Source organism: Pseudophryne corroboree, chromosome 9 (genome assembly GCF_028390025.1).
Source record: "Pseudophryne corroboree isolate aPseCor3 chromosome 9, aPseCor3.hap2, whole genome shotgun sequence".
NCBI lineage: Eukaryota > Metazoa > Chordata > Amphibia > Anura > Myobatrachidae > Pseudophryne > Pseudophryne corroboree.
In genome coordinates, this window is record NC_086452.1 from 120,396,865 (window position 1) to 120,468,953 (window position 72,089).

Below are 72,089 nucleotides of genomic sequence, written 5' to 3' on the forward strand. Positions count from 1 at the left end.
TTAGCAGTCTCCACAGTTACTGCAGCTGCATGCAAGGTAACATCGCTGCAATTTCTCACAGACAGAACTCCAACACCAAGCCCTCTGACTACACGGAATAAGCTGCCTTTCTTCTTGTGTGATTTCTCCGCTATTACTTTTAGCATACCCAGATTCAGTGATTAATCTCAGGAGATTGACTATCTAGAGAAAGTGCACTATAACTACGAAATATCTATATATACTTATATGAACATTACAGAGGTTACAAAGGGGCCCCAATTAAAAGGTAATTGTTATTGTGAATGCTATTGTAAATTTATGTTTTCTCTTAGTAGGATTGTTATTCTCTAAATATTGTGCATTGTAATACGTTTTTTTTTGTAAGCAACATATGTTGAGTATAATACGAATACTGTTTCGCTCTTGACTACTCAAAGTTTCACAGTAAAAGAAGTTACACTGAAGTGTTACAGTTGAATAAAATTCCAGTCTCTAGATATTGTCATTAATGTCTTTACAGAAGGTATTTTAAAATAAAAGTGTATCCTAAATTGCACATGATACTTACCTTGGTGGGTATTACATTTTGGCGTCCGCAAACAGGATCGATAGCAACAAGATGCTGGAACCCCAGACTCCTGCATCAACTTCGGGCCGGAGATTGCTACCCACTTCACCCAGTCAGAGATTTCCATCAGTGACACATGCTTCATCCATTACTATGCCATATTATTTTGGGGCCCCATGGCTTCCATCATACTCTGGGGATAAACACACACAGGCTACGTGTACCTTCAAAGAATTCAAAGATAGAATGCTTTCAATGTTCCGACTATACCCGCTTAGTGACGAACAAAAAGTGCAAATCGTGATTGGACAGATGAAAGGTACTGCGCTAAGGGAGGTCAAAGTATGGTCAGATAGAGAGCGGAAGACAGTGGAAGATATCTTCAAAAAATTAGCAGGTATTTTTGATTCACGAACTATCTCTGAACTAAAGAATCAACTATACACCAGGAAGCAACAACCCCAAGAGTCACTGAGGGAGTTTGCCCTGGGCTTGCAGGAAGCTATGCAGGCAATCCAAGCACGAGAACCATGGGAGGTGGAGCAGCTGGATGAAACCCTTATTAATTTATTTATTGAAGGGGCACATGGAGAAGCGACACGGGCCCAACTCAGGATGTGGAGACGCAAGAATCCCGTATGCCCCTTTTCAGAGTTCAAAGAAGCTGTGCTGGATATCCTCGGAGTCAACCAAAACACTGACACTGAATATGGCACATCTTCAGAACAGCTGGAGGGCAGAAACTTTAGAGAGGCCAGTCATTACATGAAGCCTGATCCCCTGACACCTAGGGGACCAGTCACTCAGCAGGTACAGTCTGGTCATGATCTGATCAGGGCCCTTACAAGTGCAGTCACAGAAATGATGAAGGAGATAAAAGAGATCCAACAGGAACAAGCTGAAGCCAAATGGAGAGAATGGTGCCAGGATCACAATGGAAGAAATTGTCCACATTGGGATGTCCCACGGGAATCAGGGCAATACTCCACTGACCAGGTTGATGACCACGAAAGAGGCATATGTAGGCAGTCCTTGGGAACAGCAGAGGAAATAGGACCACCCTGGGAAGAACGACCCAGAGCTGCAGGTCCAAATGTGGTGTCCCAGAATCACATGAGAGTGTCTGGCAAACCATCTAATGTTTATGTTCAACGATCCAAAGCAAGGAGAATTGCAGGCCAAGTCGTGTGGTTCAGTGTATCACACGGCTATGGATTTATAACGCGAACAGACACAAAAAAAAGAGTATATGCACATTATACTGGCATTCAGAAAACCCACCGGCAAGAGAGCTTCCGGAGCCTGGGAAGTGGCGAAATGGTTGAATTTGAGTTGATGGATGGAAAGAAGGGCATCAAAGCTGTTAACATAACTGGTCCTGGTGGTGCTCCTGTGCAAGGCAACAAACATACTGCAGGTCGCAATCAGTCCTGGCGCAATTCGCGTCATAGAGGCCCTCCACGCAACTGTCGATGGAATAACTACCAATGCAATAGAGGTGTAGAAAAAACGGGAGAAGTTCAAGATGTGGAAGAAAGTGCTAATCTTCAACAGCCTCACTGGAGGTGTCGATACCTACCATCTGACCATATGAGACCAGAAGAAGAACCCAGATGGCAAGAACCTGGTGACCCAGTGCAGAATGAATCATTGAGGCATATGGACAAACTGGATGTGAAGGGACAGAGTGAACTGGTACAATCGAGCTTATGGGATGCGGTCAGACCCAAACTCCCTCCAGAGCCTGCACGCCATAGCAAACTGAAAGTCGAAGACACAGATACCAGTATAGTCGATTCCAGTCAGGCAGACTTGAGTACCACTGACAAGGAAGGAGACACTGAAGAAGTGATCCAAATGGACACGGCAGAGAGATTTGGGCCCCTTAATTCCCAGAGTGCAGATTCAGTTATGTCACAGTCTGAATCTATTGTTGTCCCTGTAGAGTGCCCCAGAGTAGATAGGGAGACCAAGAGATATTCTTATGTAGAGAAGTATGGCCCAGATAATGGGTACACTACAATAAGTGGAGAAGAGTTTGCCTTCATGGTGCAGCAGGCTATATGGAGGTCTAAGAAAAATAACAAAAGAGCAACCTGTGTTGTGTAGACAGTAAGCCTGTGATGTAGATGGAAATCCTTTTCTACTGTGAACCTACCTGTCATGAAAGTTGTATATATGTAATTTTATCGTAAAATCACTATGATTCACATGTAATGTATGCACTTACCAATTTTTCAATTGTTTAACTGTTATGCAAAACTGTTAAAGAGACTGTTCCCTATTGAACTTTTAATAATGTGTATTGCGTGAGGACACGCAAATTTCTAGTGGGGTGGTATGTAATACCCTGCTATGCAAGATACTACTTTATATCTGACACTGTGCAGTGCACTACAGCGCATTTCTGTCATTTCACAGGCAGATAATTCCCAACAGTCTCTGCAGCTGCTCAAGAGGTCAGGAGGTGGTCACATGACCAATGTCAGGAGTGACAGTTGGTGAAGGTTAGGCGGACATCTTAGGGAGAGCACGGTGGCTGGACTGGCGTGAGGAGGTGCTGCGCAGGTTACCTGTAAAAACCACTGTCCCCGTGACCGGAGTTAGAGAAATGGCAACCAGAGAGCAGTGAGAGCCTCCCGCAGCATATCTACAGCTTCCAGTGATCGCAGCTGACATGGGAGTGTGGTGATGTAGCTCCCATCCTCTATAGGGGCAGACTGGAGGCAGTTCCCAGCCTGAGAAAGGGGACGGTGCGTCAGTGAGCACAGTGAACAGGAGCTGGTGAGCAAACACTGAGTACATTGCACCTTTCAGATCCAAGAACCATTACTAAGAATATTCTGTCAGCAGTTTACCCTCTCCTTGCTGCAGCTGTTGTTAAATCATTTAGCATTACAGACTTACAGTTTAGAGACTGTGAAAAGAGGACAGCATACGTGCCTATACTTATTTATACATGCCACGATCATACACTCAGTATCAGCTGCCATGCTTCTAGAGAGTCCAAGAAAAGTCATTTCATCTGTAACAGTTATATTTTAGCGGCCAACACAGTGATATGGACCGGTAGCTGCAGGCCAAAGTAACCGAGACACATTCAGCGGCTTAGATACTTAGTGATACAGGCGCATTCAGCAGCTCACCCTTAAAAGCAGAGAGGTGAGCCAGGGCCAAGTCTGGACCAAGTGATACAGCTAACCTAGCTAGGTTCATCACAGTGTTAGAGATTATGGACAATCTCTGCTAAGGAACAGTTCTTTAGATCCACCGTAATAAAGTACAGCTGGCTGGTAACACATTGGGCTCTGAGACTAACCAGGGTGTAATTAGAAAGATTTAGCAGTCTCCACAGTTACTGCAGCTGCATGCAAGGTAACATCGCTGCAATTTCTCACAGACAGAACTCCAACACCAAGCCCTCTGACTACACGGAATAAGCTGCCTTTCTTCTTGTGTGATTTCTCCGCTATTACTTTTAGCATACCCAGATTCAGTGATTAATCTCAGGAGATTGACTATCTAGAGAAAGTGCACTATAACTACGAAATATCTATATATACTTATATGAACATTACAGAGGTTACAAAGGGGCCCCAATTAAAAGGTAATTGTTATTGTGAATGCTATTGTAAATTTATGTTTTCTCTTAGTAGGATTGTTATTCTCTAAATATTGTGCATTGTAATACGTTTTTTTTTGTAAGCAACATATGTTGAGTATAATACGAATACTGTTTCGCTCTTGACTACTCAAAGTTTCACAGTAAAAGAAGTTACACTGAAGTGTTACAGTTGAATAAAATTCCAGTCTCTAGATATTGTCATTAATGTCTTTACAGAAGGTATTTTAAAATAAAAGTGTATCCTAAATTGCACATGATACTTACCTTGGTGGGTATTACACATGACTTATATCTATCTCACTGTCGGTCTCAGCAGACTAGTTACAGCTCACATCGTAATACTTAGATCATTTCTGATGCAGAGCTAACCTTTTAATAGCTGGTTATAAAGTCTACTTGTGCTTATCAAGCAGATATCAAGTCTGAATCCTGCATGTAGAGATGATGTTATATGTATTTCGCTGAAAGTTTCCCTGGAAGTTCCTCCTGATTTCCCTAGCACGCTGATGGGCCAGTCTGACCCTGATATAGGGCCGGGAGGCTGTGCATTTTTGTGTGTCTGCTAGGACAATGTGGGCACATGGACAATACATTCTATAGACACTGACTGCTGGTAGAATTAGGCGTATATGAGGGACCAATTGGTTATATTCCAGGGACCCGTTGGTTATATCATGGTTAATATTATCCAGGAACATTTTATACATTTCTGGACAAATTCTTTTTTTTGTTAAGGCTGGGACCACTTTGTTATGGCTTGTTTTATAAATATCTTTGTTTTATAAATATCTTTGTCTTTGTAAATATTACAAGAACAGAGTATACAAAGTACACATTTTATGGGTTAAATTAATAATGAAAATGATATTATTATTTTTTTTAATATTACCCATACAGATGTGTCCTCATACATCTAGCATTTTTGCATCATATTATTAGAGAAACTTGACATGACCTAGATGCTCCGCTATGGGTAGCAGTCTGTACTGTTACCCAAAAATTTGCATCTAACTTTCCTATTAGATGCACATAAGATGCTCACCATGCTTAGATTACTACTTTTGTTGCTTAGGAATCGTTATAAGGGGGGTAATTCCAAGTTGATCGCAGCAGGATTTTTGTTAGCAATTGGGCAAAACCATGTGCACTGCAGGGGAGGCAGATATAACATGTGCAGAGAGAGTTAGATTTGGGTGGGGTGTGTTCAATCTGCAATCTAATTTGCAGTGTAAAAATAAAGCAGCCAGTATTTACTCTGCACAGAAATAAAATAACCCACCCAAATCTAACTCTTTCTGCACATGTTATATCTGCCTCCCCTGCAGTGCACATGGTTTTGACCAATTGCTATAAAAAAATCCTGCTGCGATCAACTTGGAATTACCCTCAAAGTACATTTAATGCTAGTCCCAGTAGTCTGTGTACCCTAGCATTATACATTTGTCATATTACTAATGCGGCTTAGACACTCTGGGTGGGATGTACTAACCTCCCCGCTGCGGTATCTTGCTTTTCTCTGTGCTGCCTGTGTTATCTCCACGGTTACTGGTCTCCTCTCCACTACCCGGCGCTGCCGTTGCTCCCCCACACTGCCCGTTTATTTCTCCTCTCACTGCGGCCCGCCTCATTACCGCCGCGGCCACTGATTCCTGTGATCTCCGTAGCGCTTGGTCAGCGCTGCGCCCCCAGACGCACACTGGCTTGTGTGTGCGTATGGCTTGTGGGACGCCGTATCCTGGACCCTGCCCACGGTGATGAGGCCGACCACGGTGAGAGGAGGAAAAAAAATGGGCAGCGTGGGGGAGCAAGGGGTAGCGCCGGGCAGTGGAGAGGAGACCGGTAACTGCAGACATAACACAGGGAGCGCACAGAAAAGCAAGATACCGCAGCGGGGGAGGTTAGTACATCCCGCCCTCTGGAATTTATGCACTAAGCCTTGGCGAAAGATAAACTGGACAGAGATAAAATACCAACCAGCTCCCAGAGATGTGTCCAGTAGCGGATCTTGCCACGGGCAAGCAGGACTTTTGCCCGGGGCGCCGCCTTCCGGAGGGCGCTGGCGCCATCCGGAGGGCGCCGCACCGTGGCAAGATCCGCCACTGCTGCCCGCTGTGTCCCCCGTCCGCCTCCGCTGCCCGCTGCCGTCCCCGTCCGCCTTCTGTGAAGGGTGCGCGATGACGCGTCTAGTTTCCCTTCGTGGAGAGTAACTTTGCTGAGCGGTGCGCGATGACGTCATCGCGCACCGCACAGCAAAGGTCCTCTCCACGAAGGGAACTAGACGCGTCATCGCGCACCGCTCAGCATTCAAGCGGCGCTAGCAATGTACAGGGGGCGTAACTGACCATGCCCCCTGTATTAGGCCACACCCCTTTTCCTGCCCGGGGCGCAGAGCGCCCTTGAACCGGCCCTGGATGTGTCCTCCCTCGTCCTTGCCGCTGCTACGGCACGGCAAAACATGCATGCTGTGAAAAAGTGCCCGCCAGCAGGTGAATATACTGCACTTGCACCAGCGATCCCATAGGATTGCATGGTGAGAACAGTGCTGCAGTACGGTGTACTGTCACCCATGTGACATGCACTTGCCACGCTGCCATCAAAGATAGAAGAGGTCAAATCTGTACCTGTCATTTTTCAAACACAGCCTGCAACTTGACAGTTAAGAGCTGATTGGCTGGTACTTTATCTTCGTCCACTTTAACTCTCTCCAAGGCTTAATACATAGGGGGTCATTCAGAGTTGAACACTCGCTAGCAATTTTTAGCAGCCGTGCAAACGCTATGCCGCCGCCCACTGGGAGTGTTTTTTAGCTTAGCAGAAGTGTGAATGGTTGTATCGCAGAGCGGCTACAAAAATTTTTTGTGTAGTTTCAGAGTAGCTCAAAACCTACTCAGCGCTTGCGATCACTTCAGACTATTCAGTTCCGGATTTGACGTCACAAACCCGCCCAGCGTTCACCCAGCCACGCCTGCGTTTTTCCTGGCACGCCTGCATTTTTCCGCACACTCCCAGAAAACGGTCAGTTGCCACCCAGAAACGCCCACTTCATGTCAATCACTCTGTGGTAAGCAGTGCGACTGAAATGCATCGCTAGACCCTGTGCAAAACTACATCGTTTGTTGTGCCCGTACGTTGCGCCGCATACGCATGCGCAGAACTGCCATTTTTTTAGCCTGATCGCTGCACTGCGAACAAATGCAGCAAGCGATCAACTAGGAATGACCCCCATAGACCCATAAATTGCAAAGTCCTTTGCATATCAAAGCCCCCGTTTGGCTTTTTGTTTAATTTATTTAAAAAAAATTAGAGATTACCTATATTGATTTTTCATTGCTTGGTTACCAATCTGTTGCTGTACCCTCTTTTTTTAAAGTGTTTAAAATATTGTCTCATCTATATAACTATTTTATTTTTAGTATCTCTCATTTTGGGCCCTAATTGCACCCATTGCTGTTCCTCTTATTTGTAAATAAAATTTTTCATTAAAAGAAAATAAATAATAATTTCATGTCACTGTAAATTCCAGTAATTTTGAAAGGAATGCATCGGATTCATTATGGGCTTGCATGTTGAGAAACTATGTTACTGCGTCCATTATGAGTTCAAGATTGAATTTATTTATGTATATAATGCTTCTACATCACAAGTAATAAATACAATGTTTATAAGGTCACAGAACCAATAATAAGGTCAAAGTAAAATCAGTATCCCAAAATATCACAGGGTCCTGTAACAACAATCAACAACAAGATCAGCAAAAAAGTACCATCCACACCACTTTTAACTTCTAGGCACCACAGTTGTCAGAAGTAACAGACATTTATATACTGAACCCAGGGCTAGAGCATCCCCATTTGTCATCAGTAAGAGTAGTTGCTCATTACAAAGCTTTGCCCTTTAGCTGTGTGTACATGACACATTTACTAGGGAAGTTCATTCATTGCATTCATGGCCTAACGGTTTCAAACTAATAGTCTATTGCCTAAGACTCTGAATAAATTCAAATCATACTCACCAGCTCTCCCTGAATGCCAGGAGCTGTTCTCAAATAGTCGTGACATCCCTGACTCCCTGAAGAGTCTAGTAGTATCCTTGATCAAGGTCTGCCAAGAGAAATCCTGGGCCCCGGTACAACAACTTCCCAGGCCCCCCTGGAGTGGGTGTGGCCACAATATGTATATTTATCTATTTCTGTATGTAGGTAAATATATATATCTGTGTATAAAGAAAATGACACAGCGCCACTTGCGAGGTGGGTTCTCAGTAAAATATGAAAAAAGTAAAATTGCTAAAAAACACACGCACCCTTGTTAAAAGGGTGTCTGCCAACCCTTAAGAGCGCGATACTGGTACAGTATTGCTGGGAACAGTATAAGAGTGGGAGAATAAGGGTACCGGCGAATGGTGTTGTTTAAAATGCAAACGTTAAAAACTAGAAATAGATTTAGAGGCCAAAAAAATATATAATAATATAAACAAGCTTTAATATCACATAAAAGCGGAACATAAAATGTACTTCAAAAATAAAATCATATAAACATAAAAGGTCTTGGTAAAAGGTAAGGTTTTCTAACTTAGCTTTTAAAATAGGCAAGGGAGTCACCACAGGGATCCCAACGCGTTTCGTCACAGCTGACTTCTTCAAAGTATTATATATTTTTTTGGCCTCTAAATCTATTTCTAGTTTTTAACGTTTGCATTTTAAACAACACCAGTCGCCGGTACCCTTATTCTCCCACTCCTATAAATATATAAATCTATAAAGAAAAATATATGTAGATCAATATATATATATATATCTCCTATATAATAGCCCTGTGACTCTGTGCCTGGCCCTCTAATGCTGGGTGGAGTCACAGGGCTGGCCGGAGTCACAGAGTCCGCCCACCACACGTGCAGAAAGTATCTGCTTCGAGTGCTGCTGCCTGTCCATCTCCCCCCTCCGCAATCAGCAAATCCGACTCCCTCCAGCCGCGGCTCCAGCCGAACAACAGCTGCCAGCATACACACTTATGAGGGACGGGTGGCGCAGGAGAAGACTTTCATAGCCCTCCCTGCGCCGCGCACACAGACCCGCCGCCTCCTCCACGCACGGCGACGGGGTCAGAGGGTCCCCGGTGATGAAGTACACACAAAATGGGGCTGTAGCACCTACACTCTTATGACATTTTTACACTTATAGTCTGACCGGACGCCGTCCCGCCTTAGCCTGTCACTGGGTTCAGCCTGGTCGTGCCGCTGCGCCTGCCCTTCCCACCGGAACTGCCGCAGATGCCGTGGGAAGGGCAGGACACCAAACCTCTGCCCCAGCCTTCCTGCCGGCGCCGAACCCAGGGATAGTGTCAGTGTCGTCAGAAGTGTGTGGGGGGTGGGACCCGCACCAAGGTGTCAGCTCTCCTGCTGTGACAGGAGCCGAGTGCTGCAGTGATATAAACTCCTGCAGCACTCGCCTCCTGTCACAGAGGACACACACACTCCAGTCCCCGGGGGCAGCCAGCATCTACAGGCAAGCTGGAAACACCCCCGGAGCGAGAGAAAACATACCAGCGAGGCCACCCCCCTTTCACAGCAGGCCACCCCCCCTTTTCGCCGCTGGGGTGTGTGTGAGAGATGTGTGTACCCGGTGATGCCTCTGGACACTGTACTGTTTACCAGCCTGCAGCAGCCGCCCACAGCCCCAACGGTGAGTCCCTCCGGCCATCCTACCCACTGATTCTATGTGTGGTTGCCACTTTACAAATGTCTCCCCTTCTGGTGTCCACACCCTCCACTACTTTCCCCCCTCTCTTCATCAGCTTCCTCACTGGGGACCCTCCTTACCGCCCTGTGTCTCTGTATCCCCTCCCTGCCGGCCCGCATCTCTCTATCCCCTCCCTACCGCCCGCGTCTCTCTATCCCCTCCCTACCGCCCGCGTCTCTCTATCCCCTCCCTACCGCCCGCGTCTCTCTATCCCCTCCCTGCCACCCTGCGTCTCTCTATCACCTCCCTGCCGCCCGCGTTTCTGTACCCCCTCCCTGCCGCCCCGTATCTCTCTATCCCCTCCCTACCGTGTCTCTTTATTCCCTCCCTACCGCCCGCGTCTCTGTATCCCCCCCCTACTGCCCCGCGTCTCTGTATCCTCTCCCTACCGCCCGCGTCTCTGTATCCTCTCCCTACCGCCCACGTCTCCGTATACCCTCCCTACCACCCCGCGTCTCTGTATCCTCTCCCTACCGCCCCGCGTCTCTGTATCCCCTCCCTACCGCCCCACGTCTCTGTATCCCCTCCCTACCGCCCCGCGTCTCTGTATCCTCTCCCTACCGCCCCGCGTCTCTGTATCCCCTCCCTACTGCACCGTGTCTCTGTATCCCCTCCCTACCGCCCCACATTGATGTATCCCCTCCCTACTGCCCCGCATCTCTGTATACCCTCCTTACCTCCTTGTGTCTCTGTATCACCTCCCTAACGCCCCGTGTCTCTGTATCACCTCCTTACCTGTGTCCCCTCCCTACCGCCCTGCGTCTCTGTATCCCCTCCCAACCTGTGTCCCCTCACTACCGCCCCGCGTCTCTGTATACCCTCCTTACCGCCCAGCGTCTCTGTATCACCTCCCTACCGCCCCGCGTCTCTGTATCCCCTCCTTACCGCCCTGCATCTCTGTATCCCCTCCCTACCGCCCTGTGTCTCTGTATCACCTCCCTACCGCCCCGCGTCTCTGTATCCCCTCCCTACCGCCCTGTGTCTCTGTATCCCCTCCTTACCTGTATCCCCTCCCTACTGCCCCACGTCTCTGTATCCCCTCCCTACCTGTATCCCCTCCCTACCGCCCAGCGTCTCTGCGTCCCCTCCCTACCTGTGTCCCCTCCCTACCGCCCCGCGTCTCTGTATCCCCTCCCTACCTGTGTCTCCTCCCTACCGCCCCACGTCTCTGTATCCCCTCCCTACCTGTATCCCCTCCCTACCGCCTAGCGTCTCTGTGTCCCCTCCCTACCTGTGTCCCCTCCCTACCGCCCCTTGTCTCTGTATCCCCTCCCTACCTGTGTCCCCTCCCTACCACCCCGCGTCTCTGTATCCCCTCCCTACCTGTGTCCCCTCCCTACCGCCCCGCGTCTCTGTATCCCCTCCCTACCTGTGTCCCCTCACTACCGCCCAGCGTCTCTGTATCCCCTCCCTACCGCCCCGCGTCTCTGTATCCCCTCCCTACCTGTGTCCCCTCACTACCGCCCTGTGTCTCTGTATCCCCTCCCTACCGCCCCGCGTCTCTGTATCCCCTCCCTACCTGTGTCCCCTCACTACCGCCCCGCGTCTCTGTATCCCCTCCCTCCGCCCGCGTCTCTGTATCCCCTCCCTACCGCCCTGCATCTCTGTGTCCCCTCCCTACCGCCCCGCATATCTGTGTTCCCTCCCTACCGCCCTGCGTCTCTGTGTACCCTCCCTACCGCCCCACATCTCTGTGTCCCCTCCCTACCGCCCCGCATATCTGTGTTCCCTCCCTACCGCCCGCGTCTCTGTATCCTCTCCCTACCGCCCACGTCTCCGTATACCCTCCCTACCACCCCGCGTCTCTGTATCCTCTCCCTACCGCCCCGCGTCTCTGTATCCCCTCCCTACCGCCCCACGTCTCTGTATCCCCTCCCTACCGCCCCGCGTCTCTGTATCCTCTCCCTACCGCCCCGCGTCTCTGTATCCCCTCCCTACTGCACCGTGTCTCTGTATCCCCTCCCTACCGCCCCACATTGATGTATCCCCTCCCTACTGCCCCGCATCTCTGTATACCCTCCTTACCTCCTTGTGTCTCTGTATCACCTCCCTAACGCCCCGTGTCTCTGTATCACCTCCTTACCTGTGTCCCCTCCCTACCGCCCTGCGTCTCTGTATCCCCTCCCAACCTGTGTCCCCTCACTACCGCCCCGCGTCTCTGTATACCCTCCTTACCGCCCAGCGTCTCTGTATCACCTCCCTACCGCCCCGCGTCTCTGTATCCCCTCCTTACCGCCCTGCATCTCTGTATCCCCTCCCTACCGCCCTGTGTCTCTGTATCACCTCCCTACCGCCCCGCGTCTCTGTATCCCCTCCCTACCGCCCTGTGTCTCTGTATCCCCTCCTTACCTGTATCCCCTCCCTACTGCCCCACGTCTCTGTATCCCCTCCCTACCTGTATCCCCTCCCTACCGCCCAGCGTCTCTGCGTCCCCTCCCTACCTGTGTCCCCTCCCTACCGCCCCGCGTCTCTGTATCCCCTCCCTACCTGTGTCTCCTCCCTACCGCCCCACGTCTCTGTATCCCCTCCCTACCTGTATCCCCTCCCTACCGCCTAGCGTCTCTGTGTCCCCTCCCTACCTGTGTCCCCTCCCTACCGCCCCTTGTCTCTGTATCCCCTCCCTACCTGTGTCCCCGCCCTACTGCCCCACGTCTCTGTATCCCCTCACTACCTGTATCCCCTCCCTACCGCCCAGCGTCTCTGCGTCCCCTCCCTACCTGTGTCCCCTCCCTACCGCCCCGCGTCTCTGTATCCCCTCCCTACCTGTGTCCCCTCCCTACCACCCCGCGTCTCTGTATCCCCTCCCTACCTGTGTCCCCTCCCTACCGCCCCGCGTCTCTGTATCCCCTCCCTACCTGTGTCCCCTCACTACCGCCCAGCGTCTCTGTATCCCCTCCCTACCGCCCCGCGTCTCTGTATCCCCTCCCTACCTGTGTCCCCTCACTACCGCCCTGTGTCTCTGTATCCCCTCCCTACCGCCCCGCGTCTCTGTATCCCCTCCCTACCTGTGTCCCCTCACTACCGCCCCGCGTCTCTGTATCCCCTCCCTCCGCCTGCGTCTCTGTATCCCCTCCCTACCGCCCTGCATCTCTGTGTCCCCTCCCTACCGCCCCGCATATCTGTGTTCCCTCCCTACCGCCCTGCGTCTCTGTGTACCCTCCCTACCGCCCCACATCTCTGTGTCCCCTCCCTACCGCCCTGCATCTCTGTGTCACCTCCCTACTGCCTTGCGTCTCTGTGTGCCCTCCCTACCGCCCCGTGTCTCTGTGTCCCCTCCCTACCGCTCTGCGTCTCTGTATCCCCTCCCTACCGCCCTGCATCTCCGTGTGCCCTCCCTACCGCCCCGCGTCTCTGTATCACCTCCCTACCGCCCTGCGTCTCTGTGTGCTCTCCCTACCGCCCCGCGTCTCTGTATCCCCTCCCTACCGCCCTGCGTCTCTGTGTGCCCTCCCTACCGCCCCGCGTCTCTGTGTGCCCTCCCTACCGCCCCGCGTCTCTGTGTGCCCTCCCTACCGCCCTGCGTCTCTGTGTGCCCTCCCTACCGACCCGCATCTCTGTGTCCCCTCCCTACCGGCCTGCGTCTCTGTGTGCCCTCCCTACCGCCCCGCGTCTCTGTGTGCTCTCCCTACCGACCCGCATCTCTGTGTCCCCTCCCTACTGCCCTGCGTCTCTGTGTGCCCTCCCTACCGCCCCGCGTCTCTGTGTGCCCTTCCTACCGCCCTGCGTCTTTGTGTGCTCTCCCTACCGCCCGCGTCTCTGTGTGCCCTCCCTACCCCCCTGTGTCACATACAGGGTCCATACCACTGGCTCCTGGATACCTCCCTGACAAACCCTCACCAGGAGGACAGGAGCCATAACCCCTTGCTGTGCCCCCCATAGTTATTGGTATATCGGTGATGCTCCGCTCTGCCGCCTCCTCCCTATCCCTCACACAGCAAGCGCAGGGCGCAAGCCCAGCACCGAGCACATGACCGCGCTGCCAATGGCCATTGGCCCTGGGAGCAGCTCCAACCTGCGTCCCCTCCTCCTACTGCACCTGAGGGGGCCGCACACATAGAGCATGCAGAGGGGACTGGTGCACCTGCGGCCGCGTGGAGACCTTGCGTGCGCAACATGTCCGCGTTGCTACACCTGAAGGATGTACCACATACATCCTTATCCATGTCCTATATATTGTTACACATACAATCACATAGTTATAGGTCCCGCACCCCCACCCCCCCACCTGCATCCACCCCCCCCCCTCCACCCGTAGCATCTACATACTCCCTGCCTCATCCGCGGTCCCCCCCTGCACCCGCTACATTCTATACATCGTGCCCTGCAGGCACTGTACACGTCGTCGCAAGGGCCTACACCCGCTTCACCATCGGACGCCCGTTCGTCGTGCAATATTTAACCACTAACAAACCTAGGAAGGCAGGTGATACTCCATATAATACAAATATTAAACCCCAGCAAGGCGAACAGGGGTTAAGGGGGCGTAGCCCCTTGCGACGGTGTGAAGAGCGCCCGTAGGGCGCAATGAAGCGCCTAGTATATATATATATATATATATATAATATGCAGCAAAAGCAGCGGCACTCAGCAGACAAATGTAGATGAAGAAAATAGCGTTTATTTACATCCTACGGCGTTTCGGGGAACAAGCCCCGTCTTCAGGGACAGACGATATAAATATACAGACATGCACACAACATATATATACCTGTGAGAACAATTAGTCCTAAGACGGGATTCAACTCACCTGTCAGACGCCATCACCGCTGCCGCATGCAGCCGGGAGCCAGCGTGTCACGAGTCCCCGGGCATTGACGTCAGTGTGCTGCGCCGGACAGGGAGCCAATCACGTCCGTTACCATGCGGTTACTAAGCAACTGCAGGAAACATAAACAACAAAACTTGTGAAAATGATACATTGCATATTAACATAACGAAATCAATTACTACAAACGACTAACAATAAACAAAACCAAACAAAAAACGAATCAAAATATGATACAAAAAAGATTAAAAAGAAGGAAACGATTATACCCTCTGATCATAGATCTGACTATCCAATAAAGGACCAAATAAACGATCATCATTATATTTCAGCCTATGATTACAATTACATATAAGACTGTTTCAATACTAACTAAGGGCCATAAACGTAACAGGAAAGGACAATGAGCACTGTGTGAATCTAAAGGTTACATCATGGGGCAACTAATCTATGGGTGCTAGCTTTGGGTAAAGATATCCTGTATTCATAAGAAACTTTGGAGACCCATAGTCTCGTTAAGACCCCGTGGTGACAGGGTATTAAGGAAAAAGATCCATCTGCTTTCTCGTTGCAGAAGGATCTTGTTCCTATCTCCACCCCGATGCGACAGGGGTACCTGATCTATTATCATGGCACGCATGCTGGCCACTGTATGCCTAGCTTGTGCACAGTGACGAGCCACTGGCTGGTCACTGTTACCCTTCTCTAAGGCCAATTTGATGGCACTGCGGTGCAGTGCCATTCGTTCCCTAAATTGTCTCTGTGTTTTGCCTATATAGGCTAATCCACAGGGGCACTTTAACATATAAATTACATGGGTAGACGTGCAAGTTACTCTGTGTCTAATGGTAAATTTTTTACCCGTAATAGGGTGACAGAAAAAGGAACCCGTCATCAGAGTATTACAGGTGGAGCAACCTAAACAGCGGTAACAACCAAGTTTGGGACGCAAAAAGTGTGATTGTTCCGTTTTACTTAAAGGGAAAATGTCCAATTTAACGACTGTGTCTGCAATACTTTTACCCCTGGTGTAACTGGGAAGTAATTTAGAACCCATCAGGGCTGGCAAGGATTTATCAGTATTTATCATTGGCCACAGTTGTTTGGCCTTCCTTACCAGAGGGGTAGTAGCTGTCGTGTATTTGTTGACCCATGGAATTCTATTGATATCCGTAGTGTGACTACGTGATGGAGCGGTATTGTTCAATAGGGATTCCCGTGTCTGTTTAAGTGCTTTGATCTTATTAGCAAAAAGCTCTGCCTGTGGATAACCACGCTCTTCAAACTTGGTTATCATATGGTCCATGGTTGTTTCAGTCTGTGTGGGATCTGAAATAATGCGTCTGGCTCGTAATAATTGTGAATATGGTAAACCCCTGCGTGTGGTCAGGGGGTGGAAACTAGCATGATGTAGCACTGAATTTCTGTCTGTGGGTTTAACATAAAGATTAGTTTGTAGAATACCGTCAACTAGAGAAATGGCCACATCTAGAAAATGTACAGTCTGGGATGAAATCTGATAAGTGAATTTAACAACATTATTAGAGGCATTATGGTCATCCAAAAGTTTAGATAGTGATACTGCTGACCCATTTCAAAAAATCAGAAGATCATCTATGTACCTCTTATAGAAGTACACAGATGATCCAAGTAGACTGTCAAACAGTAAGGTCTCCACCTTATACATATAAGCATTCGCGTACGATGGGGCCACTGGGGACCCCATCGCACAGCCGGTCAACTGTAAAAATTTTTTTCCATTAAATGTAAAATAATTACGAGTCAAAACCAAATTTAACAATTGTAGAAATACTTCAATTGGTGGACCCAAATACAAAGGATTGTTAGTAATTAACATCCGTACTGCCTCCACTCCTGCTTCATGTGGGATGCAGGTGTAGAGGCTAGTTACATCTGCACTGCACAACTGCAGTTGATCAGAACAGGTATCCAGCCCATGTAAATGCTTCAATAAGGCTGTAGTGTCCCTTAAATAGGAAGGGACTGCCTGGACACATGGGTTGAGAAAGGCATCCAAAAAGATGGAAATAGGGTGATACAGGGATTTTCTAGCCGACACAATATATATATATATATGTATAAAACATTACACTAATGGTAATGTATGGATGCACGTATTATAGACTATTTATATAGAATTTATAAGCCACAGTGCTGTGTCTGTCACTCACAGTTCTCCGCTCACAGTGTCACAGCCTAACAGACTAGCTCCCAACGAGGTGACTAGCACTGCCGCTGATTTTTACAACTGATCTGAGCTGCACCACTTCTTGAACCCATGGGCCATGCCCAGCCAGCTGCATGCCTGCCCACCTCCCATTCCCTGCCCACCTACCGGAGCTTGATGATTCTGAAGAGGCCATCCAGAGCTGGCAGCGGAGATTGACTCGTGAGATGATGACATTATCTCGCGAGATCCTAGCAGCGGTGCGATGGCTGGAAGTGGCTGTGAGGGACATCCACAACAAGGGATAAACAGCCAGGTGACACACACATACATCCCCCCTCCTGGCAGTGCGACCCGCCGCTCGCACGCCTGCTGATTTATAATAAAGAAAAAATAATTATCCCACCCAAAAAATGGCTATTGGTGGGCTCTGGCCAGGGCCCCCTGGCATGCCCGGTCCCGGTTAATCTGTACCCCCTCCCCCCCTCTCTCGACACCACTGTCCTTGATGCCGGGCCAGGAGTTTGCAACCAGGTTTGGACTGGCCCACAGGGGTAGAGGGGAAACACACTGCCTGGGGGCCCACCCCCTCCTCTAAGGATCAGGTTCCAGACTGTGCACTTGAATTATACATTATACATGTTACCTTGTACTGCACAGGACTATGGTGTATTCTCTCCAGTGCATTGCTGTTATTAATCTGGTACATTATCATGCATGCACTAACATTATTTACTATCTCTCTCTCGCTCTCTCTCTCTCTCTATCTATCTATCTATCTAGATAGATAGATATATAGATAGATATTATATATATATTTATCAAGGGGGCCAGACCATGCACTCTCTAAGTGTTAGCCAAGCCTGCCCACACTCCTAATGTCCCAGGTGGGCCGTTGACGCCCCAGTCCGACACTGTGTGGATCACAATGTTGGCATTATCACTTTCTGCCCACGATGGGGAGAAGAATTAGGAGGTACTACAAGAAAATGGCAACATGAGTGGCTGTGTGCCCAAGGATGTGTGATGAATTACAGGAGATCTATGTCTAATTGCAGGAACCTGGTGGCAGGGAAAGAGGACGTAAGTGCTAGAAAACAGTACAGCACATCAAATTTTATTGCTTTGGGCCTCAGTTACAGTTTGAAGCAAGTGAATTTTATGACGCACCTATCAAATGGAGAAGTACATGACACCTGCAGTACATAGGTGTTGCTTTCACAACTGTGATCATATTATACAGTAGCTAACTTAGCCAGGGACTGGTTTAATCATCTATGAAAACTGCTGAGGTTTCAGATTAGTGAATGCCTGGTTCAAGATATCTCTTGGGCTTTTGAAGTCGGCAGATTTTTTTTAAGCTTGAATGTGAGAGCAGATAGTAATCCTAGGTAAGATAAGGTCCTGGCTGGATTTGAGCCCATGATCCAGTTCCTCCTGCTATCTATAATACATACAGTAGTCTACAGACACCTCATGATCCACCTTACCATCACCACACTGTGGCCAGTCCAACTGGAGCCATAACCCGACATCAGCACTGTCCAGAAAAGAGATTTCTCTGCCTCGTGTTAAGTTGGGTACACACTGAAAGATATATCTTCAGTTCAATCGATCTGCAGATATATCTGCCAATGGTGGTTGTTCTACTATACACAGAGAGATGCGCCAATATATCTTAAAGATATATCTGCTGTTCAATCTATCGGCAGCTATAAATGCATATGGTAGTTGTTTATACGCACAGAAAGATGCACCAATATATCTGCAGATATATTGTCCATTTGCTGTGCTGTACAGCAGATGCATTGGCGTTTCTATAATGGGTGCAATGTGTGCGGTGCACATGGGCCCAACACCGCACACATTGCACCCATATTTTAGTGCTCACCTCTCCGGATTCCAGTGTTGGACGCTGCAGCCGCCTCCGTCGAGCACAAAATCCACTCCAAAATGGCCGCTGCACATGCACACTTTAAATTTTGTCTCCAGAACATGGCGAGCGCCATGTTTCCGGAGACCTGCGCATGCGCAGTAGGCTCCGGCCCAGTGTCAGAGCCTACAGCGCCATGGAGTTGAGGGGGCCCACCCAGAGTCTGCACACGGGCCCCCTCCTCGCTTAAGACACCCCTGAGCAGATGTAATATATTTGGGAAACGAGTTGCAGATAAAATGCCGGCTGTCAGGATTCGGCATTCAGGAAACGCTGCAATCCTAACAGCCAACACGATCGACAGCTGGAATCCCTGTGCAACAGGGCTATTCCCACCCGTGGGTGTCCACGACATCCATAGAGAGGGAATGAATCCTGTGGTGAGCACAGTGAACAACCGAGACCGCAAGGTATGGGGTGCCGCTGTCGGGATATTGACAGTTAGCATCCCGCCCGCCGGTAAACAGTATGTATTTCTGTGATAGAAGTCGTTCACAGACATATTACTTGTACACACCTGCAGATCAACAAAACATATATTGGCCGATCAATTTATTGGAAAATATATCTGCCAATGTGCACCGAGCATTACGGCTGCTGGAGGGGGTGGTTACGGTTACGGTAGAGTTAGGGCTAGGCAGTATAGGGAAGGTTAGGGTTATGGTGGGTACACACTGGTAGATATATCTGCAGATCAATTGTGTGTGTACAGGCTGACCGCCCGTACACACACAAAACGATGCACCAATATATATGTAGATATATTGGTCATCGTGTGTGCTGCAGGGCCGATGCGATGTGTCTGTGAACGACGGCATTCACAGACATATCATTGGTACACAAAACAACATGGGGGGGGGGGGGGGTAGCAGCGCTACTGGTTAAGTAAGATTAAAATGTAATTGAGAAGGATTGAATGAAAAAATTACACTTTTAATATAAATATACACTGGAATAAAAACAATGTTAAAAAGGGCACAATACTGAAAGCTGCATCAATGGTGTCATCCGTTCCTAATAATTGTCAACTGGACTGCAGATGGGTGGAAGAGGAGTAATAAAATAAAATGACTGATAGCACAGTCCCGTTAGTATAACTTTACCATAATGGCACCGCTGGAGGTGTGGTCCCTTAGGAATGTCCCTTTAGAATAATGGCAATGTCCAGGATTTGGGGTCCTCACTAGATTACGGTGTCTTTCTTATGGAGGAAGCGCTGATTGAACTCCAGATGAAATTTGTCCACCACGATTTTTCTGCCAAATTGCGGGTCCAGTATTGGTCCGGACACTCAGAAGCAGCGATCAGTCTTGTGGAAGTGACCCAAGATGCCACTAACACGTTTCGCTGCAGACACCTTTGAAAAAGCTGCAGTGCTGGACACCCTAGGCTAAGCAATTGTAGGCCCTCATTCCGAGTTGTTCGCTCGCAAGGCGATTTTAGCAGTATTGCACACGCTAAGCCGCCGCCTACTGGGAGTGAATCTTAGCATAGTAAAATTGCGACCGAAAGATTCGCAATATTGCGATTACACATCTCGTAGCAGTTTCAGAGTAGCTTCAGACTTACTCGGCATCTGCGATCAGTTCAGTGCTTGTCGTTCCTGGTTTGACGTCACAAACACACCCAGCGTTCGCCCAGACACTCCCCCGTTTCTCCAGCCACTCCTGCGTTTTTTCCGGAAACGGTAGCGTTTTTTCCCACACGCCCATAAAACGGCCTGTTTCCGCCCAGTAACACCCATTTCCTGTCAATCACACTACGATCGCCTGAGCGAAGAAAAAGCCGTGAGTAAAAATCCAAACTTCATAGCAAATTTACTTGGCGCAGTCCCAGTGCGGACATTGCGCATGCGCACTAAGCGGAAAAACGCTGCGATGCGAAGAAATTTTCCGAGCGAACGACTCGGAATGACCCCCGTAGCGCGTAAAACTGCTAAACACAGAGCACAGTGTGCAAATGGACAGCCACAAGCAGCTGAGAGTGACATAACAGTCTTCCTGAATAGGGGTACACTACCAAACTGTGGTGGGGTTTAGCTGATGAGTAATGCCAGAAGGTGTTATTAGTAAGTACTGCGACTAACTGCCCAGCTGGTGTAGCTGAAAAAAACAGCAGCAAATGAATTGAAATGTGCTTGATGTAAACGCAGGTCTATTAAGAGAATACATCTTAGCAAGTAAAATGGGCAAAATTGAATAGATGGACAGTTGGTCATAATAGGGGAGGTGTATAAAGCCTTGAGAGAAATAAAGTTGAGTAGTTGTCCATTGTAGCCTATCAGTGTCTAACTGCCATTTCAAAGACTGTGCTAAATAAATGACAGAAGGTGAGTGGCTGCTTTTGGCAACTTCTTCACTTTATCACTCTCCAAGGCTTGATACATCTCCCCCTACTGTTTAGGGGAGAAGGACTTGAAGGACATAACTGTTTGGATTCCTGCAATCCAAGAAACACCCCCCAGAACAGATCTGGTGTGGTTCACAGTGATGTTCACATCTTTGGAAATTATTGTAGCACCTCCTTCCATACAGTCTCGCAGACCGTTTCCTGGACCACACATGGAGAAGCTATCAACAGATCCTAGCACACAATATAATGATGGATTTATCAGCTGTGTTACAAGAGCTGAACATCGGGACATGAAGATCCTGAGTCACACAGAGACATCTGGTGCAAGAGCGATAGCCATCTGGAGAATTAAACACAGGAAGAGACATCTTCAACAAGAGACAATCTGAGGAAGAGACATATTGAAGGAAATCATATTCTGAGATGAGAAACACAGGGACACAGATGAGAAAGATGCTGTCTTCCTCACAAGACAAAAAGCAGCACTGATTTCTTCAGAAGCAACACATAATAGTGTTATTAACTCTGTGCTCTTTCCAAGGGAAAAATGACAGCTGCTGCCAAGGAAATACATCAGCTATGCCATGAAAATAAATAAATACAAATCTATCCAGTAGCGGATCTTGCCACGGGCAAGCAGGACTTTTGCCCGGGGCGCCGCCTTCCGGAGGGCGCCAGCGCCATCCGGAGGGCGCCGCACCATGGCAAGATCCGCTGCTGCTGTGCCCCCCGTTGGTCGCTCTGTCCCGCTGCCGATGTTCCCCGCTGCCCCCCGCTGTGAAGGGAACTAGACGCGTAGCGTCTAGTTTCCCTTCATGGAGAGGACCTTTACTGTGCGGTGCGCGATGACGTCATCGCGCACCGCACAGCAAAGGTCCTCTCCACGAAGGGAAACTAGACGCGAGCGTCTAGTTTCCCTTCGTGGAGAGGACCTTTGCTGTGCGGTGCGCGATGACGTCATCGCGCACCGCACATCATTTCACTACTGTACAGGGGGCGTAAATGACCACGCCCCCTGTACGAAGCCACGCCCCCTTTGCCCACCCGGGGCGCTGGAAGAAGCAGAACCGGCCCTGAATCTATCTATCTATCTATCTATCTATCTATCTATCTATCAGTACACACACAGTGCATAGGCGCTAATTCAGTAAGGATAGCAAATTTTGTCAATCAGCAGAATTTGCTATCCTTTTCCTAGCATGCTGGGGGCCGCCCATTACTGGGCAAGGCCGTCCAGCATGCGGAGCCTCTTCCCCTTCAACAAGCAGAAATTGCGAGTGATCACAATTTCTGCTTGTTAGCAGAAATACTGGAAGACTCCTGTCGGCGCAGGAGACGCGGCGCCGTCTCCCTGATCATGACGTCATGCAGCTGCCATGATCACGTCCCCGTTTGCCCAACTCCGCCCCGTTCACGCCGCACCACCCTCTCAACGCTCTGTCTCCTCCCTGGGGCGTTGCCCACCCCCCCGCCCCGCGACCGCCTCTGCCTGATTGACAGGCGGAGGCGATTGCATTTTCTGCGGGCCCCCGGAAGAAAGTGTGGGCGCATGCACAGGACGGACGCTGCGCAAGCGCCCGCGGGGCAATCGTAGATATTCCGGTTGGATCGTGATTTGCGATCCAACCTGAATTAGCCCCATAGCCACCATTTAAATCAGTTACTGACTGTTAGGTCTGGAAATATTGAGTTGCAGGCTACACGGAGTAATGCTAGAACACATGTTCTTGCTATTAATTATTGAATATACATTTATTAAATACACACAAGAAAACATTGTTATAGACAAAGCTCTGCTGGTCATTCATTTTTCTCAAAGTATGTTTATGCTTCAATGAAACAATACAAGTGACATTTTACTGTACATTTAGGGCGAATTTATCAGTGTTTCAATCAAATGGAAGCTTTTTATTATGATTTTGGCTGATTTAAAAGACACCAGATTTATCAAAGGAAAACTTGTCCCACTGCAAATCACATTCTCATATTTTGCATTAAATACAAAGCACCAGATACATTATCTTGCCCAACCCCCCCCCCCCCACAGAGCTGGCTGTGACAGGCGAGGTAGGTATCTTACTTGAAAACACAGAAATCCCTCACTTTCCTGAACAGGCTGTTCTAGCTAATATTGGTCCTTCCTTCTACTGGAAAACGTTAGAGCTTGTGCCTTACTGGTAACCCTAGCTGATGGAAACCACTTAAAAACGGGAATGCGGCCAGGGGCGGGCTGGGATGGAAAACCAGCCCGGGAAATTTATGGAAGGAGCCCTAATGGGGGTGCTGTCTGAAGAGGGGGTGGGGGTCTGTGAGGGGGGCGGAATCCCTCCTCATAGGGCCTGACTTTACGCAGTTGCGGCCTTCTGTGCGTCTTTTGCTGCAGTTGTGTCTGAGACCAGGGGCTGATTGGGAACAAAAAGTGGCCCTGTAAAATTTTGTAGAAGTGGCCCGACATGGCAGCACAAGAGGTATAACATACAGTGTAGCCATGGCAGCATCACTGGATGGCAGAGTTGCTGTACTGCAGAGGTGGAATAACAGAATGAATGGAGAGAATGCAGTGTACTGAACGCAGTGGGCAACATGTCATGGGGGGTGGGACAACATGACTACACACAAAATAGGCCCCACTGACACGTGAATTTTCCTGGGGAACCCTATGGCCAGTCCGCCCCTGAATGTGGCCACTATAGTTAATTACAACTAATATGTGTGTTATTAAATGTGACCACTTATTTATTAATATTAATATTTGTGTTGCCTTATTTTTTATATTAATATCTGTCCCTCCTGACTAATTAAAACCTGTTTCCCCTATTAAAGTTAGTATTTGTGCCCCTTTATTAATCAAAATTAATATCTGCGAACCCTTATTCATTAACATTATTATACATGCCTGCTTATTAATGTATATATTAAATACCTGTGTCCCTTCCCAATTTAAATTAATACTAGTGGGCCCATATCAATGTAAAGCAATATTAGGTACCCAGGCTTGTCAGGGGAGGAGTAACCACACCCCAGGATGGCTTAGAGCAGCATGTCCAAACTGCGGCCCTTCAGCTGTTGAGAAACTACACATCCCAGCATTCCTTGACACAGCTTTAGCATTCTCTGACAGCAAAACTGTGTCAGGGCATGCTGGGATATGTAGTTTCACAACAGCTGGAGGGCCACAGTTTTGACATGCCTGGCTAGAGTTCTGTTCACTTTGGTTGATGGTGAGCAGCCTCTTCATACGGCCTGAACACCAACAGCAAGGTGCGGTCACTTTCTTACATACATGGCCAGACCCCTAGCACTGGGACCTGAAGGATCTCTTGATGGCCCTGTTAGTGGCCCTTTATTTTTAATATTAATATTTGCACTTTTATAATATCTCCTATATAATAGCCCTGTGACTCTGTGCCTGGCCCTCTAACGCTGGGTGGAGTCAGAGGGCTGGCCGGAGTCACAGTCCGCCCACCACACGTGCAGCAAGTGTCTGCTTCGAGTGCTGCTGCCTGTCCATCTCCCCCCTCCGCCATCAGCAAATCCGACTCCCTCCGGCCGCGGCTCCAGCCGTACAACAGCTGCCAGCATACACACCTATGAGGGACGGGTGGCGCAGGAGAAGACTTTCATAGCCCTACCTGCGCCGCGCACTCAGACCCGCGCCTCCTCCACGCACGGCGACAGGGGGTCAGAGGATCCCCGGTGATGAAGTACACACAAAATGGGGCTGTAGCACCTACACTCTTATGACATTTTTACACTTATAGTCTGACCGGCCACCGTCCCGCCTTAGCCCGTCACTGGGTTCAGCCTGGTCGTGCCGCTGCGCCTGCCCTTCCCACCGGAACTGCCGCAGATGTGGCAAGGGCAGGACACCAAACCTCTGCCCCAGCCTTCCTGCCGGCGCCGAACCCAGGATAGTGTCAGTGGCGCCAGAAGGGTGGTGGTGGGGGGGGGGGGACCCGCACCAAGGTGTCAGCTCACCTGCTGTGACAGGAGCCGAGTGCTAAAGTGATATAAACTCCTGCAGCACTCGCCTCCTGTCACAGAGAAGAGCCGGCACACACACTCCAGTCCCCGGGGGCTGCCAGCATCTACAGGCAAGCTGGAAACACCCCCGAAGCGAGAGCAAACATAACCCATGAGGCCACGCCCCTTTCACAGCAGGTCACGCCCCTTTTCGGCCGGGGGGGTGGTGAGAGATGTGTGTAATAGTAATACTGACCGGGTGACGCCTCTGGACACTGTACTGTTTACCAGCCTGCAGCAGCCGCCCACAGCCCCAACGGTGAGTCCCTCCGGCCATCCTACCCACTGATTCTATGTGTGGTCGCCACTTTACAAATGTCTCCTCTTCTGGTGTCCACCCCCTCCACTACTTTCCCCCCTCTCTTCATCAGCTTCCTCACTGGGGACCCTCCCTACCGCCCTGTGTCTCTGTATCCCCTCCCTGCCGCCCAGCGTCTCTGTATCCCCTCCCTACTGCCCCGCGTCTCTGTATCCCCTCCCTGCCACCCTTCGTCTCTCTATCCCCTCCCTGCCACCCTGCGTCTCTCTAGCCCCTCCCTGCCGCCCCGCGTCTCTGTACCCCTCCCTGCCTCCCCGCGTCTCTGTATCCCCTCCCTGCTGCGTCTCTGTATCCACTCCCTGCCGCCCGCGTCTCTGTATCCCCTCCCTAACGCCCCGCGTCTCTCTATCCCCTCCCTGCCACCCCGCGTCTTTCTATCCCCTCCCTGCCGCCCACGTCTCTGTATCCCCTCCCTACCGCCCAACATCTCTGTATCCCCGCCCTGCATCTCTGTATCCCCTCCCTACCTGTATCCCCTCACTACTGCCCCATGTCTCTGTATCCCCTCCCTACCTGTATCCCCACCCTACCGCCCGCTTCTCTCTATCCCCTCCCTACCGTGTCTCTCTATTCCCTCCCTACCGCCCCGCGTCTCTGTATCCCCCCCCCTACCGCCCCGCGTCTCTGTATCCTCTCCCTACCGCCCCGCGTCTCTGTATCCTCTCCCTACCACCCCACGTCTCTGTATCCCCTCCCTACCGCCCCGCGTCTCTGTATCCCCTCCCTACCGCCCCGCGTCTCTGTATCCCCTCCCTGCCACCCTGCGTCTCTCTATCCCCTTCCTGCTACCCTGCGTCTCTCTAGCCCCTCCCTGCCGCCCCGCGTCTCTGTATCCCCTCCCTGCCTCCCCGCGTCTCTGTATCCCCTCCCTGCCGCGTCTCTGTATCCCCTCCCTGCCGCCCGCGTCTCTGTATCCCCTCCCTAATGCCCCGCGTCTCTCTATCCCCTCCCTGCCACCCCGCGTCTTTCTATCCCCTCCCTGCCGCCCGCGTCTCTGTATCCCCTCACTACTGCCCCATGTCTCTGTATCCCCTCCCTACCTGTATCCCCACCCTCTCTGTCCCCTTCCTACCGTGTCTCTCTACTCCCTCCCTACCGCCCCGCGTCTCTGTATCCCCCCCCTACCGCCCAGCATCTCTGTATCCTCTCTCTACCGCCCCGCGTCTCTGTATCCTCTCCCTACCGCCCCACGTCTCTGTATCCCCTCCCTACCGCCTCGCGTCTCTGTATCCTCTCCCTACCGCCCCGCGTCTCTGTATCCCCTCCCTACTGCACCGCATCTCTGTATCCCCTCCTTACCACCCCACTTTTCTGTATCCCCTCCCTACCGCCCCGCGTCTCTGTATCCTCTCCCTACCGCCCCGCGTCTCTGTATCCCCTCCCTACTGCACCGCGTATCTGTATCCCCTCCCTACCGCCCCACATTGATGTATCCCCTCCCTACTGCCCCGCATCTCTGTATCCCCTCCTTACCGCCCTGTGTCTCTGTATCACCTCCCTACCGCCCTGCGTCTCTGTATCCCCTCCTTACCGCCCTGCGTCTCTGTATCCCCTTCCTACCGCCCTGTGTCTCTGTATCCCCTCCCTACTGCCCCACGTCTCTGTATCCCCTCCCTACCTGTATCCCCTCCCTACCGCCCAGCATCTCTGCGTCCCCTCCCTACCTGTGTCCCCTCTCTACCGCCCCGCGTCTCTGTATCCCCTCCCTACCTGTGTACCCTCCCTACCGCCCCACGTCTCTGTATCCCCTCCCTACCTGTATCCCCTCCCTACCGCCCAGCGTCTCTGCGTCCCCTCCCTACCTGTGTCCCCTCCCTACCGCCCCGCGTCTCTGTATCCCCTCCCTACCGCCCCACGTCTCTGTATCACCTCCCTACCTGTATCCCCTCCCTACCGCCCAGCGTCTCTGCGTCCAGTGCCAGATTAAGCTCCACATGGGCCCGGAGCTGAAATGTATGAAGGGCCTGTTGTGTGACTAGGCAGGAGGTGTGACAAGCGCTGTGGTAGGGGTAGTCAAAATAGTGGGTGTGGCCTGTGCCATGGGTGTGGCTATCTCTATGGAGGTCATAGCTAGTGCCTACCTTCAACCATTTAATAGAGGAGCATTTGAATTTTGTCTCCAATTTAAGTTTGTTGTAAGTTATTTTTCTTGGGGGGGGGGGGGGGGGTTTGGCTCCATTGTACCCTTGCAGGCTCGCGTCACTCGCCACACTTTGGGCCCAGAGTCTCGCTTCATTTGGCACAGGTTACTATTCCAATAGACGGTGACGTTGACCCAGTATATTATGGCAAAGGTCCTTTCAGCAATGGGGATCTAGGCACTACCAATTAATGTGCCCCCCTCCCCTCCTAGTCTGTATATGCATCAGTCTGCCCCCCTCCCCTCCTAGTCTGTGTATTAGTGTTCCGCCCTCCCCTCCTAGTCTGTATGTGTATTAGTGTGCCCCCCTCCCAGTCTGTATATGTGTCAGTGTGCCTGCCTCCCCTCCTAGTTTGTATGTGTATTAGTGTGCTCCCCCTCCCCTCCTAGTCTGTGTATTAGTGTTCCACCCTCCCCTCCTAGTCTGTATGTGTATTAGTGTGCCCCCCTCCTAGTCTGTATATGTGTCAGTGTGCCTGCCCCCCCTCCTAGTTTGTATGTGTATTAGTGTGCTCCCCCTCCCCTCCTAGTCTGTATATGCATCAGCGTGCCCCCTCCCCTCATAGTCTGTATACTGTATGCTGTATTCAGGGCTGGTTCTTGATCTTGTGGCGCCCATGGCGAATGTTTCCTTTGGCGACCCCCTCTCCCCATTGAAAACAGGGATAGTGCACGCCGAAGGCGTGTGCAAAAAATATAGGGGCATGGCTTCACAAGAAGAGGCGTGGCAACATAATTCTACCAAATCACATTACACCGCACAGTAGTGTCTGTCAGTCACATTACACCATACAGTAGTACCCCTTATACATGACAGGTAGAACCCTTTATACATGCCAGGTAGAACCCTTTATACACATTGCACCAGGTACAGCTCCTTATACACATTGCGCCAGGCAGAACACCTTTTTATACACATTACGCCAGGCAGAGCCCCTTATACACATTGCACCAGGCCTAGCCCCTTATACACACTGCACCAGGCAGAGCCCCTTTTTTACAGATTGCGCCAGGCAGAGCCCCTTTTATACACTTTGTGCCAGGCAGAGCCCCTTATACACATTGTGCCAGGTAGCTCCTTACACACTTTGCGCCAGGTATCCCCTTACACACATTGCGACAGGTAGCACCTTACACACATTGCAACAGGTAGCCGCTTATCTACATTGCGACAGGTAGCCCCTGATCTACATTGCGACAGGTAGCCCTTTATATACATTGCGACAGGTAGCCCCTTACACACATTGCGACAGGTAGCCCCTTACACACATTGCGACAGGTAGCCCCTTATCTACATTGCGACAGGTAGCCCCTGACCTACATTGCGACAGGTAGCCCTTTATATACGTTGCGACAGGTAGCCCCTTACACACATTGCGACAGGTAGCCCCTTACACACATTGTGACAGGTAACCCCTTACACACATTGCGACAGGTAGCCCCTTATACACACTGCGACAGGTAGCGCCTTACACACATTAAGACAGGTAACCCCTTATATACATTGAGACAGGTAGTCCCTTTTATACATTGCACCATGTAGCCCCTTATATACATTGCACCAGGTAGCCCTTATACAAATTGTGACAGGTAGCCCCTTATCTACATTGCGACAGGTAGCCCCTTTTTTTTTTAATTGAACTAGGTAGCCTGAACTAGGTAGCCTCTTTTATACATTATGACAGCTCCTTTAATACATTGTGACAGGTATCTCCGAGAGAGGGAGGGATCGAGAGAGATGGAGAGAGGGATCAAGAGAGGGAGAGGAGAGCGGGGGAGAGAGAGAAAGAGGGGGAGAGAGAGAGGGAAAGAGAGAGAGAGAGAGAAAGAGGAGGAGAGAGAGGGAGAGAGAGAGAGAAAGAGGAGGAGAGGGAGAGAGAGAGAGTTTGTGCTCGTCACTTACCAGCATCAGCACCGGCTCCAGTTTGTCCCCAGCGTGAAGCAAGGCAGAAGTAAGTAGCAGCAGGGGTGCGGAAGACAGCCGGCGTCGGCTGGGGAGGGTGCTGGCCAAGGCAGTGTGCGGTGCGGGAGGTGGCCAGCGCAGGTGCGGCGTGGGAGACGGTCGGTGCGGGTGGGGCGCGGAAGACGGTGTGTTGTGCGGGAGGCGGCCAGCGCGGGTACGGCGTGGGAGACGGTGTGCGGTACGGGAGGCGGCCCGCATGATGTGGGTGGACGGGAGGCGGCCAGTGGGTGGTGCGGGCAGCGAGCTCGGAGGTGGTGTGGCTGTTACGTTGCGGTGCCCCCCCCTCCTCTGGCCTGGCCGTCCTCCTCATCAGCAGCACTATTGTCAGGGGGAAGGAGATGAGAGAGGAGAGCTGCTCCTCCTCCCCGGCCAGGCAGTTGACTAACCTGTGGAAAGGAGAGCGGCCCCTTCCTCCTGCTTCGGACGTGTTGGCGGGGGCACTGTGTCACGGCTGCATACAATGAGTCAATGTGACTCATTGTAATGCCGTCGGCTTTGGGCCTCTTCACTGCGGCGGGCGGTGGGCCTATTTTCAATGGGGGGCCTGGAGCTGCAGCTCCATCCGCCCCATTGTTAATCCGGCCCTGTCTGCGTCCCCTCCCTACCTGTGTCTCCTCCCTACCGCCCCGCGTCTCTGTATCCCCTCCCTACCTGTGTCCCCTCCCTACTGCCCCACGTCTCTGTATCCCCTCCCTACCTGTATCCCCTCCCTACCGCCCAGCGTCTCTGCGTCCCCTCCCTACCTGTGTCCCCTCCCTACCGCCCCGCGTCTCTGTATCCCCTCCCTACCTGTGTCCCCTCCCTACCGCCCCGCATCTCTGTATCCCCTCCCTACCGCCCGCGTCTCTGTATCCCCTCCCTACCTGTGTCCCCTCACTACCGCCCCGCGTCTCTGTATCCCCTCCCTACCTGTGTCCCCTCCCTACCGCCCCGCGTCTCTGTATCCCCTCGCTACCTGTGTCCCCTCACTACCGCCCCGCGTCTCTGTATCCCCTCCCTACCACCCCGCATCTCTGTATCCCCTCCCTACCTGTGTCCCCTCCATACCGCCCCGCGTCTCTGTATCCCCTCCCTACCTGTGTCCCCTCACTACCGCCCCGTGTCTCTGTATCCCCTCCCTACCTGTGTCCCCTCACTACCACCCCGCGTCTCTGTAGCCCCTCCCTACCGCCCCGCATCTGTGTCCCCTCCCTACCGCCCCGCATATCTGTGTTCCCTCCCTACCGCCCTGCGTCTCCTCCCTACCGCCCCACGTCTCTGTATCCCCCCTACCGCCCCACGTCTCTGTGTCCCTTCTCTACCACCCTGCATCTCTGTGTTCCCTCCCTACTGCCCTGCGTCTCTCTGTGTCCCCTCCCTACCGCCCCGCGTCTCTGTATCCCCTCCCTACCTGTGTCCCCTCACTACCGCCCCACGTCTCTGTATCCCCTCCCTACCTGTGTCCCCTCCCTACCGCCCCGCGTCTCTGTATCCCCTCGCTACCTGTGTCCCCTCACTACCGCCCCGCGTCTCTGTATCCCCTCCCTACCACCCCGCATCTCTGTATCCCCTCCCTACCTGTGTCCCCTCCATACCGCCCCGCGTCTCTGTATCCCCTCCCTACCTGTGTCCCCTCACTACCGCCCCGTGTCTCTGTATCCCCTCCCTACCTGTGTCCCCTCACTACCACCCCGCGTCTCTGTAGCCCCTCCCTACCGCCCCGCATCTGTGTCCCCTCCCTACCGCCCCGCATATCTGTGTTCCCTCCCTACCGCCCTGCGTCTCCTCCCTACCGCCCCACGTCTCTGTATCCCCCCTACCGCCCCACGTCTCTGTGTCCCTTCTCTACCACCCTGCATCTCTGTGTTCCCTCCCTACTGCCCTGCGTCTCTCTGTGTCCCCTCCCTACCGCCCCACGTCTCTGTATCCCCCACTACCGCCCCGTGGCTCTGTGTCCCCTCCCTACCGCTCTGCGTCTCTGTATCCCCTCCCTACCGCTCTGCATCTCTGTATCCCCTCCCTACCGCCCTGCGTCTCTGTGTGCCCTCCCTACCGCACCGCGTCTCTGTGTGCCCTCCCTACCGCCCTGCGTCTCCGTGTGCCCTCCCTACCGCCCCGCGTCTCTGTATCCCCTCCCTACCGCCCTGCGTCTCTGTGTGCCATCCCTACCGCCCCGCGTCTCTGTATCCCCTCCCTACCGCCCCGTGTCTCTGTGTCCCCTCCCTACCGCCCTGCTTCTCTGTGTGCCCTCCCTACCGCCCCGCGTCTCTGTATCCCCTCCCTACCGCCCCGTGTCTCTGTGTCCCCTCCCTACCGCCCTGCGTCTCCGTGTGCCCTCCCTACCGCCCCGCGTCTGTGTGCCCTCCCTACCGCTCTGCGTCTCCGTGTGCCCTCCCTACCGCCCTGCGTCTCCGTGTGCCCTCCCTACCGCCCCGCGTCTCTGTGTGCCCTCCCTACCGCCCTGCGTCTCTGTGTGCCCTCCCTACCGCCCTGCGTCTCTGTGTGCCCTCCCTACCGCCCTGCGTCTCTGTGTGCCATCCCTACCGCCCCGCGTCTCTGTATCCCCTCCCTACCGCCCCGTGTCTGTGTCCCCTCCCTACCGCCCCGCGTCTCTGTGTGCCCTCCCTACCGCCCGCGTCTCTGTATCCCCTCCCTACCGCCCTGCGTCTCTGTGTGCCCTCCCTACCTCCCCGCATCTCTGTGTGCCCTCCCTACCGCCCGCGTCTCTGTATCCCCTCCCGACCGCCCTGCGTCTCTGTGTGCCCTCCCTACCGCCCCGCATCTCTATGTGCCCTCCCTACCACCCCGCGTCTCTGTGTGCCCTCCCTACCGCCCGCGTCTCTGTATCCCCTCCCTACCGCCCTGCGTCTCTGTGTGCCCTCCCTACCGCCCCGCGTCTCTGTGTGCCCTCCCTACCGCCCCGCGTCTCTGTGTGCCCTCCCTACCGCCCCGCGTCTCTATGTGCCCTCCCTACCACCCCGCGTCTCTGTGTGCCCTCCCTACCGCCCGCGTCTCTGTATCCCCTCCCTACCGCCCCGCGTCTCTGTATCCCCTCCCTACCGCCCCGTGTCTCTGTGTCCCCTCCCTACCGCCCTGCTTCTCTGTGTGCCCTCCCTACCGCCCCGCGTCTCTGTGTGCCCTCCCTACCGCCCGCGTCTCTGTATCCCCTCCCTACCGCCCCGTGTCTCTGTGTGCCCTCCCTACCGCCCCGCGTCTCTGTGTGCCCTACCTGCCCCCCTGTGTCACATACAGGGTCCATACCATTGGCTCCTGGATACCTCCCTGACAAACCCTCACCAGGAGGACAGGAGCCATAACCCCTTGCTGTGCCCCCCGTAGTTATTGGTATATCGATGATGCTCCGCCCTGCCGCCTCCTCCCTATCCCTCACACAGCAAGCGCAGGGCGCAAGCCCAGCACCGAGCACATGACCGCGCTGCCAATGGCCATTGGCCCTGGGAGCAGCTCCAACCTGCGCCCCCTCCTCCTACTGCACCTGAGGGGGCCGCGCACATAGCGCATGCAGAGGGGACTGGTGCACCTGCGGCCGTGTTGAGACCTTGCGTGCGCAACATGTCCGCGTTGCTACACCTGAAGGATGGTACGGTGTAGAGAGAGGACACAGCTGCCCCTGTTCCTCATTGTACCAGCACTTCCCTCTGTGTCTAATGACACCGTATACCTCTTCATGCCGGTATGTCTATACCACATACATCCTTATCCATGTCCTATATATTGTTACACATACAATCACATAGTTAAGTTATAGGTCCCGCAACCACCCCACCCCCCCACCTGCATCCACCACCACCTCCACCGGCAGCATCTACATACTCTCTGCCTCATCCGCGGTCCCCCCCCAGCACCCGCTACATTCTATACATCGTGCCCTGCAGGCACTGTTCACGTCATCGCAAGGGCCTACACACCCTTCACCATCGGACGCCCGTTCGTCGTGCAATATTTAACCGCTAACAAACCTAGGAAGGCAGGTAATACTCCATATAATACAAATATTAAACCCCAGCAAGGCGTACAGGGGTTAAGGGGGCGTAGCCCCTTGCGACGGTGTGAAGAGCGCCCTACGGGCGCGATGAAGCGCCTAGTTAATATATAATGGTCCAGCATATTTTCTGCAATGTAGTGGTTAATACTATACAATACAATCAGGTTTTGGTCCTCTTTTCTTCACCTGAAGTAGAAGTGATGTTGTGCAATTGTCCTGTTATTCAGAATACAGCATAAAATAATGGTACCCTGCAGTCGCCTATAAGAAAAGTGTTGAAAGAAGGGAGTGCTGCTACACACACTTCAGTCTTCCTATTCTCCAGGGAGGCTTCATGCCCCATCCCAAGATGGCCACCAAGATCTCTACTGAGCATGTCTTTAATATGAAGAGCGAAATGGTGTGAGACAGAACACTCCTACTTAGCTCCAGAGAGACCAGTGATTACCTGAAATCTACAATGTTTTCCAGCGTTCCCGCACAGCTACTTGGTATCTGAATATACATGTAAACAGGGGCGTCGGAATAGGGGGGCCGCCAGCTTCAGCGCTGCCCATGCTGCTGTATTAGCAGCAGTGTGTCCGGCACCGCTGCAAATACAGCAGCACGTTACCCAGCAGCAGAGCCGGCGCTAGCCGCTCAGCGTGGCTCGCGATGCACGGAGGCGCCTGCCTGGAAAGCCGCTCTCCCCGCTCCGCAGCTTGCTGCACCTGTCACACTGCTGACAGGTTGTGGCAAGCTACAGCGGTGGAGGAGGGAGCACTTCTCCGCGATCCCCCGGCTGGGTCTTTGCCCCTCCCCCCCCCCACCTCAGAGGCAGACAACGCTGTACAGCTGAGAGTGGGACTTAAGACTAAACAGTAGAGAGGGGGGTTTACAGGAAACACATGGTCTACAGGAGCACCTAATGCAGTGGCGTCAGGAGCGGGGTGCGGCCCGCACCCGGGTGTCACCCTTCAATAGCCGCACACCCGCACCTCCAGTGGCGGAACTTGCACTGATGTATTAGTTATTACTCATTACGCTGATGCACCGCTCTGCAGTATCAGCCGCACCTCAGTGGAGTGGATCCTGGGTCAGGAGGACGGAGTCACAGAGGTCAGGAGAAGAGGCAATGGGGACCTCCCCTGTTATCAGTCCTCCTCTCTGCTCTGCCTCCTGAGTGCCGGCCGGGGACTGGATGTGCGGTGAGGGGGAGGCACGATCACGGCTAGACTGAAGTGAGGAACAGCCCTGCCTGCACAGTGCGCAAATTACAAATACCGTGGCTCACCAGCACTGTGACAGCCTAGCCACACAGACATGAAAAGGACCCGGTCGCAGAAGTAAGCATCACTACTATTGTAATTAAATCATCTCCTCTCCTGCATCTGCTCTACCAGTGCAGCCCCTGGAGGGAGTCCAGCTCTGTCCCCAGCCACAGCAGCAGGCTGTGTTCCTGCTCGCACACACGCAGCAGGCATGCTGCTGCCCCCTGAGACCCCAATAACATTTGTGAAGGCAAACATGGCCCCAGGGGCCCCTGAGACCTGATGCCACCACAGACATCAGGTCCACCCCTCCCCATCCTGCTCCCCTTCCCACCTACTGTATTTCATAATGCCGCCTGGATTCAAACATATTCTGGGGAGAACACTGTCATTGTCACCCACAGTCTCTCCCCAGTCACCCACTACCTTTCCCCAGTCACCCGCTGCCTCTCCCTATCATACTTTTCCTCTCACTGTCACCCTTCCGCTGTCACCGTCTGCCTTCCCGTCACCCTATGCCTCTCGCTGTCTTCCACTGTCACCCTATGCCACTCCCTGTCACACTCTGCTTCCCGTTGTCACCCACTGCCTTTCCCTTGTCACCCACTGCCTCTTCCTTTCATCTCTACCTGTCACTACCTGCCTCTTCATCACACACAGCCTCTCTCGCAGTTACCCACTGTCTCCCATCTTTCTCTCACCCACTGACTACCCAGCCACCCACTGCCTCTGCCTGTCTGCAACTCCCATCATCCACTGACTCTCTGTCACCTTCTCCCTATCACCCTCTACCTCTTTGTCACCTATTGACTCCTCAGTCACCACCTGCTATCCACTTCCTCCCCCTGCCACCTTCGGCCTCTCCCATCACCCATTGCCTCCTCACCCATCTACCGCTCCCTGACAATCACTGCCTCTCCCTGTCACCCTCTGTCTCTCCTAGCCACCTCTACCTGACACCCACTGACTCCCCAGTCACCATTGGATTCTCCTGCTGTCACCCACTGCTTCTTCCCAGTCATCCACTTCCTCTGTCCTTATGGTGGGGGAGGGTGAGCCAGAGCATATATTTGCATCTGTGCCCACCACTCGCAAATTCCGCCACTACGCACTCCCATCCCATCCACTAACTTGACAGAGACACTTCAACGGCGGCATCCACACCCACTCCTCCCCGGCACCAAGCACCGCAGTCACGCCCGCATCCCCGCCGACTTCACACACCCTGTACTGCTAGGGAGAAAGAAAGAATGCTCTTGTGTGGGCGCACTCTTAAAGAGCCTTCTTTCTTTCTCCCTAGCAGTACATGTTGTGTCTGGATCTGGGCGCACCACCAAGTAGGACGGGAAATTGGGATTCTTCCTGACCATAATTGTCCAACTCTTGGTTATATACAATAATACCTCTCTACTTTGCTTGACCAGTGCCTGATCGCCCTTTGTCTTTAATGCTACTTCATACACCCGCCTGCCTGTACACTGCCACTGAGTCCGTACTGCCGTATTCTCTCAGGATGCCGGGTGCAGCGCTGTACGGTGATGTCATCAAGCACGCCGGCACCACATGCCATTCTGGGAGGGAGGAGTACTGTGTTGCTAACTAGAGGAGGACATGTCTTGCAGGCAGGCCCCGTGTAATCCACTCAGCAAGGGTATGCAAAACAGGGAGGCGCTGGGCTGGGGAGCTGCTCTCCCTGCTCTGCATCCCTGCTGCTGTGCATCTGCCGCCTGTCACACTGTAGAGGCAGCAGCACCGTCAGCGTGAGTAGCACGGCTCTTCCCGGCGTCGGCTACCTCACTCCCGGCGCTGGCAACGAGAAGCGGATCTTCTTCACCCGTCCACCCGGCGCTCTTCTCTAGAGTCAGGTGAGGTCACGGTCTCCCTTCCTTCTCCTCCCCACCTCTCAATTAAGTGTTCAGCACTGCACCCCTCTCCTTCTGTGGATATTATGTATAAAAGGCAAAGTCTTAGATTCCGGCAGTGGGCGCATCGTGTCCCCTCGCGAGCTTGCTGCGCTCTCCGTGCTTTGGGCCCGGTGGACAGGGTTCTATTTCCCCTTGGGCTGTGATGTGGATCACCACCCAAGTGGGGAAACCAGCCGGTATTGCAGCGGGTGACGGGATTCCGGCGTCGGTATATTGACTGCCAGGATCCCGTCCAATGGTCAATTGACTGCCTCCCGAATTATGACATTACTAAGGATTCCATGTGGTGTGATACGGGAGGAAGTCCATGGGGGGGTGACACCATGAGTTACCACACCGGGTGACACCAACCCTAGTGACGCCTCTGCCCTGATGTTCGCAGCTGCAGACATGCGTCTGGGTAAGAAGGAGCAGCTCGGAGCTGGGATTTTTAATGCCAGCGGCCCTCCTCTGCCAGCACTATATCATTACATCACTGTAGTTACCGGGATGGGGGTTGTATGCCCCCCCCCCCAGGGGAATGTTTAGATCTCCCGACAAGCTCAACTTCCTTTCCTCACCCATCTGCATGTAGCCCCGCCCCCAGGCCTCCTGCTGCTCCTCCGTTCTCCTCCTCCTCCCTGTGCATTCCCTGGCTGGACTGGATAGAGGCTCTCACAAGATTCCCAGGTGTGATTCTTTCCCCTATGTCCAAAATGTCTGCCTCTTTTCTCTATGTGCCTCTTTCCCTATATCTCCATCTGTGCCTCTTTCCCCTATATCCCATGTGTGCCTCTTTCCTCTATGTCCCCATGTGTGCCTCGTTCCTCTATGACACCATGTGTGCCTCTTTCCCCTATATCCACATGTCTGCCTCTACCCCCTATGTCCCCATCTGTGCCTCTTACCCCTGTGTCCCAATGTGCGCTTCTTTCCCCACCTCTCCAACTGTGCCTTACCCCTACCCTTTCTATGCCTCAGTCCTCTTCCCCATTAGTGCCTCTGCTCACTTTCCTATATACTGTACAGTCTGTATAGCTATGGCATGTTCTCCATCCATGCCTCTGACCCCTCTGTCTGTGTCTGATGCCCCCCCCTTTTCCCCCTTTTTACCTCTGCTCCCTATGCCATCTGTACCTCTGTCCTTCTCCTCCATGTAATGTGTATAATGGGCTATATCCGACGTAATATGTATAATGGGCTATATCAGACATAACATGTATAATGGGCTCTACCAGGCGTAATGTATACAAGCGGCTCTACCAGGCGTAATGTGTAAAAGCAGCTCTACCAGGCATAATGTGTACAAGCGGCTCTACCGACGCCGGGATCCTGGCGGGGAGGGGCGAGTGCAGCAAGCCCCTTGCGGTCTCGCTGCGCTCGCCACGCTGCAAGCTCGGTGGCGACCTGCGGTCGCCACGGGTTCTATTCCCACTCTATGGGTGTCGTGGACACCCACGAGTGGAAATAGTCCCTGTTGGTCGGCATGCCGACCATCGGGATAGTGAGCCATCGGGCTCACGGAGGAGGTCATGTGACTGTCGGTCAGCCGACCGGCGGTCACATGACTACCACCCCTTCATAGTAGGAAGTTGTGTGCCATTATCAGTAGTTTTATTGGTTTATTGGTTGCTGTAAGTGCAGCAACCTATGAAGTTACTGTGATTTCAGGTAATTGTTTCTGAGATGTTAGCAGTCAATGGGGGTCATTCCGAGTTGTTCGCTTGTTATTTTTTTCTCGCAACGGAGTGATTAGTCGCTAATGCGCATGCGCAATGTCCGCAGTGCGACTGCGCCAAGTAAATTTGCTATGCAGTTAGGTATTTTACTCACGGCATTACGAGGTTTTTTCTTCGTTCTGGTGATCGTAATGTGATTGACAGGAAGTGGGTGTTTCTGGGCGGAAACAGGCCGTTTTATGGGAGTGTGTGAAAAAACGCTACCGTTTCTGGGAAAAACGCGGGAGTTGCTGGAGAAACGGAGGAGTGTCTGGGCGAACGCTAGGTGTGTTTGTGACGTCAAACCAGGAACGACAAGCACTGAACTGATCGCAGATGCCGAGTAAGTTTCGAGTTACTCAGAAACTGCACAGAGAAGTCTTTTCGCAATATTGCTAATCTTTCGTTCGCAATTTTGATAAGCTAAGATTCACTCCCAGAGAGTGGCGGCTTAGCGTGTGCAAAGCTGCTAAAAGCAGCTTGCGAGCGAACAACTCGGAATGACCACCAATGAACTTGCAGAGGCCACAGACTAAAGCCACAGACAAAGGCAAATGTTGCACGTATGGGTGTGACACTCCATTGAAGGGCCTCTTAGCAAATTTTAACGTGGGAATAAAGTGGAGCCCCAATGCAGTGAATCTGTGTTTGAGCTTTCCATCACAGTTGGACCAGGCCACTCTGGATTTACACCCACTACTGGTCTCTGTAGTTTGAGGAACAGTTTATACCACAGGTTTTCAAACTCGGTCCTCAGGACCCCAAACTGTTCACGTTTTCCAGGTTTTCTCACAGAATCACAAGTGAAATAATTAGCTCCACCTGTGGGTCTTTTAAAATGTATCAGTGAGTAATTCATTTACCTGTGTACCTGCTAGGTAAGTTGGAAAACAGGAATTGCTGCTCCTAATTCCGCAGGGCTTTTGTCTTACGTCCTAGAGGATGCTGGGGTCCACATTGGGGTATAGACGGATCCAACAGGAGTCATTGGCACTTTAAAAGTTTGAGAGTGTGGGCTAGCTCCTCCCTCTATGCCCCTCCTACCAGACAGTAGCGGATCTTGCCACGGGCAAGCAGGACTTTTGCCCGGGGTGCCGCCTTCTGGAGGGCGCTGCATCGTGGCAAGATCCGCTACTGTGCCCCCCCGCCGCTGTGCCCCCCGCTGTCACCCCCACCGCTGTGCCCCCCGCTGGTCCCCCGCTCTGAAGGGAACCAGACGCTACGCGTCTACTTTCCCTTTGTGGAGGGGACCTTTGCTGTGCATCGCGCACCGCATAGCATTGTGGCACAGACGCTAGGGGTCATAACTGACCTCTAGTGTCTATGCTGATCGAGGAGAGGAGCGGCGCCGGCGGCTGTCTTCAGCGGCCTGGATCAGGAACGGGGATAGTAAGTATACTTTTTTTTTCTTTCTCTTACGTCCTAGAGGATGATGGGGACTCCGTAAGGACCATGGGGTATAGACGGGCTCCACAGGAGACATGGGCACTATAAAGAACTTTTGAATGGGTGTGCACTGGCTCCTCCCTCTATGCCCCTCCTCCAGACCTCAGTTAGATCCTGTGCCCAGAGAAGATTGGGTGCATTACAGGGGAGCTCTCCTGAGTTTCTCTGAAAAAGAATTTTGTTAGGTTTTTTATTTTCAGGGAGCACTGCTGGCAACAGACTCCCTGCATCGTGGGACTGAGGAGAGAGAAGCAGACCTACTTAAGTGATAGGCTCTGCTTCTTAGGCTACTAGACACCATTAGCTCCAGAGGGAGTCAGAACGCAGGTCTCCCCTCGCTGTTCGTCCCAGAGCCGCGCCGCCGTCCTCCTCGCAGAGCCGGAAGATAGAAGCCGGGTGAGTATAAGAAGAAAAGAAGACTTCAAGGCGGCAGAAGACTTCAGATCTTCCCTAAGGTAAGCGCGCAGCGGTAACGCTGCGCGCCATTGCTCCCACACAACACACACTAGCAGGCACTGATGGGTGCAGAGCGCAGGGGGGGCCCCCTGGTCAGCAATATAAACCTCTAAGGCTGGCATATGAGTATTTTAGGCTGCGGAGGCAGTAGTTATATAAATCCCCCGCCAGTATTATAAAATTGAGCGGGACCGAAGCCCGCCGCTGGAGGGGCCGGAGCTTGGTCCCACAGCACTAACCAGCACCATTTTCTCCACAGAGCACTGCAGAGAAGCTGGCTCCCCGGACACTCCCCTGCTGAACACGGTGACACAGGGCAAAAAAAGAGGGTGGGTGAGGGTGGGCACTTGTAAGGCGCAGTGAGTGTATTATACATAATTATATGAAAAAGCGCTATATATTCTGGGAATTTGTTTTCCGGTGTCAGTTGGCGCTGGGTGTGTGCTGGCATACTCTCTCTCTGTCTCTCCTAAGGGCCTTATTGGGGGACTATCTCCAGATAAATATCCCTGTGTGTGTGGGGGTGTCGGTACGAGTGTGTCGGCATGTCTGAAGCGGAAGGCTCATCTAAGGAGGAGGTGGAGCAGATGATTGGGGTGTCTCCGTCGGCAACGCCGACACCTGATTGGTTGGACATGTGGATTGTTTTAAATGCAAATGTGACCTTACTGCATAAGAGGTTGGACAAAGCAGAGTCCAGGGAAAAAACAGGGAGTCAATCCATGGATTTGACTGGGTCACAGGGCCCTGCAGGGTCTCAAAAACGTTCTCTATCCCAAATAGCAGACACTGATACCGACACGTATTCTGACTCCAGTGTCGAGTACGATGATGCAAGGTTACACCCAAGGGTGGCCAAAAGTATTCATTATATGATTGTTGCAATAAAAGATGTTTTGCATATCACAGAAGACCCCTCTGTCCTTGACACGAGGGTGCGCATGTATAAGGAAAAGAAACCTGAGGTAACCTTTCCCCCATCTCATGAGCTGAATTAGTTATTTGAAAAAGCTTGGGAAACTCCAGACAAAAAACTGCAGATTCCCAAGAGGATTCTTATGGCGTATCCTTTCCCTGCACAGGACAGGGTACGGTGGGAATCCTCGTCCAGGGTGGACAAGGCTTTAACGCGCTTGTCCAAGAAGGTGGCGCTACCGTCTCCCGACATGGCAGCCCTCAAGGATCCTGCTGATCGCAGACAGGAAACTACCTTAAAATCTATTTATACACATACTGGTGCTTTACTCAGACCGGCAATAGCATTGTCATGGGTATGTAGCGCGGTTGCAGCTTGGACAGATACCTTGTCAGCTGACATTGATACCCTAGATAGGGATACCATTTTATTGACCTTAGGTCACATTAAAGACGCAGTCTTATATATGAGAGACGCTCAGAGAGACGTTGGGCTGCTAGGTTCAAGAGCACATGCCATGGCGATTTCTGCTAGGCGAGCCCTGTGGAACCGCCAATGGACGGGTGATGCAGACTCAAAGAAGCATATGGAGGTTTTACCTTACAAGGGTGAGGTTTTATTTGGGGAAGGTCTCGCGGACCTGGTTTCCACAGCTACCGCGGGTAAATCTACCTTTTTGCCTTTTGTTCCCCCACAGCAAAAGAAAACTCCACAATATCAGATGCAGTCCCTTCGGTCGCATAAGTCCAGAAGAGGTCGGGGCTCATCCTTCCTCGCCAGAGGTAAGGGTAGAGGGAAAAGAATGCCTGCGACGGCTAGTTCCCAGGAACAGAAGTCCTCCCCGGCTTCTACTAAATCCACCGCATGACGCTGGGGCTCCACTGAGGGAGTCCGCACCGGTGGGGGCACGTCTTCGACTCTTCAGCCAGGTCTGGCTTCTGTCAGACGTGGATCCTTGGGCGATGGAAATTGTATCCCAAGGCTACAAACTAGAATTCGAAGAGGTGCCCCCTCACCGATTTTTCAAATCGGCCTTGCCAGCTTCTCCCCCAGAGAGGGAAGTAGTGTTAGCTGCAATTCAAAAGCTGTGTCAACAGCAAGTGATTGTCACGGTACCCCTAGTCCAACAGGGAAAAGGGTACTATTCAACCCTGTTCGTGGTCCCGAAGCCAGATGGCTCGGTCAGACCCATTTTAAATCTGAAATCCCTAAACCTGCACTTGAAAAGGTTCAAATTCAAGATGGAATCGCTCCGGGCAGTGATCTCCAGTCTGGAAGGGGGGGATTTTATGGTGTCCCTGGACATAAAGGATGCATACCTTCATGTCCCCATATATCCTCCTCATCAGGAGTATCTGAGATTCTCTGTACAGGACTGTCATTACCAGTTTCAGACGTTGCCATTTGGGCTTTCCACGGCCCGGAGGATTTTCACCAAGGTGATAGCGGAGATGATGGTGCTCCTGCGCAGGCAGGGAGTCACAATTATCCCATACTTGGACGATCTCCTGATAAAAGCGAGATCGAGAGATCAATTGCTGAAAAGCATGTTACTCTCCCTGAGAGTACTACAACAGCACGGTTGGATTCTAAATCTGCCAAAGTCACTATTGATTCCAATGACTCGACTATCATTCCTAGGCATGATTCTGGACACGGAACAGAAGAGGGTTTTTCTCCCAATGGAGAAAGCCAAGGACCTCCAGAACATGGTCAGAGACCTGCTAAAACCAAAAATAGTGTCGGTTCATCAATGCACTCGAGTTCTGGGGAAAATGGTGGCAGCCTACGAGGCCATCCCCTTCGGCAGGTTTCTTGCGAGGACATTTCTGTGGGATCTTCTGGACAAGTGGTCGGGGTCCCATCTACAAATACATCAGAAGATAAGTCTGTCCCCCAGGGCCAGGGTGTCTCTCCTGTGGTGGCTGCAGAGTGCTCACCTTCTAGAGGGCCGCAGATTCGGCATTCAAGACTGGGTTCTGATAACCACGGACGCGAGCCTCCGAGGATGGGGAGCAGTCACACAAGGAAGGAATTTTCAGGGACTGTGGTCAAGCCAGGAGGCTTGTCTACACATCAACGTACTGGAATTAAGGGCCATATACAATGGCCTACGACAAGCGGAGAATCTTCTTCGCGACCTACCGGTTCTGATTCAATCAGACAACGTCACAGCCGTGGCTCATGTAGACCGCCAAGGCGGGACAAGGAGCAGAGTGGCAATGGCGGAAGCCACCAGAATTCTGCGCTGGGCAGAAAGTCACGTAAGCGCTCTGTCAGCGGTATTCATTCCGGGAGTGGACAACTGGGAAGCAGACTTCCTCAGCAGACACGATCTCCATCCAGGAGAGTGGGAACTTCATCAAGAAGTCTTTGCAGAGATAACAAGTCTTTGGGGACTTCCTCAAATACACATGATGGCATCACGCCTCAGCAAGAAGCTTCAGAGGTATTGTGCCAGATCAAGGGTCCCTCAGGTAGTAGCGGTGGACGCCCTGGTGACACCATGGGTGTTTCAGTCAGTCTATGTGTTCCCTCCTCTTCCTCTCATCTCAAAAATATTGAGAATCATAAGACGAAAAAAAGTACAGACAATACTCATTGTCCCAGATTGGCCTCGAAGGGCCTGGTATTCAGATCTTCAGGAGACGGCATGGCGGTTGAACACCGAATCCTAGCGGAGAAGGGTATTCCGGAAGAAGTCATCCCTACTCTGATAAAGGCTAGGAAGGAAGTGACGGCGAAACATTATAACCGTATCTGGAGGAAGTATGTATCTTGGTGTGAAGCCAAGAATACTCCTTCGGAAGTTTTCCACTTGGGTCGTTTTCTCCACTTTCTACAAACTGGAGTGGATATGGGCCTAAAGCTAGGCTTCATTAAGGTACAGATTTCGGCCCTATCTATATTCTTCCAGAAGGAATTGGCTTCTCTCCCAGAAGTCCAAACTTTTGTAAAGGGAGTACTACACATCCAACCTCCTTTTGTGCCCTTAGTGGCACCATGGGACCTTAACGTGGTGTTACAGTTCCTAAAATCTCACTGGTTTGAACCTCTTCAGACAGTTGAATTAAAGTTTCTCACTTGGAAAGTGGTCATGTTGTTGGCCTTGGCGTCTGCAAGGCGGGTGTCCGAATTGGCAGCCTTATCTCATAAGAGCCCCTATCTCATTTTCCATGAGGATAGAGCAGAGTTGAGGACTCGTCCTCAATTTTTGCCTAAGGTGGTGTCATCATTTCATATGAACCAACCTATTGTGGTGCCTGTGGCTATGGGAGTCTTGGAGGATTCCAAATCCCTTGATGTAGTCAGGGCCTTTAAGATTTACGTAGCCAGGACGGCTCGGGTTAGGAAAACAGAGGCACTGTTTGTCCTGTATGCAGCCAACAAGGTTGGCACTCCTGCTTCTAAGCAGACTATTGCTCGCTGGATCTGTAACACGATTCAGCAGGCTCATTCTATGGCTGGATTGCCGTTACCAAATTCAGTTAAGGCCCATTCCACTAGGAAGGTGGGCTCTTCTAGGGCGGCTGCCCGAGGCGTCTCGGCTTTACAGCTTTGCCGAGCAGCTACCTGGTCGGGGTCAAACAATTTTGCAAAGTTCTACAAGTTTGATACCCTGGCTGATGAGGACCTTGCGTTTGCTCAGTCGGTGCTGCAGAGTCGTCCGCACTCTCCCGCCCGGTTTGGAGCTTTGGTATAAACCCCATGGTTCTTACGGAGTCCCCAGCATCCTCTAGGACGTATGAGAAAATAGGATTTTAAACCTACCGGTAAATCTTTTTCTCCTAGTCCGTAGAGGATGCTGGGCGCCCGTCCCAGTGCGGACAAAATCTGCAAGGCTTGTATATAGTTGTTGCTTACATAAGGGTTATGTTACAGTTGAGATCAGTCTTTAGCTGATACTGTTTTGTTCATACTGTTAACTGGTTGCGTATATTCCAGGTTATACGGTGTGGATGGTGTGGGCTGGTATGAATCTTAGATTAACAAAATCCTTTCCTCGTATTGTCCATCTCCTCTGGGCACAGTTTCTCTAACTAAGGTCTGGAGGAGGGGCATAGAGGGAGGAGCCAGTGCACAGCCATTCAAAAGTTCTTTATAGTGCCCATGTCTCCTGCGGAGCCCGTCTATACCCCATGGTCCTTACGGAGTCCCCAGCATCCTCTACGGACTAGGAGAAAAAGATTTACTGGTAGGTTTAAAATCTTATTTTTTTTTATCCCAGCGGCGCTACAGGGGGCACAAATGGGGGCGTTACTGACCACGCCCCCATATGAAGCCACGCCCCTATAGTTTTGCCTGGGGCGCAACCACAGCCAGAACCGGCCCTGCTACCAGACTCAGTTTAGAAAATGTACCCGGAGGAGACGGTCACAGCTAGGAGAGCTCTACAGAGCATCTTTAGTAAAGTTTATTTCAGAGTTTAGTGTTTTACAGGGAGGCTGCTGGCAATAGCCTCCCTGCTTTGTGGGACTAAGGGGTGGAGTAGTGTCCAACTTGCGCGGTCTGAGTCACTATCTCCGCTGACAGGACACTGAGCTCCTGAGGGGATAGATTGTTTCCCGCCACAGGGGATTGCTCACCCCGGCAGCATGCCACCACCCCCTTACAGAGCTGAAGATCAGTGGCGAGTGAGTCACCAACCCCCCTAGCAAGTGGGGGGCCGGTGTGAAGATGGCTGCATCAGGGTAGGAGCGCAGTATTAACTGTGCTCCGGAGGCTCAGCGGTACATAGTGCGGCGCTGTGAGGGGCGCCCTGAGCCAGCGCCTACACCCTACACTGGTCACACAGCTTGCCAGGGTCCCGGGATCTCAGCCAGCATAAATCCTCAGGCCAGTATAATCCTATGAAGAGCAGGAAGACCGTGCCATTTTGGGGGCGGATCTTCTCAGAGCGGACCCAACAGCGTTCAGTGCCATTTTCCTGCCTGCACAGCGCTGTCAGTGAAGAGCAAGTCCCCCCACAGCAACTCAAGCTATCTCTCATGGTACCAGGGGGTTGTAAAAGGGGAAGGCTGAAAAACGACTGTGTAACCTATTAAGGTGCACAGTTAGCGCTGATAGGGGGTCTCCCTTTATATTAAAAGCGCTGTGTGTGGGTTGGCTCCAATCTCTGTGTCTCTCTTGCCATTCTTGTAGGCTCTACACACTGGGCGATTATACTCAAAGATATGAACGATCTCGTTCATTAATGAACGAGATACCATTCATATCTTTGAGTGTGGCGGCACCAGCGATGAACAATGCGCGGCACCGCGCTCGTTCATCGCTTGTGCCTTGTCGGCTGTGCATGCCGGCCAATATGTACGATTTCTTCCATATTTGCCTGCACTTCTATGGATCCGGGTGACGGGGGAGTGAAGAAACTTCACTCCCCCCGTCACTGCCCCCCCCCCCCTGCGCCACCGTGTCACCCGTAGGCCGTATCCGCCATCGGGCAGCTCGGCGGTGGATCGTTAAATGTGTAGGGCCCTTTGGGGGTGAAACTCTATCTGTCCTCCCCTGTGTGTGTGTGGAGTGTCTGTGGTCTCCATTAAGCAATGTCCAGGGACTGTGTGTCATATGCTGCAGAGGATATGTCCTCTCAGGATGATCCCATTCCATGTAATCAGGATTGCACTGGTTTAGCACAGATTCCAGCAAGGGAGCCTGAGTGGTTGTCCTCTATCAAATCTATGATTTCTCAGATTTCAAATAGGGTTGCACAAAGTGAATCTGCAACTCAGGCTTTACAGAACTCTATGGCAGTCTGGCCCAGTTCTGGTACATCAGGGCTCCCCGCTGTATATTCACATAAAAGTGTTCTTGCATAGATCATGCAGGATGAACCAATACCGACTCTGATACTGCAGACGGTGACGGGGATGTGTTGCGGGGGGGCAGCATCTCTTGCAAAAGAGATGCAGTTGATGATAGAGGTAATTAGGGATGTATTGAATATTGCTGATACAACACCCAAGCAGGTTGAGGAGGCTTACTTCACTGAAAATAAGAAAGCCTCGCTAACCTTCCCTGCGTCAAAGGAATTAAATGCTATATTTGAAAAGGCTTGGGAAAACCCAGATAAAAAATTCCAGATACCTAAAAGGGCTCTGGTAGCGTTTCCTTTCTCGGTAGAGGATAAGAAAAAATGGGAAAACCCGCCTATTGTTGACGCGTCAGTATCCAGACTCTCAAAAAAGGTGGTTTTACCTGTTCAAGGATCTACTGCCTTGAAAGAGCCGGGTGATCGTAAAATTGATAATACACTCAAATCCATGTACACGGCTTCTGGGGCAATACTATGTCCCACTATTGCCAGTGCTTGGATTGCCAAAGCTATAGTAAAGTGGTCAGGCACGTTACTTGAGGACTTGGATACTATGGAGAAATGTGATGTTGAATTGTTTTTACGTAACATTCAGGATTCGGCAGGATTTCTGGTAGAATCCATGAAAGACCTGGGTTCCATGGCTGCAGGAATTTCTTCCATGTCAGTATCAGCTCGTCGAAGACTACAGACTACGAGAAAAGGATTTACCGGTAGGTAACCAAAATCCTATTTTTGCAGAATCCTTTTACTCTCATCCTCACTGAGAACATAGCTAGGTAATCTTAAAGGTCTAGGGAAATTGTGGCGAGCATCAATCTCCCAGCATCACAAGAAAAGGGGCATAGCGAGACCAGGAGATAGACAGATATTATAAAGCCCAGTGAGTAATAATAAGGTCAAAATAACAGTATGATTTATGAACATGAGAGGCAAAGGAATTGCCCGTTAAGAATCCTAAATGTCAAATTTGGTCAACAGTGTGCAGAAGATTTATTTATTTATTAACAGTTTCTTATATAACGCAGCAAATTCCGTTGCGCTTTACAATTGGAAATGACAATGATATAACAAAACTGGTTAATAACAAACAGTCATAGAGGTAGGAGGCATGATAGATTAACTGCTGAGGAAAGAGCATGTTTGCTAAGGACAGAAGACTTATTGAGTTTAGGGTTAGGGTGATATTGAAGTCCCCCATGAAAAATAAAGTGACTTTTCTAACTTCATGGACTTTTTGAAGAGTATTACGGAGGAGCATTACAGTATTACTAGGAATTACTTTTATTGAGTGTCTAAGTGGGCCATACTGCTACAAAGGTCATCTTACTGGGCATTACTACCCCAATAATTTGCATTGGGAGTTGCACATTGTGCCACTCACCATGTCTGATTATTATTGATGACTGATACCCCTTTCAGACATCCTCCAAAATCCTGGGTTTTTGCACATGAACGCGCATTAACACGGGATTTTAGTTTGTCTGAAAGGCACCAACCCAGGAACATGTTCCCGGGTCGACAACCCTGCAATTGACCTGAGTTTTTACCGGGTCTTTCACCCCGGGTAAAGAACCCAGGTAAAGTGTGAATGGTGCGACACAATATTTACTGCCAGGTCGCACCTAGATGCCTCTGAATGGCGTTTACTGCCGGAGGTGGGGTTGCCTTGAGGGGTCATGCGCCAGCTGCTGCGGTCTGTGCTGCAGAATGTAGTAAAAGCAGCCGGCGCAGTCTAACAACAGAGACGCAGCCATTGTGGTGAGGTCTGGTGGCTGGTGTGTGAGATATGTATGTGTGTATGAGTTTGGCATATGTGTGTGTATATGATATGTATGTGTGTGTTTGAGTGTGACAGTGTATGTGTAAGCTGTGTGTGTGTAAGACATGTATGTGTGACGTGAGAGTAGTTTGGTCTGCCCTGGCTTATAGAATGCAAGGGCAGACCAGGCTTATGTCTTAAAGGGGTCAACCTGTGAATTTCCCAGGTCTCAGGTTTAGTGTGAAAGGGGTCTCCAGCAAAAACACAGGATTTTTCAGAGGTGAAAAACCCGGGACTGAGCAGGGAAATTCCCGGGTTGTATGTCTGAAAGGGGTATTAGTGGCCTGCCTTTTATCGATTTATCTAGAAAATTTGAGACACATTTAAAGGTAAAAATCAAGGCATAGGCCCAGGTACCTGGAGCTAACAACACTTCTGATTCGTTGACCAAGGACAAAGATTAGTGGCTGTTCATATTGACTGTATACTACAAGGCATATTTGCATCTGTTTACTAAAGGCAGTGTTGGACTGGCCCATAGGGGCACAGGGGAAATCCCGAGTGGGCCCCGGTGCGGTGGGTCCCAACCCCTCCTCTAATGTCAGGTTCCAGACTGTGCACTGGTCAGTTACGTGGTAGAGCAGGACTTGGAACAACATGGCTGTTTGGGTTGTTTCTATGGAGGTTACACCAAAATCTGCCCTCCTGCCGATCAAATTTAGTGGTTGCTTTAACATATTTATGTGGGCACAGGCACTGTAGTATCTACAGTATGTTGTGTTCAGGTTATGTCCTCTCCAACGGTGGGCCCCAGTACAGTATGGGCCTCTACTGGTGCATCTCCCCCTAGTGGACCCTTCATGCTCCAGTACGACACTGACTAAAGGTCTGAGACTTCCAGTCTGTTTTAGATGATCTTAATGTAGGTATGGAAAGGAAACCCATTCACCTGAAGTTTTCTTAGGTAATAAAATACACCCCGTAGTACTTTTTTAACTTCAAATAAGTAAAAACTACTGGTGGTACAAGATTTATTTAAAACATTGTGAACGTAAAAGGGGTAAAATGCATCCAGATGAAAGTACCGACCACAGCCTGATATCCACAACCTCCAACCTCTAGAAAATGACAGTCGATTTGTAGGGTGAAAAAAATGTTCTTTGTATCATTACTAATCAGGAATTGTCGCCATAAATGTCCCTTTTCCACTCCTCGATTCTCAGTTAAATAATCTTGGGCCTAATTCAGCATGGATTGCAAAAGCAAAATCTTTCTCTAATGGGCAAAACCATGTGCACTGCAGGTGGGGCAAATGTAACATGTGCAGAGAGAGTTAGATTTGGGTGGGTTATATTGTTTCTGTGCAGGGTAAATACTGGCTGCTTTATATTATTTACACTGCAATTTCGATTTCATTTTGAACGCACCCCACCTAAATCTAACTCTCTGCCAGGGCTGAAACTAGGATTTTCGTCACCCAGAGCACGGCAGTAATTTGGTGCCCGCCCCCCAAACACACACACCCCCTTCCCCCCAAAATAAAAACAACAACAACAAAAAAACAACCTGTCAGACTAAAATAATTAGATTATCAAAAATGTTGAAAAAAAGGGGATACTATTGGACAATATTCCCCTATGTACCCAAATGCCCTATGCGTCACATGCACCTCCAGTAGCGTGTTCAAATACATGCCCCAGACCTGATTGTAGTCCGCCCCGCATGTCAGGCCTTGCCCCGTCACACAAATACAAAAGCATTGCATGACGGCGATGCTTTTGTACTTGAAGAGTAGCTCCCCACCAGCGCAGCTCCTGCGTACTGGCAGAGAGCTACCCATAGCTGTGAGGGTCGCATGGGCCGTGCCCCTAAAACGGCATCCAATTGCCACCGGCCGGCCCCCTCCCACCCAGGGAACGCCTCTGCCTGCCGGCCATCAGCTGTCTGGCATGCGCCAGCACATTGCGGCGCCGGCACATGTGCAGCGCAGACCTGATCGCTGCTGTGCGAAAACGCACAGCAGCGATCAGGTCTGAATTAGCCCCTATATCATAACACTTCATCACTGCACTATATTCCCCTATCCACTGCACTACATCACTATACTACAGCCCCTACATGCTGAACTATATCACTACAGTACATCCCCTTATACGCTACACCACATTAGTGCACTACACGCCCCTATATACTGCAATACATTACTACACTACATACATCACTGCACTATATTCCCCTATCCACTGCACTACATCCCCTTATATGCTACACCACATCAGTGCACTACACGCCCCTATATACTGCAATACATTACTACACTACATACATCACTACACTAAATCCCCTTATATGCTACACCACATCAGTGCACTACACGCCCCTATATACTGCAATACATTACTACACTACATACATCACTACACTACATCCCCTTATATGCTACACCATATCAGTGCACTACACGCCCCTATATACTGCAATACATTACTACACTACATACATCACTACACTAAATCCCCTTATATGCTACACCACATCAGTGCACTACACGCCCCTATATACTGCAATACATTACTACACTACATACATCACTACACTACATCCCCTTATATGCTACACCATATCAGTGCACTACACGCCCCTATATACTGCAATACATTACTACACTACATACATCACTACACTAAATCCCCTTATATGCTACACCACATCAGTGCACTACACGCCCCTATATACTGCAATACATTACTACACTACATACATCACTACACTACATCCCCTTATATGCTACACCATATCAGTGCACTACACGCCCCTATATACTGCAATACATTACTACACTACATACATCACTACAGTACATCCCCTTATATGCTACACCACATCAGTGCACTACACGCCCCTATATACTGCAATACATTACTACACTACATACATCACTACACTACATCCCCCTATAAGCTACACCAAATCCCCCCATCTGGGAGGCAAAGCGGAGGTTGATACTGCTAACTGGGAGCACAGCGCCGATAATAAAGTCTGTCTTTAAACTCACCACATAGCTGCTGTAATGATACTCGGGGACTGTGAGAGTTGTAGGTTGTCCAGGCTCCTAGGCCTATATTTACTAATAATCCGAGTTTGTCCGATTTGTGTTTTTTTTTCTAAGTCCCAATCCGGGAATTCACTAAGCACCAATCTCGGCAGTGTTTGGACTATTTGTAATGGTTTGATTTGCAAAGTTCAGAAATACGAATGAATAGACCATCGGTCAAATGCGGCTGTTATTTCATACAACACGGGTATTCCCTATTCATTCGTATTTGGGTGTTAGTCTCTGAGTTCTCAAGTGCGGGTCTATTTTTTTGCGAATCGTTAAAAAAAAGCAGCAAAAAAATAGACCTGCTTTTTCCAGGCGAGTTGACCGCAAAGTTCCCACCATTGGATACAATGGAGCGCCTATGCGCTACATTGTATCTTCAGTGCGCAGCCTGACTGACAGTTCAGGCGCGCACAGCCAATCAGGAGAGTGCCACGACGTGGTGCTCCCTGATTGGCTGAAGGGACCCTCTTTGACAGGAGTCACGGGGGGTCCCGCCAGTCGGGGAAAGGGGTCCCATGTGTAAACATGGGACCCCTTTCAGTGCGTGGTTCGGGTTTTCCAGTTTGTTTTTTTGCCAAGTACGTGGATTACAAAGAGGACAGAGCTACACTGGATTGTGTGAGTATAATTTTATTCACAGGTACCCCGTGGATTCTACATGGAGAAGTGGACCGAGCCTCGTGTGAACATAGGGGGTAATTCCAAGTTGATCGCAGCAGGAATTTTTTTTGTAGTTGGGCAAAACCATGTGCACCGCAGGGGGGGCAGATATAACATGTGCAGAGAGAGTTAGATTTGTGTGTGGTGTGTTCAATCTGCAATCTAAATTGCAGTGTAAAAATAAAGCAGCCAGTAGTTACCCTGCACAGAAATAAAATAACCCACCCAAATCTAACTCTCTGCAAATGTTATATTTGCCCCCCCCCCCCCTGCAGTGCACATGGTTTTGCCCAACTGCTAAAAAATTTCTTGCTGCGATCAACTTGGAATTACCCCCATAGGTAAGTATGTGTGTATGTAGGTGTGCATGTATGTAATAAAGTTTTACTGTCACAATGTGTGTGTTCTGTTTTTTGTTGGGTATTTTTTTTTGTAGTAGTACTACAGGCACCAGCGGGCCCGTTTCCCCCGGCATGCTGGTACTTGTGGTTCTCCAAGTACCAGCTTGCGGGGGAGGCTTGCTGGGACTTGTAGTACTGCTATAAAAAACAATATTCTTATTTTTACACTTGGCTATCAGCCCCCCATCCGCCGCCCTTGGATGGGGGACAGCCTCTGGCTTCACCCCTGGCCTTTGGGTGGCTGGAGGGGGGTACCCCTTGATTTAAGGGGTCCCCACTCCTCCAGGGTACCCCGGCCAGGGGTGACTAGTTAGTGATTTAATGCCAGGCCCCAGGGACCTATATTGACAAAGCTAAATATTTATCTTACATAAAACCCTTTAAGAGGTCTAAGAACAATGTACGCTATTAACGTATGGAATACCGTAAGGGTACGCACGTTGCGTAACAATCGCTTAGCCGTAGTCGAGACGCTCAAGCGTCACGTTCGCTCACGGCCAAGAGATCACAGGCAGGCACGCTATTGGCTGCCGACTAACGTAATGATACGCTATCAGTGTAGCGGACGCTCGAGACCACGAGGAGATCACGAGCAGCGCAGACGCTCACAAGATAACAATCAGTAGGCCTTGAATGTAACACACAGAAATGATATTCTTATACTGTAAACCCTTTTGTAATGATAAGGTGAAAATGCAACACAGTGTAAGCTGGTTTACACTAAAGCTGTTTGAGCGATAGAGACGCTCCTATTACCCACTGCAATAAACACACAATACCGGTCTAAGGGTCTAACGCCTTTTAAGGAAATGAATGAACGTTCAAAAAGAATAATACAATACAAGTCATACACTACCAATATAACATAGACTACCTAACCAGATAACTACACATAAAATACAATATCAGTACAATAACTATATAAGAGAAACGAGAGAGAAAGAGAAGAGAGAGAGAGAGAGATATGGCTCAGAATAACAAGAAAAGACAATATGATTGCAGAGAAAACTTACGCACAAGGGGAACGATCGCATGCGCCTCTGGATATCCAGCTCCCGATTAGCAGCAATGAGAACCGTTGAAGAGTGAGTGCTGGATATGATCGGCTTGTCTATTTATGCCCCACACACAATACAATTCAATGGTCCCTACAATCTTATTGTTCATTGGACACAGGAATTCGTCTTCGCATTATAACAAAAGGTCATAGGTTGGTTCATACAGGTGGGCTGTGACTATTTCCAACTGCTCAGGTGGGTGGGAAACTAGGTTTCCCGCCGCATGGATAAGTAAGTGCAAATAATAGTAAATGGACATAAACTTCTTATGTCCATAACTATTCGCACGAGCGATTAATCCGCTTCAAACCAACACCGGAATATTGCTAATTAAATACTCTTCCGATGGATACTAAACACCACTGTATAATCCTTGTCTGACCCTTTGTATCAGACAAAGAGGGATCTCTCTGTCCATGAACATGCTACATTAACTAAACTTTCAGAATCTATCAAAGGGACCATGATCTACAAAATACATTATATGGTTAAAATATGTAACGATTGAGTCGCACGCTACGCACACATAAACTCTACCGTAAATGCACATCCCGTGCGCCTGCGGGTGCACGTAACAGCGGGTATGCGCACGCACGGGAGAGCGTACGCATGCACAGAGCGGACATGTATGAGGTGCAAATATGGTAGTGTGCATCATGATATTTTTCTGACTTTGACAGTCCACCCTTTGGCAGTCACCAATAACTGCCACTTTCTAAAACATTTCAAAAAAGAGAAAAATATATGTCATGTGTAAATATTTCTATGGTTGGGTAGGGGAGGAGAGGAGAAGGTAGGAAAAGGGTATGACCTAGTGAGATAGCAGAAGCATGTGTGTATGAATCCATGTTTGGGGGGTCATGTATCATCGTGCCGTACGTGTTTTAAATCAAGCTTCGAGGTATTGCGAAGTATACATTCGAATTCCTTCTGATCCCGTGGTACGGGTCTGTGGATGGGCTGTCAAACTTTACCGAGCTCTCTTCGGCTTTTGGTTGCAACAAAATGGGGGAGCACATTTTAGTTGATGATACATGAATGGGGGAATATGTGAATGCTGATATCTGTGCCGGTATTCCCTATCGACTATGTGTGTAATTACCTGAAGGTTGTAGAGATGAAGATAAGACACAATTATAGTAAATGCAGTGGTATTCTATGTCAGGTTAATGAACATTTGTCGGTTGAAGTCTTGTTCGGTGTCTGTTGAATGCAGTCTTCTTTGGGCTTTTGCCAAAAGGTGTGGGCAAAAAGCTTTGTCAATGTCCATAGACTTACAAAAGTGTTGGGCTAGCGTAATTTTAACATTTCTAGGGAAACTGGGGGTCTATGGCATAGTTCATCAAATATCTGTGTATAAGGTTGTCAAAACTTCTTCTTTAATCCATCAGTTGTCTGTATACAGGATCATCAAATTCCTCGTCAAAAGTGGGTCTTTTTACCTTGGAAAAACCGGAAAAACAGGTGAAAGAAACGGACCGTATATTCGCATTTTCATCACATCATTGTCTCTACCGTTGGGTCATAAATCAAATCCATTGGAATTACAATTTCCTCACTCCTTAGACTCATTACCCTGGTACTACGTTTGCACTTCATTAAAGCCTGACCGCATCTAAATATCAAGCCAATCGTTATGACAACACCTAAGATACATAGGAGAAACTTCCCTACATCCATTATGACTCCTTGAGCCCATTCTCCTAAACCAGAGAACCAATTTCGCGGGTTCAACCATGACACCCAACCAGTCAGCTCATTACCCACAGCAGCAAGGGTGAGATTGTGTCTCCTGCGAAATTCCCACTTTAATTGGAGAATATCGTCCATCTTTTGGTCTATGACCTCGACCGGATCCTCGGTACTATTTGTTATATATGTGCAGCATTTCACGCCGTACTGCGTTGCCAGTGTGACACAATATCCACCTGTCACTGCCGTGAGATAATTGAGAACCATTCTATGCTGAACCAGTTCTGTTTTATAAGCTTGAAGCTCTCTTCCAGTATACCTAAAAGTGTCATCATACATTTCTGTGATATTGTCTAACAAATTTGCGAGCGCAGATATATATTTATAATTCAACACTCCTCTGGCGGTGCGAGTGATGTCTAACGCAAGTAGAAACTGAATCCCGGTGGATTCATGGATCATGTCAGAGGCCGGATGCTCTGTTCTTTCTATCAGGTGCCGTTTAACTACGTGCTCGTAATGAGTATGAGTATAAGGAGCTTGGGCACCACGGTGTATATCTTTCATTTTGGCATGTGATACAGTCATTACTTCAGGCAGTACTTTTCCAATATAACACAATCCTTCAGAGTTTGGGGCAAGCCACTTATACGCCTTCCTCCCGCATATTAAATATGCATCATCGGGGAGAACATATGGGACGGAGTAGGACATAACCATTTTACACATCTTCCATGTGAAATCTCCTAACCCTAATTCTCCCATCTGTCTAGTACACGTATCAGTTTGTACGATATGTGCACAGTATCCTGGTGATACCTCTCCAACTCTCGTAATCCTACTTCCTAGGGTATACCTATATCGGAAAGATTTTTCTCTACTGGCTATGTGGCGTATAAGCTCTGTATCTGTTGGCATTCTATCGGCTCTGTATGAAAAGGTCATGGTTTGGTTACTCCATGACACTTCCCAATTTCCCGGCTTTCGGGGATTGGAAATGTTAAAACATATTAGGGACTTATCCACATGATATTGGTGGAGCTTCAAACTAGGAGGACTGGAGATATTAAACCTCCTGTCCACCGGTCTCCCACCCTTTAGCTCAAGTACCTCCCCTACCGTTAAAGGAAATGGTACTAGTCCTGATTTGCTATGACCTTGAGGTACTTGAGAGCATACCCAACAATCTGTTTGATTTAACACACTACCCACTAAGGAGTGATAGTCACTCAATGGATGCCGGTCCATGTGGATATTAAAACTGGATTGGCATTTCTTGATGCACCCATCCTCAACTACATTGTCACAGAGCCTACAGATACAGTTTTCTTCAGCTAACAATCCTTCACAATTCCTTCTATTGTCAATGCTATCGGATCGTTTTCTGATACTCGCCTTTACTTGTTGGTTAAGTTGTTCTTGGAAAACTACGCCTCCATCTTTGTCATCAGAACCCATTCCAGAACCTTTCTCGACCTCCATGGTACTCTCGCCGGAACAGACTGCTCTGGTCAACATCATGGTCAACAGGAAAATCCGGATCACAGTCTCTTGGGGCAAGTCCATCTTATAGGAGGAAACGAAGAAGAATGAGAAGGGGGAAAAAATAATTTGAGGGAGAGGGGATGGGAAGTGGAGAAAAACAATAAAAGGGAACAGGGAATCGACAACTGCTTTTGATCTTGTGGTTTTCAATGCTCAGGTGCCGCCTCAGTCCTCCTGGAACAGACACTCCAGTGATACAACTTCCTCTACCGTCTGTTCCTTATCACGGGACCTCTCTGGATCAGCAACCTTCTTACAATGGGACGAATGAACCCAAGTCTCTCTCTCGGCAACCTTCAATGCTGTAGTGCTAGTCAATAAGACTTGGTATGGTCCTTCCCATCTGTCAATAAGGCAACCTGAGCGTAGAAAATTCCGTATCATTACATAATCCCCAGGTTCAATGTCATGACAATTACTATCTGGTAAATCAGGAATCACTAACTTCAAATTATCATTTTGATTCCTTAGCTGTTTACTCATGTTAATCAGGTAATTTACAGTCACTTCATTGTTACACTTCAAATCATCCTGAGGGTTAATCATAACATGCGGTTGTCGACCAAACAAGATTTCAAAAGGAGACAGATTAAGAGGGGACCTGGGAGTGGTTCTGATGCTGTACAGTACTATGGGTAAAGCTTCTGGCCATGTCAATCCTGTTTCTGCCATAACTTTGCTCAGTTTATTTTTAATAGTGCTGTTCACTCTTTCCACCTTCGCACTCGCCTGTGGACAGTATGGAGTGTGCAGCTTGCTATCAATTCCCATCAACTTACACATTCCTTGAAAGACATCACCTGTAAAATGGGTACCCCTGTCACTTTCGATAATTCTAGGGATACCATATCTACATACAAATTCCTGCACAATTTTCTTAGCAGTGAACATAGCGGTATTTGTGGCCGCAGGAAATGCTTCGACCCAATTTGAGAATACATCTATACAAACAAGTACATATTTCAAATTTCGACAAGGGGGGTAATTGAATAAAGTCAATCTGTATTACCTGGAAAGGGCCGCCTGTAGGTGGGATATGCGATGGTTCTGTTGGTATTGCCTTTCCGATATTCTTTCTCAAACAGGTAAGGCATGAAATTGCTCTTTTACCTGCATGAGATGAAAATCCTGGGGCGCACCAATATGCTCTTACCAACTTACACATTCCCTCCTTGCCCAGATGAGTCAGCCCGTGTGCTGCCTCAGCTAAACATGGAAGATATGTTCTGGGGGCCACTGGTTTACCCTGTCCATCTGTCCAGAGTCCTGAGGACTCCTGGCCATATCCCTTTGCCTTCCAGACTGCCTTTTCCTGTGTGGAACACAAATTTTGCATCTCACACAACTTCTGTGTGTTGATGGTATTGAATACCATCAGTTGTGTGGTGTCTGTCTGTCTGGGGGTACCAGCTGCTAACTTAGCAGCTTCGTCTGCTCGGCTGTTACCAAGTGATACTGGGTCCTGGCTATATGTGTGTGCTTTACACTTGATAACAGCCACTCTGTCGGGTTCCTGTATCGCTGTTAGAAGCCTTTTTATGTGAGCTGCATGCGCTACCGGTGTACCAGCTGCCGTCATGAAATTTCTGAGGCGCCATAGGGCTCCGAAATCATGGACTACCCCGAATGCGTATCTAGAGTCGGTGTAGATATTGGCTGATTTGCCCTTAGCCAATTCACATGCTCTGGTTAGGGCGACCAGTTCAGCAACCTGGGCTGAGTGAGGTGGGCCTAGCGGTTCTGCTTCTATGGTGCCTTGGTCATCAACGACTGCGTATCCAGTACACAAGTCTCCCGAGTCCGACTGTCTGTGACAACTACCATCCGTGTAGAAGGTAAGATCTACATCTTCCAGTGGGTTGTCACTGATGTCAGGCCTTGCGGTAAAATTTTGGGTCAAATATTCCATACAATCATGTGTGTCCTCCTTTGTATTAAATTCTCCTTCCCCACCACTCTCATCCTCCACCCTTTGTGCCTGTCCAGGCACACCTGGGAGATATGTTGCAGGATTTAATGCACTGCATCTCCTTATGGTGATGTTTACGGGGGCCATTAGTGCCAATTCCCATCTTGTAAACCGCGCTGATGAGACGTGTCTGGTTTGGGCAGAATTTAGCAAGGCTGACACTGCATGTGGTGTATGAATTGTGAGGTTGTGACCTAGCACTACATCTTCGCTTTTCGTTACTAGCAATGCTATCGCAGCAACGCTTCGCAAGCATGTGGGGAGGGATCGCGCTACCGTATCTAGCTGAGCGCTGTAGTATGCTACCGGCCTGCTGGCATCACCGTGCTTTTGGGTTAGGACGCCTTCTGCGCAACCAGCACTTTCTGTTCCGTACAGCTCAAAGGGTTTCCCATAGTCTGGCATACCTAATGCTGGTGCCTGCGTTAGGCACTGTTTAAGTCTCTCAAATGCCATCTCGGACTCGTCTGTGTGCGAAATCCGATCAGGCTTGTTTGAGGAAACCATCTCCTGCAAAGGTAATGCTAGAATGGAAAATCCTGGGATCCAGTTACGGCAATACCCACACATTCCTAAAAACATGCTGATCTGTTGCTGGGTTTGTGGCAGAGTCATGTCTCTAATTGCTTGAATTCTATCAGCGGTCAGGTGTCTCAGTCCTTGTGTTAGACAGTGTCCCAAATATTTTACTTTAGTTTGGCATAATTGCAACTTGTCTTTGGAAACCTTGTGTCCTGTGTCTGAAAGATGAAACAGGAGCTGTTTCGTATCCTTCAGGGATGCTTCCAATGAATCTGAACACAGTAGTAAATCATCCACGTACTGTATCAATACTGATCCACTCTCTGGTTGGAAAGACTGTAAACAATCATGCAAAGCCTGGGAAAATATACTTGGACTGTCTATGAAACCTTGTGGTAATCGAGTCCATGTGTATTGGACTCCTCTGTATGTAAATGCAAACAAATATTGTCTGTCAGGGTGCAGAGGTACCGAAAAGAAAGCGGAGCAGAGGTCAATAACAGTGAAAAATTTCGCAGTGGGAGGGATTTGCATAAGGATGACAGCTGGATTTGGCACTACGGGGAACTGACTCTCAACTATTTTGTTAATCCCCCTTAGATCCTGCACTAGCCTGTAACCCCTCCCCCCACTCTTTTTAACAGGGAAGATGGGACTATTGGCTGTGCTGGATGTTCTTACCAGAATGCCCTGTTGTAGCAAGCGCTCTATTACTGGGTATACTCCTAACTCCACCTCTGGCTTCAGAGGGTATTGTGGGATTTTTGGAGCTATCCTACCATCTTTTACTTGCACAACTACTGGAGCTACGTTTGCCATCAATCCAGTGTCTTGTCAGTCTTTAGTCCACAGTGACTCTGGTATCTGGGATGTCATTTCTTCTACTTGGGATGGAGTCCTATTTGTCATAATGGTATGTGACATTAATTTTGATGGGGAGTCTAACATGTCTCGCACTTCCTGAGCGTGATTCTCAGGTATGTCCAAGAATACACCTTCAGGAGTACAATAAATGACGCACCCCATTTTACACAATAAGTCTCTTCCCAGGAGATTTGTCGGTGCCGATGCAGCCAGCAAAAAGGAATGCTTGGTATGTAAAGGCCCTATTGTAATCTCGGCTGGTTTGCTAACAGGGTAATGCTGGACTACTCCCGTTACTCCCATGGCTGGAATTGTCTTACCAGTGGTTCTCATGCCCACTGTCGAATTTATCACTGATTTGGCCGCCCCCGTATCTACAAGAAAGTTTAATGATTTACCAGCTACATTAATTGCAATTTCGGGTTCACTTCCAAGACTTGCAATCAATTTTACTGGCTGCAGATTACAGGTATGGCCACACCCCTATTGGGTATGGTGACCTCCCTGAATCCCGCTGGCAGCAACTACTTGTGAAGGGGTTAAATGGGAACTACCAGAGGCTTGCCAGTCCCTGTTCGGGGGGTATCTTTTTGTTTCCCCTGCATGTGGCTCATAACTCCGTTTCTGCGGACCCTGCTCCCAATGTCGTGTGTCGTGTCGTTGTCTAGGGGGTTGATAAGACTTTTGTATGTTTCTCGATTTACAGTCTCGTGCAAAGTGTCCCTCTCTATGACAGGAATAACAAGTTACCACATTTGACTTACCCACAGGGTTTGGTGATCTATACAAAGGCTGCCTTGTGGTCAGGGCCTGTATACTTACGGCCATTAACTTATCACCTTGTAATTCCCTGTGTCTGGTGATATTCCGATCGTGATCCACAGCTGCCTCTCTCAAAGTAGCCACCGACAGACCTCGCCAACATGGTTGCGTTGTCTGTACCCTTGTCTTTAATGCCTCTTTTAAACCATCCATTAGTACAGATACTGCTACTTCTCGATGGTTTATGTTTGTTTTAATGTCCTCTATGCCTGTGTATTTTGCCATATCTAGTAATGCCCTGTGAAAATATTCTGCAGCAGTTTCTGACTCTTTTTGTTTAATGGAGAAAATCTTGTTCCATTTAACTACAGCTGGAAAATACTCCTTTAACTGTAAACTTATCCTTTTTACATTGTCTTTGTTGTACACATCTCTAAGAGGTACGTCCTGATCCAATCCACAGTCGGCTAAAAATTGAGCCGAGTCGACATTGGAGGGTAAACAAGCCCTCAGCAATACCTGCCAGTCTTTGTTATTGGGCTCTAAAGTGTTCCCTAGGTCTCTGATGTATTTCTGGCTAGCAACTAAGTCTTTCCTAGGGTCAGGGAATTCAGACACTATGGTTCTTAATTCCATTCGGGAAAATGGGCTGTACATGGCAATGTTCCTAACAGGAGTGACTCCTGACGTGTCAGTTTTCCCATTTGGCACTGCTATTACCCTAACAGGATTTAGTATAGCGACATCATTCTGTGTAGATTCTACAGCCTGTGGTGAAATGGTTTCAGCATAGTGTATGGTGCCGTACTTACCCGTAGATACGACCTCACCTGTCCCTCCGCTAGGGGGCTTTGTTACTAATCTTACGGGTTGGGCCGTGCCTACTGTTGTTTCTGATATGGTGGCTGCTAGAGAGAGCGCCGATATTGTTGCCGATTCGTCCTCTTGATCACACTCCTGGGGAAAGTTCAAAACAGGGTACAACTTGCACGGGTTAATACTTGCATTGGTTAACTTATTAACATTTACACAGTTGCTAAGTGTTTGTTTGTTACACTCTAATGCGTCATTCTCCGCAACCAATTTCTCTCCTGATATGTATGGTGGCGGCGGGGCCGTGGCTATCAGTTTCTTGATAGGATTAGATCCCGCCGCCTGAGCCAATCCTCTCTGTATTTCACCCTCCTGTTGCCATAACTGCAAATAATCATAATGTTTGATTCGTCTCTTTGTTGATTTAATGAGACATATCCTCCTCCTTAGATTTTGTAACACTTCTGGGCTAAAGCTGCCTACTCTTGGGAACTTCTCCCCGTCATGTACAGTCATTCTCTCCCATTCATCACATAAAACCTCTGTGTGTGAACCGTATTTTTCACACATTACGTACCTTGCCGACCCGATTGGTCGGTTTACTGAATCAACCCGAACCGAGGTTGATCGCCCCCTACCTGAACAATTGGCCCCCATACCTGTAGGTGTTGCTTTCACCACCTCTGACCTTCAATCAGGGTCTTCAGCGAACCCTTACAAAAACCAAAATGTTCAAGATAGGCTGACGGTGGCGGTTTACCGAGTACCCCACTCACTCGCCCACGCCGACCAATACGACCTACACACTGCCCTAGTGCTGGCGTACTCGACCCAGGGCCCCTATGAACCTTCGTTTACTGGAACATGTGAGTGTGACCCGCAGAGCATTAACCCTTTCCAGTAACTGTTGGTTGTTGAATAATTCCTGAGTGACCAGCGAACTTCCCTTTAGAAAATAAAAAATTACACAAATCACGTCAGAATGTACAAATAGCGTTTATGACCCGTTTCGTACACAAATGGTACTGGGTCAAATTACTAACTAATGCACACAATTACGTGCGGTACAATCGTTCAGCACATAAGCAACTAATCTTATGTGCGGAGCGACCAGTGGAATCGAAAATTGCGGCTGCGAATTCCTTCAGCATGAGCTTTATTGGCCTATATGGGTTCTGCACCAACCCCCTGGGTTGTGCTCTTTTCTCTATTTATAGCGGACTTCCTTGTCTGCTGTACTTGGACCTCCTGGTCTGTTCTGGACCTCCTGGTCTGTGCTACAGTATGACCTCCTGGTCTGCTATACTCTAATGCTCAGATTTTTATGTTTAACAGGGGATGCCTCCCTTGCCACCATGCACGTCACTTACATGTATGTACCCTGCGAGAACTCGACTTCTTGTGGTTCAACCTCGAAAAATTGTATAAACTTATATATGCAAACACTCACTCACCACATGTACACTTTTTGTTTCTATTTCTATTTCTGCGCAGAAATTTTCTTTCCTTTAGACCAGATGTGTTGTAAATTTGGAGAAGGATCTGTTAGTCTAAATTTCGGACACTAAAATAGATTTGCGCTATTTATCGCGTTGCCACCTTTTCGCCTGTTACAATAACACTAGCGTGTGATTTGAGTTACGTGGGCGTACCCGGACGCTCCGTTGCGTAATATATGCTGCGTGCGTCGGCCTTTGAGTTGCGTACGCGAGTCTCACCCTTTGTTAGAGACACGTGTACACAAAGCAAATATCCACCGTAACACAATTTTACACGTTTATCAATGTAGATGATCCTCGATCATCTACCGAACACCACACCAATCTCTCCTTGTATCTTTAGGTAGAGCTGCGTGCGTGCTTTGCAATTTATCCCTTAATGTATTACTTTTACACTTTAACTATGAAATAGCGACAAATCTCTCTTAGCACGTTTATCAATTATAAAATGGCAAACAGGAGAGTGATATGAAAATACACGAATGAAAAGAAATGCAGATATATGCGTGCGTGCGTACGCAAGACAGAAATAAACAGTTTTAAAAGACACTAGCGTGTTGTTCTTACCTCCGGTTCCGGATTCCCTGAGCACCCTTTACTAAGCGAAGCAGACGCTTATCCAGACAGCACTACGAGGAATATGATCTCCCGCCCTTTGCTGATGGATAATGTCTGCTGAAATTACCTAGTGCAGATATGTGAAGGACGGACGAGCCGCCAATTGACAAAGCTAAATATTTATCTTACATAAAACCCTTTAAGAGGTCTAAGAACAATGTACGCTATTAACGTATGGAATACCGTAAGGGTACGCACGTTGCGTAACAATCGCTTAGCCGTAGTCGAGACGCTCAAGCGTCACGTTCGCTCACGGCCAAGAGATCACAGGCAGGCACGCTATTGGCTGCCGACTAACGTAATGATACGCTATCAGCGTAGCGGACGCTCGAGACCACGAGGAGATCACGAGCAGCGCAGACGCTCACAAGATAACAATCAGTAGGCCTTGAATGTAACACACAGAAATGATATTCTTATACTGTAAACCCTTTTGTAATGATAAGGTGAAAATGCAACACAGTGTAAGCTGGTTTACACTAAAGCTGTTTGAGCGATAGAGACGCTCCTATTACCCACTGCAATAAACACACAATACCGGTCTAAGGGTCTAACGCCTTTTAAGGAAATGAATGAACGTTCAAAAAGAATAATACAATACAAGTCATACACTACCAATATAACATAGACTACCTAACCAGATAACTACACATAAAATACAATATCAGTACAATAACTATATAAGAGAAACGAGAGAGAAAGAGAAGAGAGAGAGAGAGAGAGAGAGATATGGCTCAGAATAACAAGAAAAGACAATATGATTGCGGAGAAAACTTACGCACAAGGGGAACGATCGCATGCGCCTCTGGATATCCAGCTCCCGATTAGCAGCAATGAGAACCGTTGAAGAGTGAGTGCTGGATATGATCGGCTTGTCTATTTATGCCCCACACACAATACAATTCAATGGTCCCTACAATCTTATTGTTCATTGGACACAGGAATTCGTCTTCGCATTATAACAAAAGGTCATAGGTTGGTTCATACAGGTGGGCTGTGACTATTTCCAACTGCTCAGGTGGGTGGGAAACTAGGTTTCCCGCCGCATGGATAAGTAAGTGCAAATAATAGTAAATGGACATAAACTTCTTATGTCCATAACTATTCGCACGAGCGATTAATCCGCTTCAAACCAACACCGGAATATTGCTAATTAAATACTCTTCCGATGGATACTAAACACCACTGTATAATCCTTGTCTGACCCTTTGTATCAGACAAAGAGGGATCTCTCTGTCCATGAACATGCTACATTAACTAAACTTTCAGAATCTATCAAAGGGACCATGATCTACAAAATACATTATATGGTTAAAATATGTAACGATTGAGTCGCACGCTACGCACACATAAACTCTACCGTAAATGCACACCCCGTGCGCCTGCGGGTGCACGTAACAGCGGGTATGCGCACGCACGGGAGAGCGTACGCATGCACAGAGCGGACATGTATGAGGTGCAAATATGGTAGTGTGCATCATGATATTTTTCTGACTTTGACAATATAAAAGTGTCCCCCGGCTGTGGCATTATCTCTCTGACTAGTGGGGCCCGGTGCTGGTGTTAAAAATACGGGGGACCCCTACGCTTTTTGTCCCCCGTATTTTTGGCACCAGGACCAGGCGCAGAGCCCGGTGCTGGTTGTTTAAATATGGGGGATCCCCTGTCAATTTTTTCACCATATTTTTACAACCAGGACCGGCTCAAAGAGCCAGAGGCTGGTTGTGCTTAGGAAGGGGGACCCCACGCAATTTTTTTTCTGTTTTTTAACTCTTTAAACACTGTTTTTAAGGTACACAATGAAGCCCTGCACGGATCTCAAAGATCCGGCCGGGATTCCTTGTGTTTTGTCAGGCAGTGGTTTACTCATCACTCCCGTAAAACACTGCCTGACATTACGAATCACATCGACATCGGAAAAGACAAATGAGGAAAACTCGTCAGCTTAGTAAATGACCGTATCAGGGCCCTCATTCCGAGTTGATCGGTCGCAAGGCGAATTTAGCAGAGTTACACACGCTAAGCCGCCGCCTACTGGGAGTGAATCTTAGCTTCTTAAAATTGCGACCGATGTATTCGCAATATTGCGATTACTAACTACTTAGCAGTTTCAGAGTAGCTCCAGACTTACTCTGCCTGTGCGATCAGTTCAGTGCTTGTCGTTCCTGGTTGACGTCACAAACACACCCAGCGTTCGCCCAGGCACTCCCACCGTTTCTCCGGCCACTCCTGCGTTTTTTCCGGAAACGGTAGCGTTTTCAGCCTCACGCCCCTGAAACGCCGTGTTTCCGCCCAGTAACACCCATTTCCTGTCAATCACATTACGATCGCCGGAGCGAAGAAAAAGCCGTGAGTAAAAATACTTTCTTCATAGTAAAGTTACTTGGCGCAGTCGCAGTGCGAACATTGCGCATGCGTACTAGGCGGATTTTCACTGCGATGCGATGAAAAATACCGAGCGAACAACTCGGAATGAGGGCCCAGGATTCAAAAAGTTGCAGTACAATGCACCCGATACCATTCGAGATCAAACACCCTTAAAAACGGCTAAAACACGAATATTAGTAAATATACCCCCTAGTTTCCACTGTCAAGTGGATAGCCACTGTAGCTAAGTGAGCCTTTAATTTCTGTATCATCGGTGACTGCACACTTTTTACAAGCATAAGCCTGGGGCAGTGTGTCCTCTCAATGTGGTGTAGCCTGCAGCTTGTTATCGGTTGGTGCTGGGTAGGCAGCCGGTATAATAGCCTGCTGAAAAACACAGCACCAACAGCTCGCTTCTATAGTTTGCAATGTGCACCACACGCTAGACGCAGCACTGCATGGCAAAGAAGAGAGTTTAAGACAGCAGCCGGCATAGGAGAGATAGCAGGTACTCCGGGCTCTGGGCAGACAGGTGGGTCAGAGAAACTGCCCTGGGAGCCGTCTGCTGTCTCACTGGAGCAGCACAGCAATGCCAGTAAAAAAAACAAAAACAAACCCTGCTCCACTGTAACTCCTCAGCGCCCCCATCAAATACTGCACGAGGCGCATGCCCCTTTAGCCCCCCCCCCCCCCCCCCCCCCGTTACAGCCCGGTCTCTGCACATATTACACCTGCCCCACCTGCAGTGCACATGGTTTTGCCCATTAAAGAAAGATTTTGCTTTTGCGATCCATGCTGAATTAGGCCCCTTGTCCTGTGAAACAAGCAAAATCTTGTTTACATGGGACACTAATAAATATGGCTGTTGCAGTCAGAAAGGAACATATCAATCCACTAAACTCACAATAGTGAAAGATGGATCATTTAAAGCCTTATTTAATAAGTAACAATGGCCCTCATTCCGAGTTGTTCGCTCGCTAGCTGCTTTTAGCAGCATTGCACACGCTAGGCCGCCGCCCTCTGGGAGTGTATCTTAGTTTAGCAGAATAGCGAACGAAAGATTAGCAGAACTGCTACTAAATAATTCTTTGCAGTTTCTGAGTAGCTCCAGACCTACTCCTAGATTGCGATCACCTCAGTCCGTTTAGTTCCTGGTTTGACATCACAAACACACCCTGCGTTCGGCCAGCCAATCCCCCGTTTCTCCAGCCACTCCCCCGTTTCTCCAGTCACTCCTGCGTTTTTCCCTGACACGCCTGCGTTTTTTGCCACACTCCCGGAAAACGTTCAGTTACCACCCAGAAACACCAACTTCCTGTCAATCACACTATGATCACTCGAGCGTTGAAAAAACGTCGCTCGAGCTTGTGCAAATCTCCAAAGTTTTGTGTTAAATTACTGAACGCATGTGCACTGCGTACCATGCGCATGCGCATTTTCCACCTAATCGCTGCGTTGCGAAAAATGGCAACGAATGACCACCAATGTTGTGGAGTTACGAGATAATGAGTGTAATTAAGGGAAATTGATAAGACAGAAAACATATTTCCACAAAAGTTTTATTGTATTACAGCTCCAGAGGGTATGAGTCAGAAAGCTGAAGTCCCCACATTCTCTCCAGCACAAGTTGCAGGTGGAAGGATACATTTTATGCTATCTGGATGTTAAATCGACATGGATTAGGTCTACAGTCTATAGGTCGACCACTGTTGGCTGACATTGACATGGTTGGCACAAGAAAAGGGTCAACACGTTAAAATGGTCGACATGGGACAGGTCAACATGGCCTTTAAAAAAATAGATTTTTCTACTTTTTCATGCTTTACCAGCCACATAGATTTCGATTGGGAATAGAAACCTGCATGCAAGGGGATGTGGTGCACTAATTGGGGTTCCTGGTCATGTTACACAAAAATTAAAGTGGAAAGACCGCCCAGCTCCTGGCGCAAAATAATATGTAAAATAAATATAATCAGTTTTTCACCATTAAAATGTTACACAAAAATGACACAACAAAGTTTAAAAATGTCATGTCGACCTTTTCATGTGTTGACCTGTCCCACGTCAACCTATTTTCCTGTGTCGACCATGTCAATATCAACCAATAGTGATCGACCTATTGACTGTTGACCTAATGCAGGTCGACACATTCATCCAAAACCACATTTTATAGTCTTTTACAGAAATCAAGCATCATCTAAAACAGGGTTTCCCAAACTCCACCATTACAGTCCAAGTTTTAGAGATATCCATGCTTGAGCACAGATTACTTTATTAGTACCTCAATTCGATTTAACCATCTGCACTCAAGTATAGATATCCTTAAAACTTGGCGGGTAATTCCGAGTTGATCGCAGCATCAAATTTGTTAGTAGTTGGGCAAAACCATGTGCACTGCATGGGAGGCAGATATAACATGTGCAGAGAGAGTTAGATTTGGGTGGGTTATATTGTTTCTGTGTGGCTGCTTTATTTTTACACTGCAATTTAGATTGCAGATTGAACACACCCCACCCAAATCTAACTCTCTCTGCACATGTTATATCTGCCACACCTGCAGCGCAAATGGTTTTGTCCAACTGCTAACAAATTTGGTGCTGCGATCAACTCGGAATTACCCCCCTGGTCCATACTTACCGACCTTTGTCAGTAGCAAGCAGGGGCGAACTACATGCATCTTCAGGTCTCACCCCCTTGCAGTAAAATGCTGTGAATCAATCATATGTAAATAGGGTGCAGGGCTAAAATGACGCCATTTGTGTGGAATCTCTTTATTAACCACCTCCCCCTCCAGATGGACCGCAGATTCAAGGTATTTCTCTCTCATTCTGCCCACTTCTATTAGGAATTGGGCAGAATGTGGGAAGGGTGCCCATTCTTCCAGGGTTGTGGGGACTACCCAAAAAATTGTGAATCTCCCACAGGTTCTGGTAGAGTAGGCAAGTATGACCTAAACTGTAATGGCAAGTTTGGGAAACTGATCTATAAGTAAATATTTATCTATATACAGTACTTGTTTAGAATAATGCTTCTCAAATCCAGTCCTCCGGTACACTTATGGGCCCTACTCACTGGCCGACCCGCCGCCGAGCTGCCCGACGGCGGATACGGCCGACGAGCGACCCGGCGGCGGGGGGGGAGTGAAGTTTCTTCACTCCCCCCGTCACGCAGCTGCATTGAAGTGCAGGCAAATATGGATGAGATCGTCCATATTGGCCTGCATGCACAGCCGACGGGAGACCAGCGATGAACGAGCGCGGGGACGCGCATCGTTCATCGCAGGAGTCTCCACACTGAAAGATATGAACGAGTTCTCGTTCATATCTTTCAAAAAATCGGCCAGTGTGTAGGGCCTATAACAGTGCATGTTTCCCAGGTCTCCTCACAGAATAGCAGGTGAAATAATTAGAACCACCTGTGGATCTTTTAAGATGCGTCAGTAATGAATACACCTGTTACCAGCAAGGAGATATGCAAAACACGTACTGTAAGTGTGTCCAAAGGACTGGGAAGCACTGCTCTAGACCATACTTGCCTACTCTCCCGGAAAAGCTGGGAGGCTCCTGAAAATCGGGTGACACTCTCGGCCTCCCGGGGAAGTGGGCAAGTTTCCCGGAATGCAGCTCACCCCCCGCCGCATCCCCCCGCTCACCTCATCCCCTGGCTTCCCTCGGCTACGAGGCAATCTGTCAGACAGAAGAGGGTGGGGTGAAGACTCGATTCGTGCTAAATCGCGTCATTGTAGCCCCGCCTTCCGCTTTACAATGCTGGTAATGTAGACATTATAAAGCGGGGTGGGGCTAAGATGATGCATTCACGTCACCACACCCCATTCCGCCTTCTCCACGCCCCCTGCTTTGTGACCTGGCTGCTCCCTCCCGGAGGGAGCAGCCTAGATGTAGGCAAGAATGTTCTAGACATGGATAGACTTGACATACTGTATAAATAATGACTAGCCTTTGCAGCCTTTGTGAGTTCATTAGCTTCATAATGAGTTCCTGTTCCCATGTGGCGTGTGTCCTGTCTTTATATAATGTATAGGTCCTAATAAAAATTGGATTTTTTTTTTGTTTCCAGGCGACTCCAATATATAATTCCAGAAAAAGTTGGCCACAATTGCACTCCCAATGCTTATACTGAACTAAGGGGCTGATTCAGGTTGGATCGCAGTGTGCGATCCAACTGCAAATAATGAGAAAAAGATGCGAGCGCATGCGTAGCACCCGTCCTGTGCATGCACCCACATTTTCTGCTTTGGGGGGGCCCCAGAACATGCTATCGCCTCTGCCTGTCAATCAGGCAGAGGCTGTCATAGGGCAGGCAACGCTCTGTTTCTAGGGAGGAGACGGAGCGCTGCGGGGGCGGAGGCAGCCAAACGGTGGGCAGGGTGGCACAAACGGGGGTGTGATCGCGGTGGCTGCGTGACGTCACACGCGGCTGCCGTGATCAGGAACATGGCTGCGGGCGTCCTGATGGCACAGCTATGCTGCGCCGGGAGAAGGCATCCATAAATTCTGCAATGAAGCAGGAATTGCGATGTGATTGCAATTTCTGCTTCATCAAGGGGGGGAGGCAGCTGTCAGCATGCTGGGCGCCAGGTTGGGCGCTTCCATTAGGCAGCTTTAGACAGCTGCCTATGGGCGCCAGGACCTGAGGGGGCGGCCCGCTGAGGCTGTCAAGGGTCTGGTCATTTTGTCTGTTAGCCCTCTGCCCTGTAGTCCTCATGTGACTGCTATAATAGCAGCAGGGCACCCGGCGGCATGGACACACTAGTGCAGAGGTTCTCAAACTCGGTCCTCAGGACCCCACACAGTGCATGTTTTGCAGGTCTCCTCACAGAATCACAAGTGAGATAATTAGCTCCACCTGTGGACCTTTTAAAATGTCTCAGTGAGTAAGTAATACACCTGTGCACCTGCTGGGTTACCTGCAAAACATGCACTGTGTGGGGTCCTGAGGACCGAGTTTGAGAACCACTGCACTAGTAGCAGCGCTGCTAAACTGACTGTGGTCACATCTCGGTGATTAAGCTACGTGGGGCATGGTCACATTTCTGTGATTAAGCCACGCCCCCGACTTTGCCAGGTCTGCTGCTCTGCCTACTCTATCTGACACTGGCTCCTGCAGTGTAGGGATGGCCATCGGTGTTGCCATCGATGGAGAAACTGAGAGTGGCCATCGATGGTCACTAACTATGCTACAGGAGACCATCGACGGTTTCTCTCATTGATGGTGATCCCTGTTATTTCTGTGAAAGGCCCACGAGCCAATCAGAGCCTGGAGGTGAGGCTTCACGGGTGTCGGGGGTGGAGCAATGCTCCATGTCCCGGCATCTTGTAAAAAAAAACAAATATTTGTTTAGGCCTAGCCAT